The 60948-nt window shown below is 39.7% G+C and overlaps 3 protein-coding genes and 1 long non-coding RNA gene across 9 annotated transcripts; 2 read left to right on the top strand and 2 right to left on the bottom strand.

Moving 5' to 3' along the window:
* Window positions 1-289: 289 nt before the first annotated feature.
* Window positions 290-23076, bottom strand: LOC100882637 (solute carrier family 22 member 21). Of its 4 annotated transcripts, none has more exons than XM_076529011.1 (11): window positions 22042-23076; window positions 10006-10094; window positions 7523-7664; window positions 5965-6178; window positions 5471-5577; window positions 4382-4536; window positions 3191-3380; window positions 2622-2754; window positions 2244-2553; window positions 1946-2130; window positions 290-1813 (listed from the first exon to the last, which is right to left on the bottom strand). In XM_076529011.1, the coding sequence occupies exons 1-11, from the start codon at window positions 22065-22067 to the stop codon at window positions 1637-1639; spliced, it is 1728 nt and encodes a 575-aa protein (XP_076385126.1). In that variant the 5' UTR covers window positions 22068-23076; the 3' UTR covers window positions 290-1636. The 4 variants fall into 4 exon arrangements, with proteins under 4 accessions (XP_076385126.1, XP_076385127.1, XP_076385128.1 ...); XM_076529012.1 differs by lacking the exon at window positions 22042-23076 and adding an exon at window positions 13741-14098; XM_076529013.1 differs by lacking the exon at window positions 22042-23076 and adding an exon at window positions 13385-13513.
* Window positions 14214-16396, top strand: LOC143263996 (uncharacterized). Its single transcript, XR_013037324.1, has 2 exons — window positions 14214-14413; window positions 14484-16396. It is a non-coding gene; the product is annotated as an uncharacterized LOC143263996 (long non-coding RNA).
* A 786-nt stretch (window positions 23077-23862) lies between the features above and the next one.
* Window positions 23863-26157, top strand: LOC100881765 (zinc finger C4H2 domain-containing protein). 3 transcript variants are annotated; one of them, XM_012293499.2, is made up of 5 exons: window positions 23863-24017; window positions 24409-24580; window positions 24645-24826; window positions 24911-25120; window positions 25617-26157. In XM_012293499.2, the coding sequence occupies exons 1-5, from the start codon at window positions 24001-24003 to the stop codon at window positions 25744-25746; spliced, it is 711 nt and encodes a 236-aa protein (XP_012148889.1). In that variant the 5' UTR covers window positions 23863-24000; the 3' UTR covers window positions 25747-26157. The 3 variants fall into 3 exon arrangements, with proteins under 3 accessions (XP_012148889.1, XP_012148888.1, XP_003706794.1); XM_012293498.2 differs by having other exon boundaries at window positions 23890-24231; XM_003706746.3 differs by having other exon boundaries at window positions 23891-24231; window positions 24911-25111.
* Window positions 26156-29811, bottom strand: Cln7 (CLN7/MFS domain-containing 8). Its single transcript, XM_003706744.3, has 10 exons — window positions 29334-29811; window positions 28962-29239; window positions 28741-28888; window positions 28435-28678; window positions 28271-28359; window positions 27977-28196; window positions 27804-27903; window positions 27593-27727; window positions 27416-27525; window positions 26156-27355 (listed from the first exon to the last, which is right to left on the bottom strand). Exons 2-10 carry the CDS (start codon window positions 28991-28993, stop codon window positions 26850-26852), a joined length of 1584 nt encoding a protein of 527 aa, XP_003706792.1. The 5' UTR covers window positions 28994-29239; window positions 29334-29811; the 3' UTR covers window positions 26156-26849.
* Between the last annotated feature and the right edge of the window lie 31137 nt (window positions 29812-60948).

Genomic DNA, 60948 nt, shown 5'->3' with positions numbered 1-60948 from the left:
ATGCATATGTGTATATATGTATGTATGTATATATGCATATGCATATGTGTATATATATGTATGTATGTATACATGCATATGCATACGTGTACATATGTATGCATGTATACATGCATATGCATACGTGTACATATGTATGTATGTATACATGCATATGCATACGTGTACATATGTATGTATGTATATATAATGTATATGTGTATATATGTGTATATATGTGTATGTATGTATGTGTATATATATATATATATATATATATACACATGTGGGTTAGACATTGAACAAGAAATAAATGCTGGTGTCTGTTTTATTACATATACATGTTATCTCTTAACAAATACGATTGCTTAAAGTTTAATAGTATCGATAAATGTTTGCGTCACGATGGAAACATCAGCGTATTAGCAGACATTGTACCGTTCGATACTGACAAAAAATGGCAGTTTCAGAACAATTAACGTAACTCAATACTCTTTATATCACTTGATCATACCTGGAAAATGTACAACACGTTTGCAAGCTTTCAAACGATGATCGTAATATTTCCATCGTCACGAGTATTGATCTACAAAATGCATTCGCAATTCTTCAGAACATTATCCTGACCTAAATAATGCTCGCCATACATATAATTTCCAGTAATAATTGTACTCTACATGCTTTTGTACACTACTATTCTCCGCAGGATATAAATACAGACATAATATGCGTGTAGATGCGATTAAATTATTGCTATTGTTCCTAAACGATGCGCTATCATGGCACGGTGATACGCGATGTGGCAACAATCGATAATTAACACGTTGAATGCCACGATACACTGATTATCACCGAATTAATAATAACGTGGCGTTGATATTCTAATAAGTTGGCAAGTAAAAAGCTTGGGTCTCGATTTTTAAATCATCGCCATTATAAAATATTTTACTATAATCTACTTTTTCAGATCTCTAAAGGCCTAATAAAACTCATAACAGTATAACGTCGTCATCATGTAAATAGCGCCATTTTATAACAAGTTTCTCGCATTCTCTCGACAGTAATTACCTTCTGAATACAGGTTAAGTCAGTGGAGCAACTCAAGTGACATTTAACGTGTTAACATAACCAGGAAGAATCTACCGGGACCGATAATTACCGATTGATACGTTTACTAACATGATGCAGCAATACTGTGTAAATACCTGAGCATAATATCGTTTCTCCTAAATGAAAGAAGAAAAAAAGAGGAAGAATAAAAAGCATCATGCGGCAAACTGACTCATCGTGCGTGGACCTCTAGACAGATAACCGATAATTCATAAGACTCATGCTAATTCATTATACGTCTTATCTGTCGACTGGGAAAAATGAAATAACGAGGCGGCGAGTTATCGAGAGTAAATTTTATGGCAAATTGCTCGCGATTGAACTATGTCGATTGCGTCGAACAACATGGAGGATCTCTCGAACGTTAAGCTCGTTTCGTTTGCTTCGGTGTTACGTCACGATCCTGAGCTTTCAACGGATAAGGAATCGATATCTTCTTAGCTCGAGAACTTCTGAAAGCCATTACTGCCGCACTTATTTTTCCACATTTCCTTTTCTCCGTTCGCTCCTTTGCGTTGGATCGCAACGAAACGCGTGTTTCCTCCCTTTAAGACGGCGAATCCTGCAACTCCTGTTTTGCCTGCGTCTTCCCTATGTTCTCCGCCTCCCACACGGTGTCCGGAAGTTTCGTTCCCAGCGTTTCGGGGAAGAACAGAGACAACAGGCCCGCGGACATAGCCATGCATCCGAAAAGTATCAAAGGCAGTTCCGGCATAATTTGTGCCTGCGAAAAGCGATAAAAGTTTAAGAAGCCCCGTTTCGGCCATGCAACAATTGCAGATTCGAAACAAGGAGCGAGCAACAAGCGTCAGCACGTTCTACGGTATGCATAACACCGCTGCGGTAGTCGACTCACCAAAAGAGGAGTTTGCGGTGACAATATTGACCCCATGCGGCCAGTCATGCTGCAGATTCCTAGTAGCGAGTGTCTGAGGTTCGTGGGGAACAGCTCAGCTGTGTAAATGTAAACCGTGGAAAACGACATCGTGATACACCATTTTCCACCCATATACAAAACCAACGGCAAGAAACTCCATGAACCTGAAAGGAATTCGTACACGTTGATTGTCCCGAAAGGAAAATCTTCACGAATATTTTCAGAAGACAGGCTTGCGAGATGAAAAGATCGATTAGATGTACAAGATTGAGTTTACCTGTAGGAACGAATTGTATCGCGAGACAGAAAGCGCCGCTCAACAAGAACGACGAGGAGAGAGTCGCTTTGCGACCGATGTGATCGGTCAGAAACCAGGTCAGAAAGTAGGCCGGAATCTCGACAACGGCGACCAGTATGAAATTCGTGTATTTATCGCCGGCGAACGCCACCGAATTCAAAGACAATCCGTAATAGACGAAGGTGTTCGTCAGCCAGCAGAACGAGCAGGCCAATAAACGAGTGAGCATTACCGAGCTAGTCAACACTTGCATGAACGGCGACTTCTTTTCGTGCGCCATTTGCTCCGTCTGTAAGCGATCAGAATTAATCGAAAATTATTTGTTGGTAAGGAATGTTTCGGAGTTCCTGAACGTACCTTGTCGGCTTTCACCATATTTAAATCCTTGAACGCTCCGATCGCCTCTTCCGAGACTTGCAGCCCGTTAATACGCGCCATTTTACGATAAATTCTCTCCACCTTTTCGTGTTTCCCATTCGCCAATAGCCACCTTGAAAATTGGCATCATGTGTTTTGTTTTGTTTACGCGTACGAGAGATACATTTCGAGGGGAAACGAGTGTATAGAACACGCATTTATCGATTACCTATGGCGTACATAGAAAAGGCAACATGAGAAAAACTGGTGGAAAGCTCGATACGTGGGCCTAACATTAAACAGAGGTCCGCGGCGTGGGCAGGCTATTTCCGATTGATTGATTATTGTTGTGGGCGTCGACTACTATGGTCATTAGCCCGGGCTATTTCCGATCGCGTTAATTAATTAGAGAATAACGAGTCCCATCAAGGGCGTCGTGACGTCAAAGGGCCAGTTAATTGGCCGGATGTAGAAGTATAACTGGACTTCTTAGATCGTTAAGGGGCTCGGAGATCGTTAACGAGGATCCCCGGGACAATACGAATTAAACGGTCGCCAAAGGAAATTACCTGACTGATTCCGGGATCAGGAAGGGCAGCAAGATGGCGAGCAAAGCTGGACCGTATACCATTCGAAGGATCAACCGCCACGATCTCAACCACATCGCAATCAATCCTAACAACATCTCACCCACTGCAAACATGCAGCAAATGATGGTGCTTGCCAGGACTCGCCCTTTTACTCCTGCCATCTCCATTCCTGCAAATCAACCGAATTCTCGTGTTACGTTCAACTACTCAATATTTTTACATATTAACCCTTTGCACTCGAAGACTGTTTACAACTTCGAAACTTAGTTAAATGAATTTTCTTGAGGTTATTATTTCTCTACTAATAATTTTTACTATTGTTTGATTCGCTATGTTTATACATTACACGTGTCATATTGTAGAATGAGTTAAAAAATGCTTATTTCAAATTATTGTATTAAATAAAATGGTGACTGACTCCTCTCGAGCGCGAAGGGTTAAGGATCATGATATTTAAAAGTTATGTAAATTAAACGTATAAGTTTGCTCAGCTAAAGACACAGGTCCAATAAGTTTAGAAACTTGGAAATATTCAAATTTATAATTACTCGAATTTTTGTTGTGGTAATATAATGAAAATCTACACGAAGAGACCACGTGTTCTATTCACAATGATAATGCAAGTTGAACTTGTACCATTACATCTGTTTCCAACGTCTGTTTCGCCAGACGATGACGTTATGATCGCTAAATTGCGGATACTTATGCAAATATACCTTTTGTTTCACATTTTCCAAATGATTTAAACTATTGTTCCAATGCTGCACTCATAACAATTTATTTCGTTTCTTCATGGAAATTAATTCCTTTAGGTTAGGTTAGGAGTCTGAGGAAGTTTTATTAGAAATGTTCACGGTTTAATATTTACGGTATCATTGAATATATTTTATGTAACACTTTCAATATTCCTCGAGCAATTGCAATGCTAATTATGGCAATTTATATACTAATGAACGTTTAAGGCGGCTCAATATATCTACTATAATTGAACGCGTTAGCAAATGAAATGATAAAAAATTGAAATTCAAGGTTTGCAACGGTTATGAGTTGCGATACTTTTTCGATATGGAAAACATTTCTGCTAGTGCTCCGTGTAAAACATGGCCGTTATTTATATCAACATTATTCACGTCGAACATCTTCCTATACTTTGGCTCGTTATTAACTCACCTAAAATAAATCCAGCGCTGTAGATACCGGCCGCGACAGTCGCATCGATAAATTCGAACGCTAGAAACATCCAATAATTCACGGAAAAGGAATGTATCAGGCCGCTGATTCCGCTCAGGGACGTGGTGAGCGTCAAAATTGTGCGTCTTCCGTATCTGGAACAAAAAGTGATGCAATTGGACATGCATTATTTAACGCGATATTAAAAACACCTGCATGTTACGGAACGGTTAAGCTGTTTGTATAATTTCGTATTACGAATTCGACTAATTCGAATTCGGGAAACTGTATGTTTGAATTTCGATTATATTAAGCTTCGATTGTTTGGAATATGGAGAATTCAATATGCCGTTTTCATCGCGGGAAATCGTTTCAAAGCGAAGATGAATCGCGGAACGTCTACCAAGTTCAAATCGTTCATCGTAAATCTCGGAAAGTTTTCCTAAAGTACGAATTCATTTAAATATAATCTCCACTCCTTGGATCGTCTCTAGAATTCGAATCAGGATTCATGAACTGGCGAAAGTCTGAAAGCTACTGAAGTACTAGATTTGCTGGTATAGGGTGTTTCACATTATGGTACAACAAAAATAATTACGAACAATAATAATAATGCAATAATTAATAATAATATATATTAATAATAATGTATATATACATTATTCTTATTGAATCATTTCTCTTCTAACATTCCTCCTTCAACACCAATTAAAAAAGAAATATAATTACACCACTCCAAATACCTTGAGAAAAAAGAAGAAGTGCAACAAAAAATCTAGTCATCGTTAAAATAATAAATACGGTGCATGTGGTTTAAAACCAAAACTCGATTCTTCCCACTTATCACCTATCCCATCAAGATCCAAACACTTTGACCACATTTTACGAGACTCTCGAAATCAACGACCTGTTGATTTCGATCTCTACCCTCCATGGTTACACAAAAAGAGAAGAAAAAAACTTTGGAAAGTCACTTTTCCCCCGGTGGTCCTATCGATTTCGATTCGAATCCGAGAATCCAGGAAATTGGATTCTTGGTACGAACCGACTGCTACTAATTAAGGACACTCGATGTTGATTATTTCTCACCTGTCCGATATGTATCCAGCGAAGATCAATCCAACGAATTGGCCGACATTATTTATCGTGCCCACCAGCGTGAGTTTCCATCGATTGGTGTCGCAGGTGAGGTCCCACTGTAATGGAAAGGGAAATCAATCTACTGGCTCGTTATTCATCAAATTTTTATCTACTTTGTTTCTCATTTTCGTTTTCATCTTTCTATCTTGTAATTTAGTTTTATCTTAGCTTTTTATTTTGTCAAATAAATGAATATTGTATAAATTTATTATGTATTAATATATATGTTAGGTATGTTATATTTATTACATTTGTATTTATCATTTTATCTACTGGAAGCGTTACTGATCGTTATCGATGCAAGTCTCATTGATATTTAATCACCGAATTATCGATTACTACCATTGTGTAATACAATCTGATTAGTTAAGCCAATCAGTCAACCGGTAGCACAGATTATCTAAATATTGGGATAGAATTGATAAGAGCAGAGTAATCTTTACCTCGCTGAGCACGGTGTTCTCTGACGGATCGTAGACCCAGGAATCGCATTTTTGAGTAACATTACTGAACGACTGGTTTGTACAAGCACCCGTATGGTTTTGAACAACGTAACGAGTGCATTTGGACATTTCTGACAGGTCCGGAACGGCATTTTCTGCCCATGGTGAATTGAAGACTGTGCTGTTTGGGTCTTCGCACTCTGGCACCAAACACCTGTTTCGACGATGTTAGCAAATCAGATGTTTAGCAAAATCAGAGAGTTCTACTTCTGATGAAGTGTGTACTGGGAGCTGACAAGGTGGCAGGTGAACTCTTGATACTCTTCCTGGTTGCGTTAGTTTACTACTTGGCTAACTATGTAAATATGTCATCTTCATATATTTGCTGAAGAAGGTTGATCTACTGCATTATACCTAATTAGAACCGATTGCCATCTTCTTAGCTCCCAGTAATATATTCTACCTGATTAATAATACCCACTGACTCATTCTTCAAATAACTAAAACTTTATTGACAATAATAATTTCATTATATTAACTTTTACTACCCAACAATTAAAATAAATTCACATCGCCAAAAACAAAAATTTTCCAACATGACCAGACGCGAATGACCAAAATACATATAAGGTGCAAGATTAAAGGTGTACTGAACAAAGAATCTTTTCATTTAGCACGGGTAATCGGAAATTTCAGAATGAACGATGAGTAATCTCTGCTCGAGCGTTTGCTCAAAATAATGGATACGTTAAAAGATGTAATTGCTCGAATCATTAGGGAAACAAGTGGTTTGCTTGGTTCTTGGAACAGAAACTACTCGTTAAACTCTGATAGAAGCTTGCAACACATTTTACCATTTGTGTATCTTACGTAAGGGGCTCTCGTTATATTGCCGTGGACAAGAAATGGAATGAGTAATATATTGTGACGAGTGAAAAGTTTTCTGATATTGTGACAAAGGCGGCAATATAACGAAAGTCTACTGTATGGATCAATTACTCTTAATCAAAATTATCGCGTTGTTAGTAGAATAAATCAGAATCCCACGTGTATTCCGCGGCGTTATGAATTGAAGGGGTTAATAGACTTCTCAATAAAGTAATCGATTTATCGGGCCGACGATATTACACAATTCAATGTTCAATCAATTTGTTCCAGCTCATACGTTAGGATCTTCTTACGAGCTGAATTGTTTCCAACTCTATCGAACAAAATAAACGTTGAAACAAAATCTCGAGAAGCTGGAGCGGAAAAGATGAAAAGTTCAATACTTTTCGTCACAGAATATCACTCTATATTTTTTTTTTAAATCTATTAAATTTCTGTATAATCACAACTCTATTTCCTCACAAAAATTTAGTAATGTTTTAATGCTGCAAAAATTGTTAAATTGTAACGTTTTAAAACTTCTAAAACTGTTGTTAATTTTTTAAACGCAGGTTAATTAGCTGGAAACAATGCTTATCACAGTTTATGCAATGTTCTGCAAGATTTTGTCTCCGCTGCGAATCGCATGTAACAGATAACGAAAATTGCTCGAATAATTAATGTAACATACCTGTACTTAACTTCCCCAGCTGTGAACACGTACGCAAGCGTGAATCCTGCTGACAAGAACAGAGGCAAGCTAATTATCGCGAACATAATCATTTGATAGTATCCGAAGCGATCCACTTCCTGCTCGCTGCCCCTCTTTCCTCCTGCGAAAACATTGATTTCCGGCTATCAAATACACAATTCTTCCGGCTAATTTCATTTGCATTGATACACGTAACAAGCGGAAAAATCGACGATTAACGCTCTGAATGAAAAAAATGTACAAACATAATCCTTGTCGCTATCGCTACATTCTTTGGATTCCTGCATTTTCATATCTATAATAAATACATAGACATACATGCATACATTGTATAGCAAGATCTGTAGCTAACCTCTGTATCTCGTAAGCAGTATGTTCTTAGATCTCTATGTCAGGATCTTATGAATACAAATCCCTATATCTCAACATCTCTACATTTCTAGATCATTAATATTCCTAAAATCCTACATCCCCAAATTTACATATTACTGAATTCCTACATTCCCAGGTCCTTATAAGCTTAGATTTATATATCCCCAAATTTTCTATATGCTCAAGTTTCTATTATTTCCAAATTCCTACATCCTCAAGTTTCTGTTATTTCCAAATTCCTACATCCACAAATTTTCACATTACTAAATCCTTGGATCCCCAAATCCCTACATCCCCGGATCCCTACATCCTCCAATCTCTACGTCCCCAGATCTCTACATCCTCAGATCCCCACATCCCCAGATCCCTACATCCCCAGATCCCTACATCCCCCAAACTCTACGTTCCCAGATCTCTACATCCCCAGATCCCAACATCCCGCAATCTCCACATCCCCAGATCTCTACATCCACAGATCCCCACATCCCCAGATCTCTACATTCCCCAATCTCTACATGCCCAGATCTCAACATGCCCAGATCTCTACATGCCCAGATCTCCACATGCCCAGATCTCTACATCCACAGATCCCCACATCCCCAGATCCCTACATTCCTCAATCTCTACATTCCCAGATCCCTACATCCCCCAATCTCCACATGCCCAGATCTCTACATCCCCAGATCCCCACATCCCCAGATCCCTACATTCCTCAATCTCTACATTCCCAGATCCCTCCATCCCCCAATCTCCACATGCCCAGATCTCTACATCCCCAGATCCCCACATCCCCACATCTCTACATCCACAGATCCCTACATTCCCCAATCTCTACCATCCCCAGATCCCTACATCCCCCAATCTCCACATACCCAGATCTTTACATCCCCAAATCTCTACATCCTCAGATCCCTACATCCCCAAATCCCTATGTCCCCCCATCTCCACATTCCTAGATCCCTACATCCCCAGATCCCAACACTCACATATTCCCACATCTTGAGACGTCCACATACCCAGATCCACGCATCACCGACGCAATATATGCACCTACTTGATGCGGACATTGCCGCATTTCATTTCGCCTCCGTCGTTCTAATTGATTTAACCTACGTCGTTAATGAATCGCGTCACTAAACAACAAGTGGCCGTTCTTCTCCTTCGTGGAAAGAGAAGAGAAGAAGCAGCCTCCGAGATGAAAAAAATGTCTGGCGAAAGGAAAATCGCGCGATATATTGCCTACGCCCGTTTCTCGAGTCTCCTCGTTGGCGAGTGTACTTACGCTCGCCCGGCGATTAACTCGAGTTACGATTAATCAACGAGAAAATAGCATGAACCCTTTTCAGTTCAGATTATTTTTGTCATCTCGTTCGGTCATTTTTCCCGAAATAGATGGCGATGGTAAAGAAATGAACGTCGACCGACAGTTGTACACATCGTGATTATTAAATTAACACTGTACCACGGATTCTTGACTTCGTTGCCCAAGTTTTTGTAAGAATTTTTTGCATTAATTATCACTTGGAAATTAGCGTGATAGCCGGGGAATTTTAGAGCGGGATCAGGAGTTGTTTTATAGCTTTTGTGTTTTCGGGGACTTTACGTGCAACATGTTAATTAAAGCCATTACATCTAGTGGTAAAAACTGTTTTCACATACGAAATAGTTTGATCAGTTAAAAGTAAAGTAGCAAATTCTTTTCCTGCTCCTACATTTAGGTTTATGAAAATTAATTTTGGGGGATCTTTGTTAAATACATTACTATGAGTGTATTTACTACTACTGAGTACGACAAGTAACATACAGTTTCAACACACGTGGTCATCAAGATGTAAATAACGAAATACTATGCGAGACTCGTCACAGAATATTGAAGCCCGAGTGCGTTGACTTTCCTGGAGCCAACAACCAACGCCAACATATCAAAGGAAAATGTTAATATATAAATATGAACAAACAATAAAATAATAAATTTGCACAAATTTCATTTTAAGCAAAGCTTCATACATGAAAAACACCTTCGAAGGTTTCAAAGGATAAGTATCCGTAAAGAGTTAATAAAAAGTAGATCTAAATATGTAAGTGTTTACCTGTGCCATCGATGGTTTTCGGTGCGGACGACGACTCGTCCTTCTGCGAGCAGAACAGCCTCATGTTGTCCTCTTCGTCGCCTCTGAGACTGCGAACACAGATTCGAGAATTATGCCGGCGTTTCCTTCATTGACCCCACATCAAGGGTCACTCGTTTGCGGTTGAAAACCGCGCGAAACGACGCAATTACTCGCGAATTACATAAAGCTTTTACCGAACGAGTGGAAGGAGGGAAAAGAAAACCGGCCAGGAACGGGACTTTCACGACACCTCCTGCCATCCGGCTAGCACCAAGGTGGGAGAAACGACCGTGTATCGACAGATTTATCAGAAAATTTTCGACCAGCGTGATGATCCGACTCTGTCCACGCAATTCGAACACGTTCACGATCCGATCGATAAAAACAATCGACTGATCGCACCAACGACCGCTCGCGGCGAATACCGATTTTCTACTGGCACTCCGAGAGCGAATGAAATCGAAGCAAGAGAAGCAACGCAACCGGTGGCGTTCGTCTCGTTCCGAGCGTGCATACGCGAAAATTAACGCGTCATGCAAGCACGCCGATTTCAGACCGGAAGTATTCCGCGCTCGAACGATATTAATCGAATTCCGTTGTCCTAATTCTTTCGTTAAAGATACACGCTACGATTTTGTTCAGATGCCTAATCGCGCTACAATCTCCTACCGGATTATTTAATTCCAGTCGCATTGTGCTGCGAATGTTACATAAAATGCACCGTGCAGTTGTATCTTGACAGACACAAATGGACTACATACTCTGCTGAGGTAATTGCCTTTTCTAATTGCCCGTAATTTTTTTCTTTCAGATTGATATAACTGCGCTGCGAACGGGCTTTGGGGAAAGGAAATTTTTAACAAAAGTCGAAATGAAAAATAATTAAACGTACTATGTTTTTTGAAATATCGAAATTAAACGAAACTTCAATATTTCTAATCTTGACGAAACTTCAATCTTTCTAATCTTGACAAACCTTCATCTTGACGAAACTTCAATATTTCTAACCTCGACAAACCTTCACCTTGACGAAACTTCAATAATTCTAATCCTGAGAAATCTCGAGAAACCTTGAATATTTTGAGGTTTTTATAATTTATATTCGAAATGAATTTGGATTAGTCGGAAACCTGCAACATAGTATGCATACATCGATCTCGACAATGGACGCATCGAGGATGGCCTTCCGCTCGGAATTCCATTGACTTTCTAATATGAAAGAACGTGTCTGAAAGTGTTGCACGTGTTGAATGATCAGCATTTACATGCCGTTCGAAAGACGCGAGTATCACCTTGACAATTCTTGAGCTCCATAGTCGATTTAATGTTTCACGAGGAAGATGATGGGTCGTTGTCGTTACCCTTCACTCTCGTTGCCGGATAAATATGGACGGAGAAGCCCTGCGATGTTGCAGAAAATGAGCACGTTCGCGTTGTCGTCGTAAATCATCAGTTTATTATTATTTATCGCCGCGTTGCCGCCTACAATTCGCTTGCCTTCTTTTTTCTCGTCGGCCAAGTGATTCAGGATAGGCGGATAGATAAACGGTCATCGTTACGTTATCGTCAGTTTACGAATTAATTTAATATTTCTCAAAAATATGATTAATCGGCTTTAGTGTCTATTGAGAAAGATTGCTGTTTAGAAAAATTTGGCCTTGTGTCTTAAAAATATCTTTGACCTTTCAACTTTTCTAAATTCGTCAAAAATAATCATGACTGATTCTATTCGATTCGAAAACACGCAAGTTTCGTCACTGCAGAAAATTGAGAACTATTTTATAGAAGTTGTGAAATGAAGTTTTACGAGCTTTCTTGTTTTTTAGAAATTATTTCCTCAACTAAGGACCTTGATCGAACGAAAATATTGCGGTATGGTCAGATCATGACCGTTGTAATTATCAATTATTTGGACTTTAAACCATGAGAAGCCTTATGTTATCACAAAACACATCATATGTTTTAAGTCATATGTAACAAGAAATTATTTTCTACAAATTGTATAAAATTCCTAAAAATTCTTGAAGTCCGTAAAATTTGCATCCATATAATTCTTGCTATTATTTGCATAAAAAATGATTGCTTGAACAACATGTGCATTGTAAATATTTCTCCTACGATTTTCTTTTGAAGACTCGTAAAGAAACACGAACTGAAACCGCTAACATTATATCTCAACATTGCAAACGACCAACGGAAACGTAAAATATGAACTTGTCATTAAAGCCTACAGTCACTCATACGTTCATAGATTCTGAAAAACTGCTCGAAATAAACGTACACATTCCCAGTCAATATATGATAAATACAAATTCTATTATCACTCTCCACATAGAAATCTATCATGCTCTATTTCGAAACGAGTACTGTATTTCGATACTGCCTACTTTGAATACCAGTTCATATTCCGGAAGATCGAGTCCGAATCGAGTTACTGCGCTGACGTTTCACCAGTTTCGTGGCGATTTTCCTGCGTTGATAAATTTTGAGATACGAAATGTTTGGCATTGTCACGCGTAAAGAGAAGGCGAGAGACGGAATGGCCGTCGTTGAATTAACCGAAGAGATATTGGATCACGGCTGCACAGGTTCTGTCCTTCGCGCGCAATTTCGCGGTTACTCCGTTCTCATTGAAACGGTCGCGCGATTAACATACATTAACGTTTAAACGATCTGTCCGCTGGAAAATCCTAATTCTTCAATAAAGACGCCAGCGTGAAGCCGGTATCGTGTTACCTTCCTTCAAACCCCGTCTCTTCAACGTCCTCCGCTTTGTCCCGGCGAATTTAAGCGAAGGGACTAATTAACGACCAGCTAAGAAAGGCTACTTTGCAATATCGTGTCACACCCGTGGCCTAATTTCTACTTCACTTTGTGTCGTCGAGAATTTACGAGATTCGCTTCAATTTCTCGGTTCGTTTTCAATGGAATTCTTTCCCTGCTTACGAACTACCTGAATCAAATTAATTCGCAAGAAACGCTGCGCGATTCCGATGAAAACTTCTTTGTTCAACGAAACAGTTATCCAACTAATTTGCGTGCGATATCGATTTGACTCACCTCTCGATGCAACTTACGAATCGTTACACGGTTTATTGGCGTCAAAATCAGAAACCAGATCTGCCCTATAAAGAGCAGTAAGGGATTGGTCCTGAACTTTCAATATTGTTTCATTTTTCCCAAATTCCTAAATAAAACCCCGAATTCTACAGATTGTTAATTTCATAGGAAGTTATGTAGAATCATGCAAAATGTTAACGAACAAGAATCGTAAGAATTTTAATGAACAAGAACGGTAAGAATTATAATGAACAAGGTGATACAAATTGTAATGAGCGACACAGAAGTAAAGCGATACCTGTCAAAGTATGAAGAAACGAGAACTGTTTATGTCCACGACTGAATCACCGAGTATTCGAGAAAATTTTAATTTCTAATTAAAAACATGCACAAGAGTATTACGCATACAACCGTTGGCGAGCAGCGATTAACACTGAAAGGATTAAAGTCGACATACAAATCGAAGCGGGAACATAACCGATTATATTGGCTACCTCAAAACGCACTCCAATTAAACCATCAATTTCAACGACCAACTTAAGCCTTCCTATCTGAACTCCATTGTTCTTAATTTACCATGCAATTGGAGTCGAATGGGTCTCGATCAAACGCGACACAGTTCCTGTTTGTTATTCAAACGAAAAGAATAATTACCTCCGTGTAAACAACTAGGTCTCCAGACGGAGTCTGAAAGGTTCCCTTTGAACTATCACTGTTCACAGATCACCAGGATACGATTTACCGGGATGTTCCTAGCAGGTGATGCTCCCAGGATCACAACGCGTGTCGCTGGGATCGGTGCGGTATCACGCGTGAAACAGGTGTCCACTCGGTGTCCTTTCACGAATCGCTTACGCCATCTTCTATGTCTGTTACTCGCGTGCAAACTTGTTAATTTCGCGACGGCTAACACCACCGTTATGGAAAATCGCGAATCTAAGCTGTGCGACACGCGCAACTACATGGTAGGTGAGCAGAGTCGCCTCGTTGCTGCAGCAACTGTCTTTTGAAGGTAAACGTATACCACGCTCTGCTGGGTCTCCGATGACCATATGGGGGTGGGGGAAGGCAAATGGAGAGGGGAAAAAGGATCGGTCCTTCTTAAGTTCTGCTCTTTACGACCGGATGACCACTCGCTACCTACCGGTCACGGCATCAACACTTTACGTTTAATCACACGTATAACAATTATACAACTCTTTCAGTTTTGAGTTTTCATTCTTTTCGTGAAGAGTTAGGCAACATTTTGTTTTGTTTCTTGACGGCATTGAGGTCGCTGAAGTCGATGACACACTTAACGCATTGACACAATTGAAAATTGCATCAAGTAGTGTTTTAATTTTGAATAAATTTCACCAAATATTTTCACAATATCTCACTACATTTCTTTTCCATAGATCCGTGTAATTAATGCAAGAATTTTTCATGAGGAAAGTGAACAAATTTTTAATAATGGATGACGTGGCAGTCAACGTGTTAATGTCTTCATCGGTTTTCATCGTGAAATACTAATTATCAGAAAAATATTTATCCGTCTACATCTCCTTTTGAGAAGACACATGTCACTCCGCGTCTCACACGTTAATTTTACTATTGTTTTACAGTTCTACCGATATGCAAATGTATTTGGAACAAAGATACGAGGCTGTCTACAATTTTAGCATGTTGTTTCCGTTCTCGTAAACTGGAGATTTACGAATCTCGTAAAAGAATGACGAACTCCGACGAATTCGAGTCCGGATTAAAGATTGAAATTTATCAGAAGCATGAGCCTGCATGTTATTAGAACCGAATGAATAATAAAACGTGAACAAGGCGTTGTTCGATCGCGAGGAAAAGAAACGAGAATGTAATTTATGTGTTCAGGCTTGGATTAACTGGGAACAGAGTTTAGCGACATTTTCATCGCAGAGATTTTATTGGCCCTGACGATTATGTTACGTAAAATATCACCGAGGCATATTTCATGCTTTGCTGGATTAGCTTGGATATTTACTAAAATTCTATCGTGTCGAGCGTAGCTTTTAAACTGCTTAATGACCGATCGTATCGGAGAGTTGCACAACCCTTCGAATATTGTGTGCCTTAGTTTCATAAACTTGCGGTTAACGCGTTGAATTTCATTTTTCTCGATTTTTGCCGAGTAAAGGTTTTTGCGAATCTCGTTGCAAATAATAGCTGCTACTGTTATTATTTCACGGTTGTTAATGATCAATATTTTCAATTTACCGAAGTAACGAATAATCGTTATCAGTGTGGAGAAAATAACGAGAATTATAAAAACCGAAATATCTATTATTTTTATTTTGGTATAGAGTTCTGAAATATTGACAGTATATATTATAAAATATAATCTTGTTCGGCTGTAAATAGACGTATAGGTGCATTATGTAAAATTAATCACATTGTTAAACCGTAACGGTAGTACCGGGATGCCATCAGTTTTTCTGAAAATGCGGACATAATATTGCGATAAACATTCCATAATACTCTCGATATGACGTAAACCCATGTGAAGTAATGGCTACTAAAAAGTTGCAAGAATTTAATGTGAAATTCTTCCTGGTCTCGTTCCACTTGTAATGGTTACGCTTGAAGATCATTATCCGTTAAGAATTAGATGTTTCAAGAAGTGCTCACAAACTCCTATATTTTACTAGAATTATTTTAAGAGTGCAACCCGGTTCGGAAAGAAAAAAAATTCGAAAAATGCTTCGCTATTGAAATCGATGACAAAAGTCAGCAGATAAGTGTCTGAAACCGCGGCGGAAGATGGCACACGTGGTATCTTCGTGACAACGAACGATTATCGTGAAAATTGTGATTTCTTCGAAACGATCTTTCGTGACGTCGTTTTGACGGTTCCCGCTGAAAATCGGAGCGTTTCCCGCGTGGAAATGCCAGCAGATAACGCTGCAGATAAGGGAGAACGGGTGAACGTTACTCGGCTCGCGAGTATTTTTGTCTTATTCAGTTCATCGAAAACAACCGAGGAAAAATCAAATAAAACTGGTTTACGCCGGTTTACACCGGATGCGACAACTTGGTTACAACTATCGAGAGCTGGTTTATTGTTACATCGAACGCTGGGTGTAGCACGCTGATACGAAAATCGGTATCGCGCGATACGATCGCCTGGACGAGAAGGAAAACCGATCCAGCGATCTGTTTTCACCGATACAACCAGACGGTTTTTTCGCGCTGCATTTCATTACGTGCGCCAGAAACGAATGAGAGGAAGTTTAAATTGAACGGAAAAAGGTTCGACGCACCTTGTAATCGAATTGGAATAAAAAGAGGATTGATCGAATACGACACACCTTCTGCATCCTGCATTACTTTAACGACGTAACGAGACGCACCTTGTGCGTCCTATATTGAGCGACTCATTTTGCGTCATATTTTAAGCAACATCAAGAATGACGCACCTCGTGCGTCCTATATTGATCGACACATTTTGCGTATATATTCTAAGCAACATAAAGAATGACGCACCTTGTGCGTCCTATACTGATCGACACATTTTGCGTATATATTTTAAGCAACATCAAGAATGACGCACCTTGTGCGTCCTATATTGATCGACACATTTTGCGTCATATTTTAAGCAACATTATGAATGACGCACCTTGTGCGTCCTATATTGATCGACACATTTTGCGTCCTATTTTAAGCAACATCAAGAATGACGCACCTTGTGCGTCCTATATTGATCGACACATTTTGCGTCATATTTTAAGCAACGTCAAAAATGACGCACTTTGTGCGTCCGATATTGATCATAACATAACACAACGCACTTCAAACATCATACTTTATTAAGAGACATGAAACATGACGCACCTGGTGCGTCCTATATATGATAGGTAACATGACGCACCTTGTGTGTCGGACATTATTTAAGCGACATCCACAGTGGCGCACCTTATGAGTCCGATATTATTAGATACATAACATGACGCACTTTGTGCGTCATAGTTTATTTAAGCAACATAAAGACTGACGCACCTTGTGCGTCCGATATTGATCGTAACATAACACAACACACTTTAAATATCATACTTTATTTAAGAGTCATGAAACATGACGCACCTAGTGCGTCCTATATATGATAAGTAACATGACGCACCTTGTGTGTCAGACATTATTTAAATGACATTAAAGAGTGACGCACACTGTGCATCCTATATTTAATCACAACGTGACACACCTTGTGCGTCATATGTTATTTGAACGGCATAAGGAACGACGCACCCTGTGCGTCCTATACTGATCGGTACATGACGCAACGCACTTTGTACGTCATACATAGACTGGTTTTGCGACGTACATTATACGTCTTACATTTTTATCCAAAACAAATTGCAAGACACTTTGTGTGTTCTACATTATCTACCCTACGTACTGCAGTGCATGTGCATTCTGCATTATCGACGTACCATGACTCACCTGGTGCGTCTTATGTGTTATAAAATAGACACGTTGTTCGTCTTGTGAAGCGATTTACATTATCGGTTATTCAAAAGATAAGATCGTATAAAATATGAAGTTGAATGACCTCCTTTGTTCGAGTCGATTAAAATAAAGAAATTGTATTCATTCGAAGTGCATTGTGTGCGATTGTGAATCGATGCAGTCCGACCTCGTTCGATTTTCATAATGGAAAAGTTGAAATTACACTGCGTTAATAATTGAAACGAATAAATACACGCGCGGAAAATGTTCGATTCGTTTGAAATTGATTTGCGTGTTTCTCGTCGGATTTTGTGCCCGATGTTTACGACTCTTCCGATGTACAATGCACCGACGTTTCAATTAGATAGGTGCAATCTATCGTTCCGATTGCGTGGTCGATATCGGTGCACAATTACATCCGCGTGCTTTCCTCTTTTTTTCGAAAACGTGTTTCTAAAGATTGATCGAAGGATCTCGTAACGGATAGAAACATGATAAAAAAAAAAAGGAAAATCCGTCACGTAACGTCGGTAACGTTAAAACTATCGATTGGCTCATTTCAGTCAACGCAGGCTGCGTTTTTAATTACTTTCCGGTAGAAATAAAATTAGTAATTGACATTCTAGCGCTGATTCAAGATGTTTAATATGTTGAGCGAAATCGTGTTATGTAAATATCATAATAGGAAAGCGATAACGTAAAGAGCACAAGAACACGGATTGTCTACCGTATCAATAACCTTGCCTCCCTTTTAGTCATTCGTCATCGTGTCAATATTTGTGTTGACAATTTTTAGACAATTCTTCAGCAACCGTATATTTTATTCAATTCATGATTTTTGCAAATATTAAAAGTTAGAAAAGATACAAATTTTGCAGAGGCATTTGAAGCTGATCAAGAAAGAGAAACCGTGTCGATACAATTGACAGATCCTCAACCTAAATCGCTTTATCATACGATAAGATATCGAACACTTGAAAAAGTATATTACGACAGTTATCTTCGTGTATCTTCTATTGTATTATTATATGATTATGAAGTTTCCGAGATCTGGATCTTGATTTGAATGTAACGTAGAATAGGAGTGATTCACCTCTTAGGAGACCTTAGACCTCCCTCACCTAGAAAACTTACGGTCTACATAGACGGAACCTAAGAAAAACTTAGAAAGCCAAGACAGCGCTGAAACTCAGTGAAACTCAAGGAGAATGTGATCAAATAACCTAGGGAAAGCCTAAGTGACCAATGCTAGTCATTAACTAGTGTATTGGACCTGAGCGTACATAGTAACTCCCAAATATTTTCAAGCGATGATTTTTTGCCATATCATTATTCTTCCTAGGGATTATAACACCTTGACTTATACCTGTAACTAAAATCTATAATTTATAAAATCTAAAATTTATAATCATATACTTGTCTAACTAAAAACTTCATGATCGATCAGATGAAGTTCGTCCACTAGAAAGGTCACTCGATTTTGCAACACTGACCGACATTTAAACACGATAGCTATCATGGAAATTTTAGGTCACGATATTTGTTTGCGAAGAATTTGCGTTCTCGAAGATCGACGATCGTCAAGATTGCTCGAACGATCGACGGTCGAAATCTTAAACAAATTGCGGGTTGTCGTCGTGCAAACAGAATGTCGTTCGCACAATGAATGCATCTTCTTCAATGGCCACGATAAAAGTCTATTATCATCCGTTTTATTTCCTTGCCACTATCTCCTACTTTCCGATTTATTTTTTCTCCTTCTCGGTATCACCGTTATTTACCTCGACAAACTCGAATAGCCCACAAATATTTGCGCAACGAACAATTGTCGACCTCCTTACGCGTTTTCTTTTATTGCAAATCTTTCCTCGATCCCGTTGTTTGCCTTTTTTATTATCGCTCGGTCACTGGTAAATATTTCAACGGTTACGAGTTTAATGACCGAAATCGAAAGTATTCATTTTTCTTTCGGTCACGAATCAATTACTCACACCAGTATGGTCGCCGGTGAGTGATTACAATTCGATGAATTTGCAATGCGATTAATACGAGTAATTAATTCGATCTCATACAAAGAGCAATCTGTAATTTTTAAAAGTCCGAAAGTATTGATTTTGCAATGCAATTAATACGAGTAATTAATGCAATCTCATACAAAGACCAACCTATAATTCTTAAAACTACAAAAATCGAACACAGCCATCAAAGTGTTAAATGATTAAAAAAAACGGTTCTTCCTAAACGTTCCGCAAACACAAGTTAAGTCGTACAAACATTTCGAAGGTCGGTGATTCTAAAACCCGTGCTAATTAGTCAGACAAGCATAATGACAAGGTAAATGGGCCTGACCAAACCCTGGACCGTCCTCGTTCGTGACGGTCCACCATCAAACTCGGGGAAAAATCACGCGAGGAAAATGCGAATCACGAACGCACGAAGTTCGCGACCTCGTGGAAACGTGACTAACACGCATTCGAGACAAAGTCACGCATTCGCCTTCGAATAAATCGAGCCTTAAACAGCTTTCGAATCCGTAACTAGTACTCGTCGCTGTCTACGAATTACCACGATCATGTTGCATTTACACGGTCTTTTCAAGATGGCCGCTGGGGCCTTGAAACTCTTCGTGCCACTATTTGCGGGGTTTTGGGAATTTTTGGAAGGTTAAGAAGGGACGTTGAGGGTTTTGGAGGTTTTGGGGGTTGAAATTTGGGGGTTGGGAAATTGGAAGCTTGAGATTTCGAGATTTTTGGGTTTTTGGGGGATTTTGGGAGGTTGGGGGATTGAGACTTGGGGATTTGGGAAATTAGGAATTTGGGAATTCGGGGATTTGGGGATTTGCGGATTTGGGGATTTGGGGATTTGGGGATTTGGGGATTTGGGAATTTGGGGATTCGGTGATTTGAGAATTTGGGGATTTGGAGATTTGGGGATTTGGGAATTCGGTGATTTGGGAACTTGGTGATTTGGGAATTCGGTAATTTGGGAATTCGGGGTTTTAGGAATTCGGGGATGTGGGAACTCGGAAATTTGGGAATTCGGTGATTTGGGAATTCGGGGATTTGGTAATTCGGTAATTTGAGAATTCGGTGATTTGGGAATTCGGGGATTTGGGAATTCGGTAATTTGGGAATTCGGTGATTTGGGAATTCGGTATTTTGGGAATTCGGTAATTTGGGAATTCGATGATTTGGGAATTCGGGGATTTGGGAATTCGATAATTTGGGAATTCGGGGATGTGGGAATTCGGAAATTTAGGAATTCGGAGATTTGGGAGTTCGGGGATTTAAGAATTCAGTAATTTGGAAATTCGGTAATTTGGAAATTCGGTGATTTGGGAATTCGGAAATTTGGGAATAACACCTCGAGTCTCCAGAACTTCCCAACTTCACAAATTCGAAAATTGAGCCCTCGAAAATTCCCCAACCAAACACTTAACCTCTCAAAAATTTGCAACCCGCTAATTCAACATCTTAAAGATCCCCAACTTACGACATCACATTCTCATAAGCTCGCTAATCTTTCCAAAGGAAATGATAAGAGAAAGCCTAAGCTGAATCACTCGTACGCAGTGTGAACTAAATCTCCTTATTTCGACCTGTAGATACATAATCGTGACTGGAGAAAAACAACCTTGTAATTATCAATTTAGTGCGAATCGTTTTCGAGGAATCAACGACAAATTGAAGGTAAACATCGAGCGGTAGTTGTGCTCATTTTATTCGTATCGAAAGTGCGGTGCATCGTGGTCATGGTATTTTGAAAAAGAGAAAATCGACGGGCAGATAAAAACAGGCGCGCGATCAGCGGACGTCTGCGACAGCCTGATAAATATGTACGCGCTCTACCCGACGATGATTCCGCTCGAATCACAAAGAGTACAATGGCTGACATTATTTTTAGATGATTTATGACTAAAAACTTGTTTGTATTTCTGTAAAATGTCTCGCAATCTGTCGGGGAGCTTATCGATGAAAATTAAACGATCGGTATCGAGGAAGTGGACAAAGAACAAAGTTCTCACGCTCGAAATGCATGAAATGACGTTTGATCACTTTCGTATAAGTGTTTACACCAGCTTTAATCTCGTTCGAAACTCCTACTAAATTTTCTTCGATTTTCGATAAAACCCCGCGAGTTCTAAATACAGTTTCAAAAACGCGTAATAACCGAAAAAGTCAAAAGTTGTGTGGAAACGTATCAAATCGAATCGCGTCGAATCGAATTACACTGAACCGAACCGCGTCGAATAAAATCGCGCAGAATTGAATCTTGGCAAATCGAGTCGAATTGATTCGACCAGCACGTTTTTCGCGAGCACTCGTCAAGTGATCCTCAAAATGTTTTTAAATTCGAAGCGAGGTGAACGGTCGTTCGGTACAAACGCACCCTAAGATCAGGCGTTGTTTCACGCGCGCCAGGCGTGAATAGCGTCGGAAGAAGAAGAAGGGTGAACTCTGTTAACCGCGTGAAAAACACGTGTCCGTATGAATTACTTACATTCTAGACCCCATCCTGGACCCCATGATGCTGCCACGTAGAAACTCGTCTAATGCACTTGGTCCGAGAACGGAGTGGCTGCCGTTAAAGCGGAAAAATGCTTCCCCTCCGCGTAGATCGCGGGGCGAGGAGGCCGTCGAAACCGCTCGACTTAACGCCGCGCCGTCGAGGCACTCTCCTTTGTCCTATATTTCACAGCTCGCGGAGCTTCAGACACTCGAAAGTTTGTCAGTGTTTAGTCATACGGAGCAGCAGCAACGGCACAAGTTTGTACCCGATATTAAGTAATAGGAGGAGAAAAAGGAGGAGGAGGAACGATGCAGCGACCGGTGCGACGCGATGAAAAGTTGGGGGAGAGACGCGAGGCCGTCGTGGGCAGCGCAGCATTTTTCCGACGTTCTCTTATCTGGATTATTGTCAAAGTTAGGTCAACAACTCGTCTGCCGGGATACGAGACGCTCCATGAAACTGATTGGACTTCCCTATCTCGCTGCGAACCGAGGATATCTCGCCTGTTGACATCATTGGCGTAACTAAGATTCTTGTTTGGCAAAGGTCCCCTACCTTTGCTGACAGTCGCAACGTTCCACCATTTCACTGTTTCAATGTCTTCGAATTTTGGGAAGATTCAGTGACAGTGTAGAAATTTGAGAGACTCAAAAATTTGGGAGTACAGGAATTTGTGAACTCGAGGATCAGAAAACTTGTGAACTTCAAAATTTAGAAACTGACAGAGCAATTAAGATAGAACCTTTAAAATTGCAAAAGTTCGAAAATTTCCACGCAACCATTTATCACCATAATCTAATTACGCCAATGATTACGGTTCATTCTTCCAAACTTGTACGCAAAACGCACAATCTTCTGATTATCGGTCATGGTCACGTTCTTTTCGCACCGTCAAAAATGGCAACGGATAACGCCATGAATATGGTAGCAGCTCCGAGCGAACTGCTAATCATCTTTGAGCACGCTCGAATAATTATTCTTCCAGACATGATGATCTTTGAACAGCGATTAAACACAGACAACGCGTTGGTCGCTTCCATCGATGCTCGATCACTGATTGCTGACTAAGGTACCACGATTCCCGATGAATCGTTGTGGAAATCCTTTCAGAGGGAGATAGCGGCTTCATGCCACTCTGCCGGGAAGGTCGATATGTAATTTCACCGAGCTAGATATAACCATTCGTGTAGAAGCTGATAACAAAGATTCTTGGTTGCGCGATAAATATCAAACGTTAAACGATCTTGGAAACTTGGGACTATTGATGTTACCCGGGCTTGTCTAAATATGCTAATGATTATGAAAGAGACCAGGAAAATGGGGTTTCTTATTTTATGTTGAGTGGTATTTCAGATTTTTTGTTGCGAAATTAGACCTCGATATAAAATTAACATTAGTTGATGGAAGATTTTTAAATATTTTAATGCGTTTGAGGAAACTGATTATAAATTATAATTTCCTGATTTTCTTCTTTGATGAGTAATGATCCCGTTTTATTAATATTTTCAATAACATGCATAATATTAATTAACGTCAGATTTATTTTAAGCCAGAATTAGGCATCATTCAAATAATCCAAATTAAATAAGGAATTAAAAATTGATTAACTTATGAAGTAACTTCTTTGTTTCATTCTTTCAATGAATTCTCCTTGAAAAATTTATATATTATTCTTAAACATCATTCTAGTTTGAAGATGTTCAAATAATGCCCAATTCTATTTTACTGCAGTTTAAATTTCAAACTTACCAGCCTTTCCATCCTATCTTAGAAATGCATCGTCAGATGACGTTCGCGTCGACCGCACTCGAATACTTGTTGTCTGATCTACCGAAACATGTTTATGGTTATAGTTCATGACACAAATTATGTTCATTGTGTTATGTGTCAATGCTGTTGGTTAATTTTTAAAAATATAATTAGAAGTGAGACGATTCCGTTCGATTCCAGATGAAAGCGTTAAATACGTAATATTGAAACGATTCTTTCTCAAATATATTGTACATGATGCCTTGACAAAAGGAACTACACTCCTGAATTCGCGGCGTTTATTTAATAAACGAGTTGACTTCCGTTTGACAAAGCTGGTCTAAACAAAAAGTGTCAAATATACCGTTTAACGATGTCAGTCACAGAAACTACAGTTATTTTTGCTAAACTGGAGGCGTTGAAAGATATCAAGTACTTAAATGTGTTTACTTCTGAACACTTTTCTTTAGAATTCAATGAAATGTTTGAAAGATATACAAATAGCGAAACACCTTTACATAATACTGAACACATCAGTCTGCGTTAGAGTAGAATATATACTTGTCAAATATTTGCGTGAATTAAAATGAAATTTGTATATTTTGTCAGAACGAAGACCCTACAATTGGAGAAAATGAAACAAAGGATATTGCAAGAGGTTGAACAGACTGAACAAGAAGAAAAATGTTTATTAGAATATAAACAGGAAATGGATCTCCTTATGCAAGAGAAAATGGCACATGTCGAAGAATTACGACAAATACATGCAGATATTAATGCGGTATAATAAAACATGTCATTAATGTGATATATTTAATAAACAATGTCATATGTAATCTTTTCAGATGGAAGCTGTTATTAAACAAGCAGAGGAAGCTAGGAATAAAGCAAGGGAAACTGCTAAGTTGATTCATAATAACGAGTATCAACCTTTAAAACATGATGTCGATCGTATGCGCAGAGAATTTTTGGGTTTGGAGAGATTACCAGAATTATATGAAACAGAATCTGATCTTATTTCGCCAGAGTTTGTTTCTTTTCTTAAATTAATTACAGGAAAGTATAAGCAATTTTGAATTCTTTGGTAATTGTATAAATTGTTTATTTATAGTTATTTTGAACGTCCCATGCAAAAAGCAGAATGGAGGGTAGAAGTACGAGGAGATGATTTATTACCTCCGCTTACTTTACACCATCCTGGTCATCCAGGTGGTTCCACCCCTTTTCTTGCACCTCAACCTCTTCAGGGTCCAAGTAAGCCAGAACCAAGACCATTACCACCAGCCCCGGGTCCACCAGCTCCAACATTCAGGTACCACTGGTATATCGCGATTTTATATTACATACATATATTTATATATTAAACAATGCATGTAAATCTGATATAATTTATCAAATTAGTTATATCAACCATTAGAGTATAAAGCTCATTATTGAAACATAAGCAATATCACTAAGAATTCATTAAGGTCGTTTTAATTCATATTATCTAATATTCTATTATTGTATGCAATTATAATTTTATATTAAGATTCGGAAACAAATTTTTGAGAGCTTAAAATATCTTGCTAAACTCTAAAGGTGAAATATACTTGATTTTATAAAATTGTCTTCAAGAGAAACATTAACCCATTTGCATCACGATTCTACTTATACTACTGACTTCAGACATCAGCACTGATAAATGAAAGTCGAAGCTTGCGGAATAAGTACCGATCGTCATGTGCATAATATTCCAATGACGGATACAAATGGGTTCAGAAATAGAAACAAGTGTAATTACATATTATTATTCTACTGTATTTCTTTGTTTTTAGGCAACAACCACCACCTATGAAATCATGTTTATCGTGTCATCAACAAATTCATAGAAACGCACCGATATGTCCTCTTTGTAAAGCTAAATCCCGATCGCGTAATCCTAAAAAGCCAAAGAAAAAAGACTAATTATAATTGTAAATGTAATTTATATGAAACGTGAAGCAATTTTGCCGTTTATTTCTAAGGACATGTGTTAATGGTTTTTTTATAACTTATAATAGTACTACAATATACTATAAGAACATGCATTCATTCAAAATGTATGTATTTATAGTAATTTGTTTCATTTTATATAAAAAATTTGATTCTCAACCTGTATTAAGAGTAACGTCATAGGTGGATATGATAGATAATAATTCTATAATAGATACAAATACAATTGAATGTTTTACGATTTTCATAATAAAAATTGTAAAATGTAATAATTATTATTTACACGATCAAAGGACAATTTGATTACGATTTTTTCCACTAAGTAAATTTTTATATTAATTTCTATGAAATGGAATTAAAGCAAATTTAATTTCTACAAATGTACGAATATATCATTTTTATTTTATCCAAATCCTTAATTATACAAATTAATATAACATTTTTTTTATAAAAAGTTTGAATAAATAAAATCAACATAAAGAAATTGTTATATTTTTAAAATTCATGTTATTTGATCCTGGCAAGTATAATCAAATATAATTTGTTCGACGGAAGATGTTTGCTATTAATATCAGTCTTTACATTCTGATATAAATATTTGTTGAAACTCAAAACATATAAACAATTGCCTGTCTATAGTAGTCACAAAATCGTAAAAATTTGCATTTTTCACATATAATTTTGTATACATAACCTAACTTAACTTAGATATTTTTATTAGCAGCAGATATTATATTTAATATCATTAAAACATTTTTATTTTGCAATCTTATATTATTCCAATATGGAAATAAACTAATTTTATATTGAGCAAATTAATTCCTGTAATGATTTGTTTGCATTGTTCAAATCACATGATTTGTTCATATTGCTTGATTATTCGTAAGAATATTCATTTACAATTTACATATTTATACGTGTAAAATATATATTAAAAATCTGTAAACATTCGTCAAAAAAATACATTTTATGATATAATTCTATCAACTTTGAATGGCAGTCTACATATACATATATGTAGATATATTCTTACACATAATTATAAAAGTAAAATTGCACTTCAAGCAGAGCGATTGTTACATTTTATCGCGTTCCTCTATTCTGCTATTTTGTTGTGTATCACTTAATTCTTGAGCATCATTAGGTTTCAAATGAACCAACGGAATTTCAACATCGATATCTTTGGCAACCTTTACAACAGATCCATCAGGCGGAATCAATCGTTTATTTATAATTTGCAGCCATAACATACATAATATTAAAATTAAACCGGTAATACCAGCTGTATGATATGGGCCAAAACGAGTATAAATCACGCTAACAAATATTGGACCTAATACACGAGATGCACATCCAGCACCTGTCATGAATCCCATCCAAACGCCTTGCGGCCGCGGTCCTAATACTTTACTGAAGATAGTTTGTATTAAAGTAACACCTAATGGATAACCTATAGTAGTGAATCCAAATCCAATAATGCATTGTAAAATCGTGAGTCGCGGTGTATAGAAACACCATTTTTGAGTACTTGGACATCCTAAGATATCTGTTTTATTGACACCCTCTGTCATATTGCTATACTCTATAAAATATAAAGTTCAAAAACATATTACATCTAAAATAAATTTTCAGAAGTACTTACGTTCAACATAAGCAATTTGTGGTGGATCAGGCCCCCATGGAATATAAAGTACTCTTCCTATTATCATAAACAGGAATCCACCCCACAACATTATTTTACGTTCATTAAATCTAAAAAAAATATATTAAAAATAAATACAACAATTATTTACAACATACTTATGTAACAAATATATACCTTTTGCATAAAGGTTCAATCATAACAAATGTGACACAGGATGCAATGGCACCAACACTCATTACTATACCAATATAGTATAAAGCTTCTGATTTTGACCAAGCAAATTGATCCATGGTTAAAGACGTACTAAGTCTACATAAGGGAACAAAAAAATGTAAAATACGATATCTACAAAATAAATGATATCAATCAAAATTAATGTACTAACGTTTCAATAAGAACGAAATTAAATACTAAGACAAAAAAAGCACATATCAATGTCCAAGTTGCTACATAGTCAGGTTTTATACTCCTCAACGTTTCTTCTTCTGTAGATGATATACAAATTGCTCAGTAAGGTAACTAAAATCTATTTATATTTGCTGTTATTGTACATTTTACCTGTTTGCTTTCCTTCATTTCTCATAGCTTCACGAATAGCTATCCTATATTCCGTGAAATTCCATGGAAGAAATAAAGCAAAGTTAAGAACTCCCATAATAACATTTATCCAACCAGTCATAGTATACATATTAATAGGTAAATTTATAAAATAAAAACCATTCTCTCCAAGAGGTGTAACTGCTGCTTGTAAACCAGGTCCTACCACAAATCCTAATACCTAACAAGTTTTAAAGCAGATTGTATAACAAGCATTATTAACTTAACTTGAGGGAAGAGATTAAATTGTATTACCTGTGCAAGAGACACCATAGATACAGCATGCGTTCTTTCAGCAAATTTTGTAGCTGCAGAAAGATAGGACCTTGCTACGGCAATATTAGCTAAAAATAAAATATGAATGCATTACAGAGATGCAGATGGTGTTTGATAACAGTAACATTAGATGAATTATTAACCAGAGCTAACTCCGACCAAAAATCTAGCAGCCACCATGAGCATTTTTCGATTACCCGGAAGAACTTCAAGAACACTATACATTCCTGATGCAAATATAAAAAGAGCTATTGTTGTTAAAAGAGGAGCTCTTATTGACTTTCTTTTGTCTCCCCACCAACCTACAAGAGGCGAAAACAGCATTTGCCCTAGAGGATTAGCTGCAACCACGTATCCCATAAATTCCTTACCAGCTGTTTTATCTAACTGTAATTGTATTACATTATTATACATTGTGAATCACTCTTGTATTTCTTCATTGTACTTACCTTATCCAAATATGGCCATACTCCGGTAAGAATAATACTGAAACCAAGAGACATGAGAAACATAGTAAAATATATAACATAGATGCTCCTCCATCGCTTTTTTCTTTCGCTAACAGTTTCCAGATCATCGTCCACAGGAATAGTGTTCCTATATTAAAAGAATTTCAATGCTTTAATAATACAAAAAATTAAACATCCACACATATTGTATTTTATTTTACCTTCTATGAAGTAACTTCTTGCACCAATCCATTAAAAATAAAAGTATAATATTTATATAATTATAAATTTTTTATTTTGAATGTTTGAATATAAGATTTAATTTCTTTAATTTAAAATATAAAATATCATTTGATGATGAGGTATAGATTTAGAATGTTTCACTGCTTGTACATTTTACAAGATTCTCAATATATTCATATATTTATAAAAGACACAAAATGCGCACATATTTTACGATTTCGAATTTTAAAAACAGGAAATACAAGTTTATTCACCTCTATAAAACAAAAAAGAAGGTTAGATATAAATATAATCTGCTACAATATAGTACTTCACACTTGATAATTTTCTTTAAAAATGTATGCACATACACGTTTGAGAGTATCCCAGACACAGTAAATCTATCATTACAAACTGAAAAACTTTTGATCCATGCGTCATCGCAGATGTTTACTGAATATGCACATATCAGATACTGTTACACGTTAAGTACGCAAGTAATTTAAATTTGGGAATTAGATATAGACCAATAAATAAAACGTGAAAGTACATGATCAGTTAAATGACTGCGAAGTATACACTGTTTAATTCAGTCAATGATAGATATTGCCCGAAGATTTAGCGTGACTAAGTACTTCATTAACTAGCAATCTTTCTTTCAATTGAAACGATATATTTAAGCATACAGCGACAGCATATTGCAGTCTTCCTTTGTTCAATCAATTTTAATAATATGAAATGAAAACAAAAGCAACACGTGTTTCGCAGTTACACTGTAACAGCTGATCATCATATTTAATACATACGAACATTATATACATGTTCATCGAGGCATTTTAAATTTATATTATTACTGTTACCAGAGCCGTAACTAGAGTTTATAGGGCCCTTGACAGAAAGGTTATTAAGAAATAAAATTTTATCGAATAACATAAATTTTGTTCATTAAATTTTTAATAAATCACCGACAGATTACTTGTTTTTAAACTTGAATATTTTCATACATTTTTACTGTTAAGTCACCATGCTTATATAACCTAAATCTTAATTGTATAGTGTTTGAATGTCAATCATCTGTCAGAATTCTCTTAAGATTTCATAATTGTTAAAGAAATAAATACATCCGTTGCTCAAGAAATTCATTAAAAAATGTTTATTTATACAAGTACAAATATTAATGTGAGTTGGAGTTATGAAAAGAAACAATATTTAAAATGAATGTCTAGTATCTCCTTTTGCGCCAATTTTGATGATGTGAATGCCGTCCATATGGTCTGCTGCGATCTCTACTGTGCCATGTTTCAACAATTGGTGGTGTTATTAAACTCATATTTTTCATTTTCATAAATTCACTATCTTTTTCTGTGTAACGGTCTTTGAATTCTTCTTCACATTCTTCTAAAAATTTTTTCTGTTCCTCAGTTAATTCCAATTCTTCCATTTCTGTTACATATATTTGTCAATATAAATAATATATATCTGTAATAAACAAATCACAAATTATTAAGTATTTATAATTTAGAAACTCAAGACAGTTTCTAAATCAAAGTTTAATAATAAATTCTTTAGTATAAGTATTGTTGATATAAATTTATATAAAAGCATATATCAAAACTTCTATTAGTCTACTATTTTTAATTAAAATCTGTATAATACAACATTTACATACATAGGAAAATACATACCGTTTTGCTTATATATAGGTTATGCTAAGATTTCTCAAAAATATCAAGTTTGTACCCATCATCTTATTAATAACATAACAGCAGAATAATATCGAGTACAAAATATTACTATTTACGTTAATGTTAATCTTATTAATTAAATGGCATACAATGTAAATAAATATATTTGTATAACCATAGAGGAGGTATAGAATAGATTTAACTAGGCTTTGCAATGTTAGGTTACCGTGGATGAGTAATAGAATAGACTTATCACGAAATACAAATTTCTGCTTCACGATGTAAGAGACATCTTTATTATTCAAGTGTCACAACCTACTTCATCTAAAATTATATCACAGCGCCATCAGTGCTAGAGACTAAAACTCGAACGAAAAGTTTTACTATTGATGATTCTCTATATTCCCGACGGTGGACAATATAGTGTGCGAACTGAATAGATAATACGTATTTTAGGATCCTCGGGATATATTGCAAACAGCATAAAATCAATAGTAATAAATATGTGATAAATATATATAGCATATTAATCAATAAAATCAATATTAATTGTATTTTTACGAAAATAGAACAAGTGGCGCCATCTCTCCGGCGAACAGGGTGAACTACACACTTTTGAAACTGCGGTTTAATTAGTTCTCATTTCTACCGCAAGATGGCGGAACAAGACACGTGACGTCATCTAGTGGCGCTGCGGGGAATTAACGAAACTACAATTTCAAAAGAGTGTAAAACAGCTACATATCGACCTAACTAAAAAGTGTAGCTTGTCTGCTTTACAGTTATTTTCATTTACAGCTGTCGATACAAGTAACCAGTAATTGGTAAGATAGTGAATGACTATCTGACTAGTGAGATTAGTAGTCAATAGGAAGTTAGCAGTGGATGATACTTTATCATTGTATGATACATGATATATTGCATAAAGAATGGTGTGTAATAATACTTTTTATATCCTACAACTTTTAACAATGAAATCGTTTCTAAAATTGAAAAGATTTTCTTTCTATTAAACCTTCAATATTTTTTGTCAAATTACTAAATTAAAAATAGGAGAGTCACGAGATTATAAAAGAAAAATTATTTTCTTATTGAGTGGATGAACAATTTCCAACTTGCATATTTATTATTACTTGTGCACTAAAAGGAGAGAAGTCCAAGTTAGGCTCGTTTTGTCTTTCCCGCATTTAAAACAAACACGATATTCAATCATCGAGTTACGGCCTGAATTGTATATCATTTCTACTACGAAGTAATTAACTCGGTATACATGGAAGAAACAGAATCAGAACCAAAAACATAAAAACTTTACGAGGAGATTCCGTGTCGTAACGAGCACGTACTTTATTCGTGTTCTTTATTCTCGCCACGGTAAACGCACGTAATCGGAAGGTTCATCCTTATATTCCCAGTATCATGGTTTTGTTACGAGCCTAACATTAACCCGTGAACGATCTATCAAAGGATCCTAGAAGGTATATGTACTCGTATTTCCGTGCTTCGTTGAAAACGCTCGCGTATCGAGTCTTCTGAAACGACTAATAAACGATGCGTTCCATGAATCTCTGCTTTTAATGTCCACGTAAATTTTCAAAAGCTCGAGAATTACAGAGAATCCAACTATATAAACTTTGTCCACGCACAGTTTTAATATTGTCATCGTGCAGCATCTCCATACAAAATGGCGGTTTTAATAATACATCACCACAACGTATAAAATACATAAGATTCGATAAACACACCTACTACAACGATCTGCACTATTTATGCTTAATTATCTGCTCAAACAAACTATCAGTTACAGAATTAATTTGAATGGCTAATGTAATTTTATTGGATATTTGACTCCGCTTAATGTTCCACTTAAACAAGAAATTAATCATCGTGATAGCAATATGTCATTCTATTATCCTAATTGCAAATTATGGCGGCAATAAACCGCTCCGTTGGCTTGCAAATCAGAATCATCGAATACTAAATGCTCATGTTGAAATCCTGAGCACCGTGACTCTTGAATATTAATACCAGCAAAGTGATATTAAAGACAGCTATATCCCGAGAGTGTTTGCTCATTAGTAGGCAGCGTTGCAAAAAGTTGATCGCCTTCGTCTTGAAGGCGTTTCTAAATACCTCAGGGAAGTTCTTATTTTTATGCTGGAGGCATTGTTTCGATACAAGTTGTTCAACAGATAGTACTACAATTAAGTACTACCAGATAGTACTACAAGTACTATCAGATAACACTATCAGATAGCATTACAAGTAAGTACTATCAGATAGTACTATCAGATAGCACGATAAGTAAGCACTATCAGATAGTACTATCAGATAGCACTACAAGTAAGTACTATCAGATAGCACTATCAGATAGCACTACAAGTAAGCACTATCAGATAGCACTATCAGATAGCACTACAAGTAAGCACTATCAGATAGTACTATCAGATAGCACTATCAGATAGCACTACAAGTAAGTACTATCAGATAGCACTAACACATAGCACTACAAGTAAGTACTATCAGATAGCACTATCAGATAGCACTACAAGTAAGTACTATCAGATAGCACTAACAGATAGCACTACAAGTAAGTACTATCAGATAGCACAATCAGATAGCACTACAAGTAAGTACTATCAGATAGCACTATCAGATAGCACTACAAGTAAGCACTATCAGATAGCACTATCAGATAGCACTACAAGTAAGCACTATCAGATAGTACTATCAGATAGCACTATCAGATAGCACTACAAGTAAGTACTATCAGATAGCACTAACACATAGCACTACAAGTAAGTACTATCAGATAGCACTATCAGATAGCACTACAAGTAAGTACTATCAGATAGCACTAACAGATAGCACTACAAGTAAGTACTATCAGATAGCACTACAAGTAAGTACTACCAAATAGTACTATCAGATAGCACTACAAATAAGTACTATCAGATAGCACTGCAAGTAAGTACTATCAGATAGTACTACAACCAAGTACTATCAGATAGTACTACAACCAAGTACTATCAGTACTACAACTATCAAATAGTACTCGTACTGGCAAAAAGAAAAGATGAGTCCAGAAACAAAAAAAGTCTGTTCCAAAAAGAAAGAAATAAAACTGAAAATTGTAGCCCATTTTAAGAATGGTTAAGTGTCAAAGACATTAAGACTAAAATCAGTGTTTTTCGTGAATGGGCAAATAAACGAAGATAATTAAGTGGGTTGCGTGCACCGAGGTCTTTGCACGCGTGTTCACAAGATGGCTCGCGCGAGCGTGTACGTGGCTGGTCTCCGAGGCTGATTCGAGTTAGCCACACGCCGAGCAAATCAATCACGTCGCACGCACTCGGCACACATGCCGTTAATGTGCACGCGGGACCACCAGCTATCGGGAGAGAAGGGCCCAAGGATTAGGGTGCGTTTCCGTTTCGAGGATAATTACTCGGCGTGTCGGCCGCGTCTCTGATCTCCGCCGGAGGAACGATCGTGCTCTAAATAGGCGGTCGTTTCTGCCCGGTAATCAACAGTGACGACGAGAGAACGAAAACGAACGAGTTCATTCGGTCTGGTTGTTAGATCGGTATTCGTTTGATTTTTAAATTAGAGCTCTATTAATATAGGAGCTGCGGAGATTGCCTTTAAAAGTGAATGTAATTGGCTGAGTGGAACAAACTCGGCTTATTAGCCTTATGGCTAATTGCGTTACTATTCGTTTGATTTTCAAATTACAACTCTTATTACAGCATGGTAATTCCTAGAATCTAAGCATTAAACTAGCTTAGGATCTTTAATTTTAAAATTTGCATTATATTTGCGAGAAACAATTGGAAGCGATAGATCGATGTTTGGTATATAGGATGATTGCTATTTGGGGTGTTTGATATTGGAGTAGATACTACATGCCTGTAGGAGTAGATACTGCACGCAGATACCGTGATTAATCAAGTGTAATGCGATAGCCCTAATCAATATTCTACAATAGAAATTAATAGAGCTTTAAAGACTAACTGAACAAATTAAAATAAATAATTCATCGAATCATTTGACAATTAGCGAAAAAGTTTTAATCCACAGCTAGGAATCGCAGTAGCAAGTGGTGCAAAAAGATTACGTTTCGAGAGCACTTGAAATTAAAACGTTTGCCGTTCCGATTAACGAACACCATCAGCGAATTAATTAACACGGTCTACCACAATCGGACACCTCGAACGTGTCCGATCCATCGGATAATGAAGATCTCGTGTAATCGAAGTTCGAATAATTGAAGAAGCATAAAATCGAGCCTGCTTAATCGAGTTCTCCAGCCGAAGCAGAATGAATATACCGTACGATTAAAGCAAAGCAGCGCTGCGGACGAACAGAAGGAAACCTTATTTCACGGTGTGAATTCACGTAAAAGAAAAGGAAAAAAGGGCCACTCCGGTAGGAGAAGAACTTTAACAGAAATGTTAGCGTTACGCATGATGGCGCGGGAAAATTGCTTCCGTCTCGGGGATCCTCTCGAACGATACGTGCGAAATATTTGAACTTTTTCGACGCGATTCGGGACGTCGACGATAGGTAATTGGTTTCACGGTGTCCGCGGTATAATTGTCTGAGACCAACCATCTTGTAACACCAAATACGCGTTAAGATCCTTGAAATACATTCTAATTAACTCGTACGACAATCGAGCCACCTGAGTGACGCCAATAAGAGGTTACGCCTCCCGACTCCGCCTCTGGACGTGCTCGAATTGCTAAGCAATTACAAACGGGAAAAGTGGCTGGATGTGTTGAGACACAGTAATAGAAAATATTTCTTTTGAAGCTGTCTTTTCACGTCGCGTTAATAATGATCGAAAGATTACCTAGTATCATAGGAACGTTGTAACTAGGAATGTTATATTAAATATTCAATTTTCTTCCTGATGTTCAATTTTGAGAATAAAAAATGTTGATATAGTTAAAAATTTCTTTGCGTAATATTTCATAAGTGCATAAACATAGTGGTCGCGGTAATTTCCCTCAACTAATAACATTACAGAACCCTTTGTTGAAATATCATCACACGCGCAGCACACGCTCGAGAGATCCTCAGAAAGCTCAACGCGTCTCTGAGGCCATCGCGAAGAGATTCTCCAGAGGTGCGCGGCAATTTTCCAGCGCCGTCAGCCGTAAACGTTAACATTTCTGATAAAGTTCAGACCGGTACTAGCTCGACGACGCGATCCCCTTTTTTTTCTTTTCTCTCGAGTCGTGACAATGGAGCGTATCGATTCTCTTCTCTCGTCCGTCGGTGCGCCAGGTGGTTGCTACACCGGTCGAGGAAATCGTTCGACGGAATAGAAAGCTCGACGAGTGCAAGTGTGAGGAACGCAGTTGCTCCAGTAATTATCGAACGACGCGTACAGAGCGTGCCAGCTCTCTCGAGGATTAATTAACTCGTTCTGGCCGCTGGACACCGTCTCATTATGTGCATCTACGAGTTGCCCTCACGTAGTTCCACGGTACCTGTCCTGAAGGAGTCATCTCACCTGTCCCTCGTTAGGGTGCAATTAGAAAATTGCAGGTAATACAGATCACTTGTAGATAGAATCCCTTCACAAAAATAAGGACAAGAAGCATGGAGAAAAACATAGCTTAATAGCACAGATAAAATGGACATTATAGAAGAAATTAAAGTATAAAGACTGGACGAAAGAGGAGTCGACACTGAATCAAAGTTAACTCATACTGGGTCATACTGCAAAAGTGGATAAGAATGATCTTTGAATGAAAATGTGTACGGACCAAAAGTGGGCAGAAAGAGGATCACAGGTGGCGCTAAAGTAGCAGACCAAGGCATTACCAGATAATTAAAGCAAACGAGGTTTGTGTCACTCGAATAGAGTTCCAGTATAATCCCTAGTTTCCGGCAGAACTATAAAACGCACCGTAAAAGTTTCGCTCCATTCGAGCAAATCTAAATCTGCCAAAGTTCCCTAAATGTCCTTCCCCTATCCGTCACACTCGCGTTCTTTTTTTCCCTCCGCCGTGGAATGCCCCGTGAAACGCGTACCGTGCGCGTAAATTTCAATTTTAAATACGTTGGCGGCTCGCGTGTCCGTAGAAAGGATCCGGTGGCACAGGTAGCGGCGGAGAAAGGAACAAAAAAACACGCGAGGGGACGAGTAGGCCGCGATTACGGTTTCTGGTTTGATTAAAAGGCCATCCCGTCCAGGCGATATTGATTTTGGCCGATGCTTTTAAAGCGACTACCTGGCCCACGAATTAATGTAAAAGGGTTCGAGAAGGGGAGAGATCGGAACGCGGCAGATTTTTCATGAAAATTAGCCGCCCAATGTCATTTTCCGATGGGAATTTCATTTTTGCAATGTCTCGTAATATTATTTAACCCGACCCTGTCGCTGATCGATCGCTATAATTCATTTTTTAATTTCATTCTACTCGAGATGGAACAAGATGGTACGTTTTGGAGAACTATGTAAATGTTTGAAAAATCACAGCCGTTCAAAATAATTGCGTCAATAGAAAATAATTTAGGTGCTAATCCTTTGCACTCGAATATAATTTTATTGTTTACAAACAACAACTTTAAAATATTAGTTAAAATGTTAAATGAAGTTATTATTTCCCTACTAATAATACTATTGTCTATTTCACTACGTAACCAAACAAGAAATCATCCTTACTTCTATATTTTTGTATTTGTATTATCTACCCCTAGTACCTTTACCCCTGGTACCTTTATCGAAAGCATGTATCCCCATTTGGTCCCCCAAATGCAGGTGTTTCGAGCCGACAAGTCAGCGAGGGAATTCGGATTGTCGATCTAGGCGAACTGCACTCGCGAATAGAAAGATCCGCTCCAGTTGCGTGCCGTGCTCGAGCAGAGCGTTAAAGGGGATGAAACTAGGCGCGTGACACAGATTTAGATAAAACTGTCGTAGTCGAAACCCGTGTCCGGGCTTAAGCACGGAATTATAGAATTAGAATCGAGGATCGCGATATCCGTTTATCGTGCTCCAGCACTGGCCCCGGTACGAGGGGTCGATACATTTTTTCTCTCTGTCCTCGAAAAAGGAGCGAGGGTAAAGCGAGACCACGGGGTTAGGTGAGCCGTGATCGAACGCCGGTTGAAAAGGGGTACCGAGGGGGCTGGTTTCGAGAAATAAATCCGCTCATGCTCGACGTACACGCGCCGCCAGGAACGACGTCCGCTAGTACGTACACCCGCGGGATTTCCATAATTTGAATTGTAAAAGTATTCGGGCGCCAATTGCAGCCTCCGAATTTATGCAGTCCGCCCCCGTGCCGGCTATCCGTTCGCGACGCCCCTTGAGGGAGACTTCACACGGTACGGAATATCGACGTGCGTGTACCCTCGTCTTGCAGCCTTTTAAAGGGAGCTTCACGCTTCGAATCATCAGGTATCCAAATATCGTCCATGCATATACTTGTACACTTTAAGTGTTCGTTGGAAGATTAGTATGGATTAAATAAAAGAATGTTCGTTCCAAGGAATGGCACCGTTTTAAACGAATTGTACGAGACTTCGAGCAGAAAACAAGAAGTAGGATCTTTTTATGTCTTTGCTAATCGAGGAACTTTTCTCGTTTGGTCTTCTAATTTGAGTCGATAAACTCTTGGTTAATGCAATTATCTTCCCTCTTCTCGAGCACGCTGTAGTAATCGAATAATTCCTCCCCTTTTCGACTAATACGCGAACGATAATAAGCGTCTTCATTGTCGCGACAAGAGGGTGCGAGTTGATCGTGAGTGGATCTCCAACTCGAGTAGACTAAGATGAGTGACACGTGTTTCGTTGATCAACCCTTTCGATCCGTCGCTGCAAGAATATACATTTACGCGTGATATCCAGATATATTTCAGAGGCTGGAAACCGAAGACAGAAGTTTTTGCACGATACGGTTTGAAGAAGACATTCCGAACACGTTCCCGGTCCCGTTGACAAATCATAGACAGAGCCGGGGTCGAAGACGTTTTCGACGATAATAATTCTTCGGGTGCTATTGCCACGCTATCGATAAAAACCCACGGCGAAAAAAGCTCAGACAAATATTCCGGGAGAAAAACGACGAAACTACGCACCTCGAGGAGAACGCAGTTTGCATTTCTCAACGTCGGAACTTCACCCTCCCGCGGTCCCTTGGGATGACACACGCGAGGATCGTAAAGAAAATGGAGGAAAGACGAAGATTGCGTCCCTTCACGGCGTCTCGCACGAACGTCCCGAATCGGTCGCAATCTCTAGACGGTTCAGAAAATGATTAAATCGCTAGGTGATGACGAAAAGCACGAGACTCAATTAAAACTATCGATTTGTCTTTCCTTTCACGTCACTTGTGAAATATCGTGTTCTTCAACATATTTTCTTGCGCAAATCACGTTTTGCTCGACGACTGTTCGCGTTAAAGTACATGAGCCGAAGATATAGCCTGACAAAAACTTAATAACAATGCCACTTCGTTCATCTTCCGTTTAAGCGACAGTAATGCGATTTCTCGGCAAAATGGAGTCGTTAGAGGCTCGAGTAGAAGAGGTTTCCCGTTCTACGGGCCGTTGGAGCAACGCGTTGTCTTACATCGCGAGGATGCGCGTCTTAGGTCGCGAAGCAAAAAGCAACGTCAGATAAGCTCGACAACTTAGCCGCTAAGCCCTTCTTCCTCGGGATTATCAGCTCAACCTCTCCCGTTCCGCTCCTTCTCCACCCTCGTTCTATTTCCTGCGGACAATACTTACACCCCGGTTTCATCCTCGTTCTATCCGGCATCCCTTTTTCCTTTCTCTTTCCACGCGTGTTCGTTGTCTGACATCCCCGGAGTCTGCAGTGACAGACAGCTTCGAGGGGTCGGACGAGTCCCAGGAACGTACTTGCTAAGTCGATCTCACGTAAAAGATTCGATCTGCAAAGCGATTTCTCGATCCCAGTGTTCGTTATTGAATTGCATTCTCTGATCCGAACTTGTTTATTTTCAAAGAGATCAGGCGAAACCACTGGATAAGATTGATATCGCGCTTGAATAATTGTTTGGATTAATAGTCACATGGAAGGAGAATAAGTAAAAAGTAAAGTAGCTCGTTTTTTATGGGAGTGCAAGGGTCGAGGGTTGATGGCGCCCCTTTAATTCCGCGTGCAGGGACATCAGGTTGTGACACTGCAGGGCTGGAGGAAGACACCGTGACATTTGTCGTAGAATCTTGATTAAATAAACATGAAGAAAGCTCGGGGGAGACCCATTGACACGGAAGAATCGCTAACATTGTTTTACGGAATCGCTTCGGATATTGCGGGTATAATTGGGACTGAATATTTTATGCACTGAAGGGTTACTGCAATCGTCATGAATATAAATCGTAATCATCGCAATTCTAAATCCTTTTATTCTCAAATTAGTACATTCTTCAATATACTTCATTTCTTAAGCTTCTTAAATTAATTAAATTTCTAAAATATCTAAATATTTCTTCGTTCTAAATGAAAGTTACCATTAACTTCTATTTCTAAATTCTTGATTTGCTAGATCCTCGAACCCCTAAATTCTCAAATTTCCCAAATCTTCAGTTGAAAGGCGAATTGTCATAGTCTCTCGCTTCATTGATTCGGCGACAGGGTGAGCGCGCGCTTAGTCGTTCAATGTTTCTTCAGAGCACTCAGGACCAACGTATCGTCTTATCGGGATGATTTAGAGTAGGATACAGTGTATATCGCGCGGAAGAAATGCATCAGACCGCGTACAAGTACGTTCTCTAGGATTTACGAGAATCGTCGTGGAGCATCTCTAACCGGGGTTTCCTTAAAACCCGCCAGGAATTCACAGTCTCATCCCTGTGTCCGCTCTTTGCTCTCCAACACTGTCGTTTACCACTCCCGACAGCGAATCAATTTACGGTCCGGCGAAACGTCGCACATTCGAAAAAATCTTGCAGAAATTACGTTCTCTGATTTCACAATTTTAATTCTCTAATCAGACATTCCAACTTACTATCAGCATACTCAGAACATACTACTAAAGTTGTACATATTTTATCTTCAATAGTAATGTTCAATTTTAATAGTGAATAAATAATGATTTCCAGAGGCAGTCACAAATAATGATTTTAAAGAAAGTTGATGGATAATGGTTTTATGTTTATGTTCATGTAGTAATGTTCAATTTTTAAAATGAATAAATAATGATTTCCAGAGGAAGTAACAAATAATTATTTTAAAGAAAGTTGGTGGATAATGGTTTTATGTTTATGTTCATGTAGTAATGTTCAATTTTTAAAATGAATAAATAATGATTTCCAGAGGAAGTAACAAATAATTATTTTAAAGAAAGTTCATAGATAATGGTTTTATGTTTATGTTCATCTAGTAATGTTCAATTTTTTAAATGAATAAATGATGATTTCCAGAGGAAGTAACAAATAATTATTTTAAAGAAAGTTGATGGATAATGGTTTTATGTTTATGTTCATGTAGTAATGTTCAATTTTTATAATGAATAAATAATGATTTCCAGAGGAAGTAACAAATAATTATTTTAAAGAATGTTGATAGATAATGGTTTCATATTTATGTTCATGTAGTAATGTTCAATTTTTAAAATGAATAAATAATGATTTCCAGAGAAAGTAACAAATGATTATTTTAAAGAAAGTTGATAGATAATCGTTTCATGTTTATGTTCATGTAGTAATGTTCAATTTTTAAAATGAATAAATAATGATTTCCAGAGGAAGTAACAAATAATTATTTTAAAGAAAGTTGATGGATAATGGTTTTATGTTTATGTTTATCTAGTAATGTTCAATTTTTTAAACGAATAAATAATGATTTCCAGAGGCAGTAACAAATAATTATTTTAAAGAAAGTTGATAGATAATGGTTTTACATTTATGTCCAAAAAAAGTCATATGAATTTATTTAATCAAGAAAGACATTATTTACAAAAGTTACTGAAAGAAGAATTCGGAGGGTGTACATGTAGATGCGAGCACGATAGAACATTTACGGAGGGATTCCAGATTAAAGTAAATTAATTACGGAGTTGTATCAAGCAATACGAAGAGAACTTGCGACAACGTTCGTAACCGCAGACTAGGAACTTGCATTTAATTTCCTACAACATAATCAAAGATATACAAAACGTGAGACAGCACGGGGTCCGCCCCCCGCTGTTTTTGCACAGACGATTCAATTTCATCGACGCTCGACATTACTTGGAATCTCATCTTCCCCACGAACGGGCTGGTGCATGAATCCCGAACAATACAACAACGAGCACTAATAACAACCCGACGCATGTTCTATCAGCGGGCGTCGACCGCGCCCTCGCAGGGGTGGACGAAGAACGAGAAGAAGACGATGAGAAACACAGGCGAAAGAGAAGCGTTGGTGGGCTTTGCTCGGTGAAGAGAGACAGAAACACGGCATAAATCACAATTATAATCAACGTGCACGAAAGTTACACCGGCTTCGTCCCCTTTGGCCCCCGCGACTCGTGGCTGCCGGCGTCGCATGAAAATTTATCGCCTAACTTCGGTTTCCTTCAAGGTCGCTTTCTGGCTGCTTTGCATACGTCGCTTCTTCTTCACCTTTTTCGCGAGTTTTCCCGAAGAAAAAACCCGCTCGCGTTACGCCGCTTGCGCGCCGGAAGCGCACCGGGACCGGGCTGACGTTTCGCCAACTTATAAGTGTTTCTTTTTGCATTAACGAAGCCGGAGACTGCGACGAAGAATGAGCGACTGGTACAATAAATCCTTGGAACGGAAGTTGCTCGGAGCGGAGGAGTTTCAGATAAGGAAACGTAAATCGTGGTGAAGGTAATTCTGGAATTTACTGGGTGACACGTTTCAAATCTTTCGAACGAATTAATTCGGTAATCGAGTTTAGCAAGTTTTGCTGTACTGAGTGCATAGATGCACTTCATAGGATGTTCATAGACACAGACAGGAAATGCTAAGGTAGAGTAAAAGATTGTATACGAACATTCTCAAATATGTATTTCTACAAACATGTATGTTCTTCATTTACAAATGGAGTAATAACCCTTTGCGCTCGAGAGGTGACCAGTCACTATTTTATTTAATACAATAATTTGAAATGAGCATTTTTTATAATATGACACGTGTGACGTATAAACATAGTGAAACAAACAACCGCGGAAATTATTTGTAGAGAAATAATAAAACATCAAAAGAATTCATTTAACTTTTTAACTATTAATGTCGCAAACAGTCTTACCTTCGAGTGCAAAGGGATAATATATATTATAAACTAAGAACTAATGGAACAGTCAGCTTAACCTCAACGAATCGAAACAATAGATCCTACAGAATCCTACCCCGAATATCCATTACAGCTCCGTAACAATGTCCCTGAAAAAGTTATTGATAGTTAGGCTGACAGGCAGTACCGAACAAAAGTTGCCGGAGGAAGAAGTCGTTAAGAAAGAATATCCGGCCACGAGGGTTCACGAAGACGTCGCAATGACAACGCCGGAAGATGGGAACCGAAGGTTGCGAAATGACGAATGAGTCACGAGTTACGGATGATCGAGACTCGAAGAGGATCGTCTTCCTCCCCGCTCGGTAATCGCGTGAACGTGACGATCGTCAACGTCGGTACAAAGTGCCTCTTGCCACCGAATGGTATCGAATTGCGATTCGAATCGAATCAATCGAGAGCATCGTCGTAATTCAAAGTGCAGGCACGAAGTTCCGATCAACGGCAGCCGCGTACAAAGTGGCTGGGGATGCTTGGAAATCTAGTTTCTTCGTTACGAACCTCTTTAAAGGAGCGAGAGAGACACGGGGAGTGGATACTCTTGGGATGTAGTGATTCATCTCGGATCGATTGAAATCGCCGGATTAGAGGTCCCGTGGAGGATTGAGGTTTATGTTTCATTGGCAGGTTTTAGCAAGATTATAGGGGTCTTTTAAAATTTTTGAGGAAGTGTAAGGTGAGACTATTGAAAGTGTAAGTAACACTGAGAGACATGTATTGAAATTTGTAAATTTTCACGTTGTTTTGTGCTCCTTGAATTTCTGTATTTCTACTATTTCTCTGAGGAAAGAGACAATGTATGTAAAAGGAACACCGACTGATAAAAGGAAGAAATAACAGGGGCCTGTCGTATTCCAGTGCCTCCGAATAGGCAATAAACTAGAAGCGAAATAGCCGTAAAAAGAGGAAATCTAGTTCGAAAGAGGCAAACACGATTCGAGGAAGGGCGAGCAAAAGAGGCAATTAGAACGATGACAGATCACGAATTAATCGGCGGCAATTAGCTCGGAGGGGATACGTACAATTGTCGACGCTAAATTTAATTTCAGTCCAGACTACTTGTTACGCTGCTTAACGATGTAACAAGTTCCACGGAATTAATTCGCCGGCTCGGCTCCGTTCGCCTTTTGCTCCCCGTAACTGACCGAGCCCGGCGTTCGCCACTTTGACGATTTCTCATAGCGAGCAGAATGTACCTCAGGTAATTCCCGTGGAATCAATTACCGCACGCCTCCAACGTAACGGATGACCGACCCGAACCCCTTGGAATCGCGCAAGACGAATGATAATCGTTTTTCACCAGATGCCCGGAAGTTTGCATCGTTTCCATCCCTCCGCTCCGTCTTCGTTCCGCTGATATTCCATGCACCCCAGTCGTATCACGGTGGTATGCATCGTAGCGACGTAATTTCTCGTCACGTCGATGCCAGGAAGCAGAGATGAATTATTCCGCGGGTAATGGCGGACAATTGAAATACCCTTAGCGACGCCGAACCCCTGAAAAATTAACATTGCCCCTTCTTCCGTTTGGGGGAATAGAGAAAGCAGTTTTGAAGAGATTTCGACAAATTATTGGAGATAACGATGTATCGTTAATGCAAGTGGCATAGGCTTATGGTCCATCCTCCCTTAACCAATCTTAATTATCGTAAGTTAACTCACAATCTTATAACACACAATTTTATCAAATCTCTTTACTTCTGTTTAAACACGAAAACAACCTAACATAACCTAATTGTATTGATACAAATTTTGGCTTTATATAAGCAAAAGGTCCTGATACGAGTATAAAAACATACCGTTAGCAATTCCAATAATCGTAAATTAACTAACAATTTTATCTCGTAGCTCTCAATTTTGTCAAATCTCTTTACTTCTGTTTAAACACGAAAACAATCTAACATAACCTAATTGTATCGATACAGAATTTAGTTTTGTATAAGCAAAGGGTGCAGATACACGTATAAAAACAAACCGTTAGCAATCGCTATAATCTGAAATCGATATAGCCGATCAAAGCCCTCACCATAAGTCACGGTGAAACGAATCTCCAGTGTATGCACGCGTGTGGGTGTGTAGGCAATTGCGCAGAGCACAAGTCGAATCGCATTATCGTTGGACGGAAGCATCGTGTGCCGGCTCCTCAAAGAGTCAACTTGCCCTCGAACGTAAGGGAAGTGGAGAAAGGCGTAGCTACACAGTGGAACGGTTCAAGGCAAAGAGAAGGATAGAAAAGAAAAGGAGAAAGAAGAAGGGTGTAGGAAGAGGAGACGCATAGATACGAACCGATAGAGGTAGTTGGTACGCGAGTGAGCCTCCGTTTACTGGATCTTCCTGTCGGTAATCAAAGATTTATATCTGCGAGGAGGCTGCACGGGATGCTGTTACGTTCGCGAAGGCACGATCGACGATAGGGCAGCCTGATGTTCGCTACCGAGTTCCGTTCGTTGACTGGACGGACCAGGGACGGTCGAACGTTGGATGCGGAGGGTCCTTCCGGGCCCAAGGTACTTAGGGGAGAGTGGAAGAAGTGATATTTGCAAGTTGCAGATTCTTAGATTTGCAAGCTTACAAATTCTCACATTCCCAAATTCTCACACTTGCAAATTCTCACACCCCCAAATTCTCACATTCCCAATTTCCCATATTCCCAAATTCTCACACCCCCAAATTCTCACATTCCCAATTTCTCATATTCCCAAATTCTCACGTCCCCAAATTCTCACGTCCCCAAATTCTCACGAACCCAAATTCTCACATTCCCAATTTCTCACATCCCCAAATTCTCACACCCCCAAATTCTCACATTCCCAATTTCTCATTTTCCCAAATTCTCACACCCCCAAATTCTCACGTCCCTAAATTCTCAAATTTCCAAATTCTCACGTCCCCAAATTCTCACGCACCCAAATTCTCAAATTTCCAAATTCTCACATTCCCAAATTCTCATACCCCCAAATTCTCACGTCCCCAAATTCTCACGTCCCCAAATTCTCACGCACCCAAATTCTCAAATCCCCAAATTCTCACACCCCCAAATTCTCACATTCCCAATTTCTCATATTCCCAAATTCTCACACCCCCAAATTCTCACGTCCCCAAATTCTCAAATTTCCAAATTCTCACGTCCCCAAATTCTCACGTCCCCAAATTCTCACGCACCCAAATTCTCAAGTCTCCAAATTCTCACATTCCCAAATTCTCACACCCCCAAATCCTCACACTTCCAAATTCTCACGTCCCCAAATCCTCACACTTCCAAATTCTCACGTCCCCAAATTCTCACACCCCCAAATTCTCATATCCCCAAATCCCCAAGTCCCCAATTTCTGAAACCCCCAAACTCCCAAACAGTTACAGCATCTTCCAAAAAATGAAGACATCCCAAAATCATTTCAGTCCCAAATATATCTTAGTCGTGGTCCCTGCATGTATAACGTCGTCCCTGATACGAACGATCCACGATCGGCAGATATCGCGGCCTGCCTATGCAAAACCGAATAGTAGGATGAATTAATGTCACGGCCACGATACGATATGCTGCTTTTATGTTAATAGCCGTGCGTCCGTAAAGTTACGTGCTGCATATTCGCGGAACGCTGATGGATGTTTCGCGGTCGCGGTGCGAGATAAGTCGTCCTGCTGCCATTGGCGTAACGATTTCGATGGCATCGCGATAACATTCGTGTTCGAGATAGACGGAGAAAAGGAGCGGAGAAACGTGCCACGACGCTCGTAAATAGAAATCCGTTCGCGTTTATTTTGTCTCTGGCAAATATATAACGCTGTCCGACGATAGGCAGCAATTTCGAATAATTTGGACAGCTCTTATCTTTACCGATAACTTATGGTTCCACGGATATTTTACTTTCATTGTAACAGTGTTTATGTACTGGAAAATCGAGTATTGGCTCTTCGGATGAAAAGTTATGTGTTCGAGAATCGTGGTTTTAATTAGAGTGGGATGTAATGGTCTTCACGCAATGGTACTGGATATTTCAAGGAAAACTTGATGGAATTTTTGTTAATATAAGAATTTGTATTCGGACTAATAATTCAGAAATTTCTAAATCTTCACATTTGCAAATTCCCAATTTAATTTGCAAAAAATTAGGGCAAGCCCCAAAGGGTTAATTCACTCCAAAGAGTTAACTCGATGGAGGTTACCGGTTCCTCGGGTTTCATATCGCGAGGAGGGTTAACCGGGTTAGGAAGCGGTTAGAATCCTCGGCTGTCTTTAGAGAGTGCTTTCGGAATTCACACTTAAGTTGGTCACGAACGAGGCGACGGACTCGTCTGGACGAGCATTAGCATACTTAATGGGCCTTTGTTTGGCCAACTTGAACTACGAATGTTGCGAGCGACACGGTTCGTTAACTTGACCGAATCAAATTACATGAATTTACTGTCCCAACGCCTCCGTGGTATTTCATCGTGGATCTACGATATAGACACGAGCACACGGTCCGTTTTCGCTGTGGTCCGGTTGAATCAATTCCAGGAGGACCTTTGCCCTTTTCCCCATCGCGTTCGTTAAAGCTCCACGATGCGTTTAGCCGGCATAATAATTGCACGCAAACTTGGAAACTTCCAATTTGCACTTTAACGCCTCGCTCGTGTCCCGGTAATATCGTTTTCGTGCAACAATATTTAATTTACATTAGTTCGCGCCTCGTCACCTTCCGCGGGGTGGGGAGGCCATTATTAAATTTCCTCGGCGAGCTAATAGTTGAATCACCGTTGGCTTCTAATGAACCCGACTAACGACCGGAGCGGCGTTTCGCTCGCAAACTTTCCGAGTTCCGGACTCCAAAGGCTGCGTCGATTCTACGTGTCTTCAGAATGCGCCAGAACGAGCGATTAAGCATTCTGCGAGTTAGCGAACGCTCGATTGACTGAATAGGATCGTTATTAAATTTGAATACAACATCGGTACCAGCAGTTAATTCGCCTTTAATTCCTGGAGCTTACCAAATTTCGCGTAGACACCTCTATTTACTTGCTAGGTTACTTGGCTAGGTATGGACTGCAGGTATGGACATATAGGTCTATAGCAGGGGGGCCAACCTGCGGCTCTTTGAAGGATTACTTGTGGCTCTCGATAAATGTACCCAAGTTCCTTTTTCATTTTTGTGCTATTATATTTTTAAAAATTATTATCGTTCCGTATGTGTTTCAAAATATCTTTGAAATTACTGACGACAAATATGAAAGACTAAGTGCAACGTTGTAACAAATTTCATTTCCGTCCAAGTTAAGAATGATATGACTCATCGAAAACTGCGCCATCGAAAATTGCGGCTCGCGAAACATTTCAAATTTTGAAAAATGGCTTGGATTATCACGGAGCTTGGCCACCCCTGGTCTATAGGTATGGACATTTGCAGACGAAGAGACCATGTCTAAGATCAACAAAGAAAAGTTTACGATCAAAGAATTCATAATTAAGATCAAGAGACAGACAAGATCAAGGTAATCGAGAAAGAAATTCTGATCAAGAATCGATCAGAATGAAGAAAGATCAAGAATCGAGAAAGAAATTCCGATCAAGATTAAGAAGAAACACGATGAACAGCAGTGATCTTGTAGCGTACACAAGTGATATGTGTAAATGGACCATTACACAGATGCGGCCATTTTAAACGGTCTGACCCCAGGCTCGCTCCGCATTCGGAGGTTATGTCGATGACCTTGATGTCCCGAGTAATTTCATGTATGCATAAAAGGACGAAGTGGAGGCTACTCTACATAATTACCCAATTTGTGTCTGTACAAGTAAAACGAACGGCAAGAGCGAACGCGTGCGGCTGCCTTAAGAGGCAACATTGTCAAACGCCGTGAATACGCGGATATTTTGTACGTCGTGCGAGCTTAACGAGCGATCGATTGGCGAAGAGGAAAAAAATGGCGATTTAATGAACGCATCAACGGACCGATCGCACGGAAGATGAGAGATAAAAGCATCGGGTCCGAGGCTACCGCGATAAGGGGCGAACATCGATGTAACGCGGCAGTAATTTGCTGCATAATTCCTGCGCTTCCGGCTAGGATTAAATCACCAATTAGTAGTAATGTTACACAGGCTGGTAGGCAAAGCGAGCGAGCTAACAGAAGCGCTATCGGCGAAGTGACCGATGACTCATTGTCATTAGGCGAACGCGGACTGGAAACTGTTCGCGTTGCTACGAAGGGCTTTCGTTGACGTTAACGGATCGTCCTCGTGTAAACGGCCCGACCGGGGCCCGTGGTGTGCGATTCGTCATTGTAATAATTTGCCTTGGCTCCTTCCGTTACGATTCTCCGCCATTGAATCTCGAGAATTCACCTCGAAGTCGATGCCCAATGGTCTGAATTCTCCTGTCGCTCCTAGCCCTCGGCTCGGTTTATAGCTTCATTAGGAGCTAGGGTTCTCGTTTAATAATTCATCAAGCTCCCTGTCGTTGCCCATCCTCGATACCTGTTCTTTCACCATCGACTCGCTATTTTCTTCCCGTGTTTCTCCATCGTTTTACATCGAAAAATTCCTCATACGTTTGGACAAAAATCCAAACATTTTCTTAAAAAAAATTATGTTTTGTACAAAAATGAATACACTGTTATAGGAGTTTGGATAATTTTATGTACAGACAGTTTCGTAATTAGAGGCTAAATTATTATACCAACGGATGCAAAGTTTTTTCGAATTTTCCATTTGAATGGACCAGTATTGTAACGCACGTCCGCGGCAGCGAGCCAGCACGAATGAAATTCAATGGTACACTGATTTTAATTTAACGCCGATGTCTTCGAACCATACACGAGCTACGTTAAATCAGGGGAAGTGCTCCTCGACGGTCGACCCCCCTCGGTTGCTTTGTTCTCCTTTATAAATAATTGTTACACCGCATTGTTAGCCCCGCCATGGCAAGACGAATTTCGCGATTGTTATGGGCCGTGTTATTATGACGTCGTACACGGTGACCATAAACGAACGTAACGCAATAAATTACGTATGTGCCTGTCGGACGAACAACACCAGGGAGGCGGGGGCGTGTTTTAAGTCGAGGTGTTTCATCTGAGAACGGCCCTGGAGGATTTGAAGGACCTTGGAAATTTGCAGATTTGAGACGTTTATAATTTACAAAGTTTAAATATTCAGACTATCAAGAATTTTTTAACTTAAAAATGATGAAATTATGAACTTAAAAAATATAGAAATACAGACGTTCTACCAGAAAAAGTAGTGAAAGTAGAAACTAGAAGTAGCAACCTCGATACGAAAGTGCCTGGCACATAAAAAGAAAATAACGCGAACTCGACAACTTAATAATTACGTGGTTGCAAAAAGGGAACGAGCTGAAGTGTCCATGGTTTTACCGTGGACCCATATGTTTCCGCTGCAACGTTGTCTCGTAAAGTGCGAAAGAAATATCGCCGGGCTATTTATCGAATCATTACTGTCCATAGAAATCCAATGGCGCGAAGAACTGTAGAAAAGGAGGGGCCGTGTATGTGTTCGTAACACGTGGCACGCTCGAAGGAAGTCGTGTTTCTTCGTTCTTCGCTTTAGATGCCAACGAAATAATTATTAGCTCACGTGTCCCGATAAATATCCCTGGTCCGAGTTGGTAAACGTCGTGCTAACGACACGCTTCGTTATGCAACGGCTACCGAGCGAAGAATTTCGAGACACTCGGAGAATGACCGCTCTCGTTTCTTATTGCTACTTAGTGTATTTATCGAGCCTAGGTCGAAGAAGCACCACTTTATTTTCGCATAGCACTGAGTTAACTACTTTGCTCAGACGTTTGGAGCAGCGAGTTTGCTGCTATGTTTTAACTTGGAATAAGCAACCTTGTTACTGTTAAATTCCTCAGTAAAAATAGAAACAGTGATAGGAACAGACACGTAATCGCAAAATGTGTGGAAAAAAATTGTATCGGTGTTTTAAGCCAATAAAGGTTGAAAAGAAGAATATACTGCATTATAATTCGTACTTTAGAACGAGGGTCAGAAATATTTCGTTCTCGTTATGGTGCCAATCTCGTGCACCAGAGTTGTTCACGGTAATCGCAGCTATATACAAGGCGCGCGCGTGCGAAATCCTGTCGTGATTCAGATTACGCGGTGCTGTTATGGGTCGTTCATCGCGAGACAATGGATTCGCTGGATCGAATGGAATCTGACTACACGGAAGATAGATAGTATTGTCGCCCGATGCCAGAGACTTTCTACGGTTCCGCGTTTATCGCGGAATTTATTTCGGCCCGCTATTGAATTTCCCAGCGTCGAGGCTGCGAGTTTCAGGGTTGAACCACGTAGCACTGAAAACACACGGGGAGAGTACAATGCCGGGCCACACGTGTGGCTGACTCTTTTTGTCACGAAACCGTGAATCGATCGGCTTCTTTCACCCGGTATTCATCGATTATTTTGGTACAGCGAATATGTACGATATCGTTACCTATACGATATGTTCTTTCTTATCGTGTGTTTTATGTAGCACACTTTGTAATATTTTAACCTCGTATTGTATAGACACCTCATAGGATTTTATAGGAAGTCAGAACTGACGGCTAAAATATTGCCAATAAAATATTCAGTCGACAGGAGTCTAAACAAGTGGTTCTAAAAATGGGCGTCTTAAAGATCACTCAGCCACTTCATTTATCTCTCGATACGGTTGATCGTATCGTAGCTTATACCACCTCGATACTATCGGATCTCTGACACTTGTCTGAGCGTCATTCCACCACGTCATCCTCCTAAGTTCATCTCTTCCTGTGGGATGATTAAGATCATAATGCAGCGGTTCGAGTCGCTGTTCAAAGTGGAACGTGTACGAATATTCCCCAGGAGGCTGGAGGAGCGACAACAACGGGAAATAACAGGCAGGACGGAGACACGTAGCTCGTGTATATACATACACCTTGGCCCTGAAGCGAACATAATTGAGTTAGTCGCGTGACACGTCGTTGCCGCTATCCCATCGCTACCTGATTTCGAGCTGGTGTACAGGGTGTCTGAAAATTGTTGCAATCTTGAAATCCAAGGTTCAATCTTTTTGTCACCGTGTTTCCAGTCGAAATTCACTCGATCAGCTTGAAGAACAACATTAAAGTTCCATCACCGAATGCTGTGTAAGATATTCAGCAATAAGATATTCAGGGTGCAATAAAAAAGTTCTATACAAATTCCTTCTACATAAGTAAGGCGTTCTAGCTGAGAAACATCAGCAGTACCATACTTGAAATTCAAGGTCAAATTTTTAGCGAGGACCACCATAGGCGTTCATCGATGTATAAACGCAGACTAACGTGACGTTTTCAAACACCCAGTACAGAGGGGACGATAAAGGGTGGTAGGTGTAACGATAGGGTTGATGGTTGGTCCAGGACAAGGCTGAAAGTTTGGCCGGTATCGGTGCGACTCGTTGCACCCAGGTCGGATGTGCCGATAAAACGCAAACATTTAATTAAAAGATAATCAACCGGATTGCCTGTGGTGGTCGCTAATGTTGCAGAACGGTAGATAGGACGGAACAATCGGTTCTTTATGCATATGAGTCGTGGCGGGTTGGTCGGTGCGTGCATTGGCTGGCTGGTTTCATCCTGTAGATGGCCACGCGGACCGCCTATGTGATTTAATTTTACACGAATATAAATTCGTATCGCGCCGCCTGATACGCCACCTCTGTCCACTCCCTTTGCAACCCTATCGCTTTATCCCCGTCCGTGGATTCGACAGGCTCGGGTCCTGACGCGGGAGAGGTAGTCATGACGGTGATATCGGGGGCTGGTAGGGGTGCAGTTGCACCGCTGGCGGATATCGGTTCGATTTCGTGGTCCTTCGAGCGTGTTGCGTGACGCCGGATATTTTCAACGTACAGACGTTTTTCCGTGCGTTGGCGAACAAAACCGTGGAGAAAAAAACGATTGATAAGGGTATCTTTGATGGGACGAGACTTGGATGAAGAAGAAGATGGAAAATGGAAAAATAGAAAGGAGGTGAAAGAGGCACGACCGTTCTAGGATATTAAGCTCGCGGTCACGTACGCCATTACCGAAGCTAATGCAAAGCTGCCAGTCGTTTTATGCCATCTGTAACCGGATCTCCCTTCGACGACGAGGCGCTACTTTACTCTCCCTCCTGCCCCTTCGACAACTGGCTCCACCGATCGATTCGACGTGGCTTCGATTAAAGACCTCTCTTCCCCTCAACTGCTCCTCTTTCTTCTCCATTGATTCCCGTACGTTTCTCTCTCTTTCGTCGCTCGAGAAGAAAAGTGTCCCGAGATTTTTTTCTTCCCCTTCGTTCCTTCCGTTGACAGGCTACCACCGATATCGTGCCGTTTCTCGCCAGTCAGTATTCACCGGGCACGATCGCGTTCTCGCATTCACCGTGATAAAGCCCGTGGTTTATGGACAAAATTCCTTTTCGTGCGAATCCCGTTTCGGTCAGCACGTACCAGACGATGCACTTATTAACTGCCGATATTCACTGGTATCCAAACACGCTGATTATTACTATCCACTGCGAGGTGGAATAGAAATCGGACATAACGTTTAATTGTGTATGCATGACCACTATATTGCATTGTTATCTGCACGAGTCATTTGTCATATAGTCATACATTGTGTTACGTCATTTTCAAATTTGTTTCATCTTCAATCACCGTGCATTGTTTCGAGCTGTACGGTTACGTAGGCAGCACATTATACGCCAACAGTTAATTGCTTCGTACTAACGTGCACTGAAAATCAGTTTCGTTCGCGTGTCATTTGAAAGCTCGGTATCACTGTCAAAGCAGTATATACAATTTAGTGGAAGTAATTAAATAAATATTTTGCGAGGAAACAACTTGTCCGATTCATTAATTTCAGAGCAATTCCAGCTCCGCGAGTTGAAGGTTTACACATGTTGATTTCTAAAGCGCGGTAATATTTTATGCGACAGACTGTCCGACTACTTGAGGGGATTTCCTGATGAGTCTGGTTTTGCGACTAATTCGTGCTCGCGCTCGAGGTAATAAAATCTGTAACGCAGGTGGCGGAAGATCCTCCCGATGTCTTGAATGTAGAAAAAGGTCCTCGATTTATGTAGGCTGATTCGATAGAGCGTTTGTGGAGGAAGAAAATGTAGAATAAACACGGAGGAAAAGTTTTACATGAAACGTAGCTCGACGCTAATTAAAGCGAAGGTTTATTCTGAAAAAGGCATCGTGTACGAAGCTCGATCGATCTTTGCGTTCATGCTCGAACGAACCGGTGCGTCCGGTTCTCATGCTCGCGCACCAGAAGAATATTCTGACAAACGGCGGCGAAATATCGTAAAACCGTCGATCGTCGATAATTAATAGCGGCGAGGAGCGGCCCGACCATTATCAATGGGAAGCAATAAATAATGATTCTCCTTCTCGGCGACTGTTTATTAGAGGCTACCACTCTTTATTGTCAGTGCCACTTCATTGCACTCGACGATATCCCACCCCCATTGTCTCTGTGATCGTCTCTCCTTCCAGCGTTTTTCTTCGACTGTACAATAAATTTATTCCGCTCGTTACCTATCCTCGTTCCGGGAGAAACGAGGCTCCGCGTGCATCGGTAACTGAAACGATATTCTTGCAATGATCACACACTTTGATTAATACTCTTTGTGGATCTATGAGTTCATCAAGGATGTCTCTTAACTCAGCTCGTTTCAGTAAAAAACCCGCATGTGATTAAAACACGATACCCGCATCATGAACCAATTAAAATTGTCAGGTGTGCAATGAGAAAGTCAAATACCGATCCAAGTACAGTACCGATTAATCATATAGATTATACCATTCTTTCGCTCCAAGAATATTCTTATCCAGTTCATTAATATCGATTGTAAAAAATCAATACGACCCAGCATGTTCGGAGAACGTCTCGAGGCACCATTTTTCCGGTCCATCTTCGGGAGTTCATTAAGCGAAGCGTCGAAGATTGTTCATCTCGGGCAAAAACGTCGGCGACAAATTGCTCGCGTGAAAGCGCCACTTAAACCGGGACGTGAAACTTAAACGGATTACCTTGGACTACCTCTGTCTGGCGGGATCGTCTCGCGAGTGCCCGTCTCGTAGTCGATAATCCGTGAGATAAGAAATATCAAAGTACAAAGGCACTACGGGAATCCAAGATCATATTCCTCCCTTTCGTCGGCGTGCCTAAGTACTCGCTCATTAAAAATAACGAAGGCCGTCGACGAGCAGCCGAGTCCGATAATTGAATTTCCGATATCTATTTACCTTTGCAGGAACAAGAGGGTACGAATCGATGACTTATTCTCGACGCCTAGGATTAAGGGAGAAGGAAATCTGGATGCTGGACTGCTAGATGTTATAGGAGTCTTAACTTACATTTCTATCTGGAGATAAAAAAATTCTTTTCGATATAATATTTCAACCTTCGGGAAATATCTGAGAGAATATTTAGTAGAGAGAAAATAAAAGATTGATTAAAAATGTGAGGTCTAAGTGTCACTTTGATCTAGAATATCCGAAAACTGAATATGACCTTGATCTTCACACGTGTAAGGTTACTTCCGAAAGTAGTAACCTAGTCTAGTATACGTGGACAATAAAATGAGGGGTGTATTTCACAGTAAAACTTTAATTTTGTCAATATATTTAGATATCTACGGTCTCTCTCGGAATTACTTTATTCTCCAGACGATCGTTCGCCACCATCCCAGCCGAAACTAGCGGAAAGGAAGTGAAGTAGAGTAACGAAGGAGCCATTCTTCGGCGTGTGGCGATAACGAAAACACCGAGAACCGTACGGGGCATCGTAGAAAACGCGTGTACACGTTTGCAAGCGGTACACACGTGCACGTACACCAGCGAGAGTTCCAGTATTTTGGCGGGGGCCACTTAATGGAAAACTCTTCGGCGAGCACGAGCCACGAAGAGAAACGAAACCATGGTCCATTCGGTCGCCCATATATTTTTCTTCGTCGACGCGGCAAAGGAAAAAGCGAAGTCGTAGCGGAACCGCCCCTCGTTTAAGAGGTAAAGAAAGAAACGGGGCCAGGGCGCGCGGCAAGGGGAGCAAGAAAATAAGGGCGGATTGAGAATTGTGGGAAATAAGTAACGCGGAACACGACGGCAGCTTACGGCTATAAGGGTGGACCTTAAAACCCGTGAGCGTCCCTCTGCTGGTGGAATTTAATTTCGACGTTTTAAGAGTACCCTCCCCCTTGGACGTCGTCTCCCTCTTTGTCCTTCTCCCTCCCTATATTCCTTGTCTGTCGATAGATGAAAGGGTTTATTGAACTGTTCGTAGTAAACTGCGCGAAAAGTAGCTTCTAACCCCTCGCCAATCGAAATGCCACTGCTCAAAGACTTATGCTACTACATTCTGATAGTCTCTAATTGCGTCACATGAATTATTCATATCGTGTATACAGTGTACATCATATTGTGTCTTTTATGCTTCAGAGGGTTTATGAACGTTTGTCATTTCATTATTGTCAGTGATATTTATTGCACCAGCATGACATCGTGTTTTGAAGTCTTCATTTACGAAAGGGGCATCTTGTGCACGAGTTGTACATCAAAACCATTATATCAAAATGTTTTCAAAATGTTTCTCTCATGAGATTCAGCCTGATGAGGTAAATTAAGAAACCTTGAAAGCTGATGCAAACGAACTAATCGAAAGTTCCGTCGTAAAATATACGATTAAAATTTAAATTTCATCTCGGACCCTTTTACAATACGCTTTCTCCCTCTTCCGCTTTGTACCGCCGATTCTTTCCGAGCGTCGTTCAGTCAGTTGCGGCCACCAAAGGCCAATCAATTAATAAAGGTGAATTAACTCGTCCCCTCCATTAGCATTCGTTATCGTCAATCGACGAGCTGGCCCGTGCGTCTTTCCGTTCCATTCGTCGGCCCGCATGCGTGTAACCCGAGATCGTTGGGAACGTTCAGCAACGAGGCCCTGCAATTCTTCTTCGTACTTGCTTGTTGCGCGTACACATGAACGTGCGTTTTCAATGGCCGGGCCCTTTCACGAGGGTGGACGCCATTCTTTGATCCTGGCACACTATCTGGTATCGAAGCTGCCCATTGTGGTCAGCTGCTTCTCGAGGGTAACTCTGCTCACAGGAAGCTTCCATGGACGATGAAGATAGAAACACGTCACGTGGAATCAGTTATCACGCCGCAAGGTGAACGCTGATGAAGATAAAACTATGATTGGTTAAAACGTAGTTACTGCAAGAGCAATTGGTTACAGCTGTCACAGCAATCAGATCAAAAACAAGATTTACCTCTACATATATTCTGATCACGTATATTCTAGTCATATGTATATTCTGATATTCCGATTAGACTTATCTTTGATACAATATAAAGGTTTCGAAGAGCTATCATTTTTCCGTCAGGGTATATATTCCTCGGCGAGGAGGCAAACAGGATGCTCGGATGCGTTCGAGCGTGGTAAGACCGATAGCGATGTACTCCATCGTGTGGCGGTTTTTCAAGAAGACTCGACTGGGCGTTTCACGGTCGCGCGACGCCAGACTTTGAGGCTGCCCTGGTCTGGTCTATCGGCCCATTACCAACCTGGAACGTTGAACGTCCTCGTAAATCACCCAAGTGGTTGGTCGCGTTCGTTGCCATGATTTCTTGCGAGCGTAGATCGCTAGGCTTCTCGCCGATCTACGGAGGCGAATCGAATATATGCAGCTCGTGGGGTTGTAATCAAGATACATCGAGGCTCTTGGATGCTTTATTTGCTGCATTTCTACTGCTACCATCGTTAATCTATTTTCTAATATTAGATTAGTCGAATCAGTTGCAAGGTCATGTAGGCATCAAGATTATGAAATTCATCCCACTAATTTATATTCCACATTCTACTGATTTATATTCCGTATGTATGTTTACCGGGTTCGGATAGACCAATTCAACTCTAACAATGTTATTATTATTTGTACTCTTGCATAAATCTTTTGAACCCAATCTATTGCACTTCAAAGTACAGATTTGTGAATCCACATTGGCAAAGTAACACAGACTTTAGATCGCATATCGAATACTATCGCTTGTTTATTCATAAGCGTACGCTGCACGATTCACCCCTGAGTTACATACGAACTCGCCGGGGATAGAGTAGATCTCTTTACTTACTTATGAGTTCCAGGGGGCTGTTCCGGAAACGGTCGCGAAATATGGAAGAACGATATATCCTTAGGAGGGACGTTTCTTCGAGCGAATCTGTGCGTGCACAGCTGACTTACGGATACCTCGGTCGAAATTGCAAATGAAATTGAACGGTGAATGTTTGATGGAATTGCGTTACACGAAGGAACAACATAGTTCGACTTTAGGGCCGGATACCTGTTTCTTGATTAGAACGATACGATGTCGAAGAGGGTGCATGAATCATGGTTTCTTTCTCGGAGACGGTATAAATTTTGTTGATGATAGGCTGCAGTCTCGAGAAGATCGATTCTTTCACTTTCTATATTTACTGTTCTTGAATAATGTTAACGGTGTAAAAGTACAAAAGCTTCTATTTACTTGTTCTTTTTTGGTGTTCAAATATAGTAAGGATAGTTAACAAGTCAGACGAGTTGGTATTATATCTGATGCACACAAGTATGAAGATAAACATTGACAACTAAAATATGTATATAATTCATAAGCAAGATTTGGCAAGTAGATTTCGCTGTTTTTCTTCCTATTCAACTGGCGATGCACGTCCATTCGATTCTCCGGTCAGGTAAAATCCACGAACCCTTGATAGAGTCCGCAGTTAGAAAAGGTCCAGAATTATCGTTAAATAAAGAGAGGTCGGGTTCGACGCAATAATAATCTATGTAAACTCGCGGGTCGAGAGATGACTATCTTCGTACGCGAGTCGTTCGTTCCGGTAGTGTTTCTCCCTTCTGTTCCTCGAAACCATAGATCAGCAGCCAGCGGTGCGACGTGAGAGCCCCGGGAGCCTTCTTCTCCGCAGGTATATTATCCGTATGGCGCTAAAAATACCGAAAGACCGAAAACCGGGCGTTGAGATAGCGCTGGGCGTGACCGAGTCTGAGGGTCTGCGGGCGAACCGCGCGCGCTTAAAGAAGGGTTACGGCTAAGTAATGGCCCGTGCACCGGGGGTAGGGAAACAGACCGAGGAGAGCACAGGGGGTGCTGTCGAGCAAAGGTTCTCTTTTTTCTTCGCAGCACGCACGGACGATAGACTACCTCTACAATGGCCTAGGCCTAAGAAATGGAAAATCAATATCGGCCACTTTCGAGACCCTCGCGAGACTACCGATCCGACGCTCTCTGTCCTCCTGACTTCCTCGTTCCTGGAATTAAACAGATATTTCTCCTGCAAGTTTTATAAACTTGTTCATATTTCATCTCCTCTTATTTACCCGTACTCTTGCACAGATAATTTAATTGTACGGTAAAAATGTAATTCTGAAGACACTGTATGATACGCTTATTTTAAATGTAAGACTGAGAGACACGGTAAGGGTTGTAACGAAGGATTGCAATGTTTGAAACATCTTTAATAAATTGCAGCAGTAAGTCTTATTATAGCAGGATTCAATGCTTTAACCCCTTGCGTTAGTTTGATCAGTCTGACTCGTGACGCGCACCGACTATGATCAATCTTACTCGAATTTTGGATACACTGCTTTAGAGTTCAAGTCTAATAACTTGCACAGTCAATTGCATAATATCAAAATGATGTAAAGTTTCTCTGTCTGTTTTAATATTAAAGCTGTGGTTAGTCCTGACACATCTGACAAACAAATAGGTGTTAGACTTACGAGATAAAAATAATGAATTACATATGAGATTTTTCAGAATGAATGACTTTAAGAAGGTCGACTATTAAGAAAAATATGAAGCTGGACGTTGTCGACGGATGTCGGGCGCGGTGCCAAAAGCGTTTTCGTAATTCGATCGAGATGCTCGGCCAAGGTCCTATTGGTGGGCCGATAGAAAACTTCTGGTCGACTCGATTTCAATCGTTTCCGTGCGAATCAACTATTAATACCATCTTGGAGGTCCGTTCGATTCCTCCCGGCCACGATGGAGTAACTTTTCCAATAATGAGTTCTTTAGAAAATATTCTATCGGCGTCGGGCGGGCTGCGCGCGAATAATTCAGAGATGTCTGGAAAAATATTTTCGATCCGGCCGCGAAGGCCTTCACCCGGAAGCGGCTCGTTCTCTCTCCCTTATTATTCTCCGTGGCTTTCTTCCGCGAAATACTACCCTTTGCGCGCCACTTTGAATCGCGACGATAACAGCCAGCCTGTTTTTCGTTCGCCCTTCGCCGACGCGACGAAGTGGCGTCTACCGGTGACACCCTCGACAACGGGGAATACTATCGACACCATCTCGAAGGTACTTTATACGGAGTTACCAGCATGCAGGAACCCTGCTGTTCTCGCGTTCGTGCCTGCCCGCGTTATAACTTGTCGAACAAAAATATAATACCTCGGATTCTGTGTGATTAAAATAAATCGCTCTCTGCATACAAAACTGTATACATAGATTTTTTTTAATAGGTATGTAGTATTCATAGATTTTTTTAATAGGTTTTGTCGTATTAAAGTACAGGATTTTTAAAGTACTTGATAGCAGGTAAAGTAAATAATACATTCTGACACGTGAATTTTAAATAAACATATAACATACTGTTTCAAAAGATACTGAAAAATAAACGCCAGGATTATAATCGAATATTGGAAAGAAATGTTTGAAAAGTAAATATCTATGGAAACCTCCATGGTCAAATGCAAATATTCTCTCTCCTAGGGTTCTATTAATAAAGCTATCTGGGTCTCTGATATCCGCCTTTATATTATTTCAGTGAACGTGGTCGGCAATTCGGTCGACGTTCATAGCTTCTAACGGCCACTGTAATTCCGGTGGGTAACACCTTCGTTAACGCCAGTAACTGTCGTCGACGGCCATTACCGCGATCACGAGGGTCGTTCGCTGAAATTTTTCACGACCGTTCGACGTTCCTCTCGGAAATTTATGCGAGCCGGAGGGA

This window comes from Megachile rotundata, chromosome 2 (assembly GCF_050947335.1).
Source record: "Megachile rotundata isolate GNS110a chromosome 2, iyMegRotu1, whole genome shotgun sequence".
Lineage (NCBI taxonomy): Eukaryota > Metazoa > Arthropoda > Insecta > Hymenoptera > Megachilidae > Megachile > Megachile rotundata.
Note: the sequence above shows the minus strand (reverse complement) of the source record. Positions and strands in the feature narration are given on the sequence as shown.

Bases quoted from the DNA above. Each gene is read 5' to 3' on its own strand.
- LOC100882637 (XM_076529011.1), bottom strand. From the start codon at position 22,067: ATGGGGTCCAGGATGGGGTCTAGAAT. The intron at 4,537-5,470 runs GTGAGAAATAAT...TTTTTGTTCCAG, and splicing joins GCTGGATACATATCGGACAG to ATACGGAAGACGCACAATTT. The intron at 3,381-4,381 runs GTGAGTTAATAA...GTTGATTTGCAG, and splicing joins CAGCGCTGGATTTATTTTAG to GAATGGAGATGGCAGGAGTA.
- LOC100881765 (XM_012293498.2), top strand. From the start codon at position 24,173: ATGTCAGTCACAGAAACTACAGTTATTTTTGCTAAACTGGAGGCGTTG. The intron at 24,232-24,408 runs GTACTTAAATGT...ATATTTTGTCAG, and splicing joins GAGGCGTTGAAAGATATCAA to AACGAAGACCCTACAATTGG. The intron at 24,581-24,644 runs GTATAATAAAAC...TAATCTTTTCAG, and splicing joins TACATGCAGATATTAATGCG to ATGGAAGCTGTTATTAAACA.
- Cln7 (XM_003706744.3), bottom strand. From the start codon at position 28,993: ATGGATTGGTGCAAGAAGTTACTTCATAGAAG. The intron at 28,679-28,740 runs GTAAGTACAATG...ATACAATTACAG, and splicing joins TATGGCCATATTTGGATAAG to TTAGATAAAACAGCTGGTAA. The intron at 27,904-27,976 runs GTAAAATGTACA...TATCATCTACAG, and splicing joins AAATGAAGGAAAGCAAACAG to AAGAAGAAACGTTGAGGAGT.